Source organism: Aulostomus chinensis, chromosome 1 (assembly GCF_037954235.1).
Source record: "Aulostomus chinensis isolate RoL2024-O1b breed Wild chromosome 1, RoL_Achi_v1.0, whole genome shotgun sequence".
NCBI classification, from domain to species: domain Eukaryota; kingdom Metazoa; phylum Chordata; class Actinopteri; order Syngnathiformes; family Aulostomidae; genus Aulostomus; species Aulostomus chinensis.
In genome coordinates this window covers 10897018-10969106 of record NC_141320.1, presented here as the reverse complement: position 1 = coordinate 10969106, position 72089 = coordinate 10897018, and the positions used below count along the sequence as shown (strand labels likewise).

At 40.8% G+C, this 72089-nt stretch overlaps 1 protein-coding gene and 7 non-coding genes across 8 annotated transcripts; 1 reads left to right on the top strand and 7 right to left on the bottom strand.

The window, feature by feature from the left end:
* Positions 1-32591: 32591 nt before the first annotated feature.
* On the bottom strand, positions 32592-32755 carry LOC147270324 (U1 spliceosomal RNA). Its single transcript, XR_015116923.1, has one exon. It is a non-coding gene; the product is annotated as a U1 spliceosomal RNA (small nuclear RNA).
* A 539-nt stretch (positions 32756-33294) lies between these two features.
* On the bottom strand, positions 33295-33485 carry LOC147270323 (U2 spliceosomal RNA). The gene has a single exon (XR_015117087.1). It is a non-coding gene; the product is annotated as a U2 spliceosomal RNA (small nuclear RNA).
* Positions 33486-34071: 586 nt separating this feature from the next.
* On the bottom strand, positions 34072-34235 carry LOC147270322 (U1 spliceosomal RNA). The gene has a single exon (XR_015116920.1). It is a non-coding gene; the product is annotated as a U1 spliceosomal RNA (small nuclear RNA).
* Positions 34236-34777: 542 nt separating this feature from the next.
* LOC147270321 (U2 spliceosomal RNA) lies at positions 34778-34968 on the bottom strand. The gene has a single exon (XR_015117460.1). It is a non-coding gene; the product is annotated as a U2 spliceosomal RNA (small nuclear RNA).
* Positions 34969-35554: 586 nt separating this feature from the next.
* On the bottom strand, positions 35555-35719 carry LOC147270320 (U1 spliceosomal RNA). Its single transcript, XR_015116845.1, has one exon. It is a non-coding gene; the product is annotated as a U1 spliceosomal RNA (small nuclear RNA).
* Positions 35720-36261: 542 nt separating this feature from the next.
* LOC147270319 (U2 spliceosomal RNA) lies at positions 36262-36452 on the bottom strand. The gene has a single exon (XR_015117213.1). It is a non-coding gene; the product is annotated as a U2 spliceosomal RNA (small nuclear RNA).
* Positions 36453-37038: 586 nt separating this feature from the next.
* LOC147270318 (U1 spliceosomal RNA) lies at positions 37039-37202 on the bottom strand. Its single transcript, XR_015116874.1, has one exon. It is a non-coding gene; the product is annotated as a U1 spliceosomal RNA (small nuclear RNA).
* A 23323-nt stretch (positions 37203-60525) lies between these two features.
* Positions 60526-61930, top strand: LOC147270317 (uncharacterized). Its single transcript, XM_086205177.1, has 3 exons — positions 60526-60838; positions 61649-61825; positions 61911-61930. Exons 1-3 carry the CDS (start codon positions 60574-60576, stop codon positions 61928-61930), a joined length of 462 nt encoding a protein of 153 aa, XP_086061303.1. The 5' UTR covers positions 60526-60573.
* The last annotated feature ends 10159 nt before the right edge of the window (positions 61931-72089 follow it).

Below are 72089 nucleotides of genomic sequence, written 5' to 3'. Positions count from 1 at the left end.
ACAACCTCAAAGTGATGCTGACAGTCATTTAGTAAGAGTTGCTAATGAACTCAATTTAATGCTACAGTGATGTCGTGAGAATTGCTCAACAACTCAAAATGATGCTAACAGTAATGTAGTGATAGTTGCTAAAAAACTCAAAGTGATGCTGACAATAATGTAGTAAAAGTTGCTACGAACCTCAAAATAATGCAACAATAATGTAGTAAAAGTTGCTACGAACCTCAAAATATTGCGACAGTGATGTCGGAAGAACTGCTAATGAACTCAAAATGATGCTAACAGTAATGTAGTGATAGTTGCTAATCAACTCAGTGATGCTGACAGTAATGTAGTAAGAGTTGCTACGAACCTCAAAATAATGTGACAGTGATGTCAGAAGAATTGTTAATGATCTGAAAATGATGCGACAGTGATGTAGTAAGAATTGCTAGTGAACTCAAAATAATGCTAACAGTAATGGAGTGAAAGTTTCGAATAACCTCAAAGAGATGCTGACAGTCATGTAGTAAGAGTTGCTTCGAACCTCAAAATAATGCGACAGTAATGTAGTAAAAGTTGCTAGGAACCTCAAAATATTGCGACAGTGATGTCGGAAGAATTGCTAATGAACTCAAAATGATGCTAAAAGTAATGTAGTGATAGTTGCTAATCAAGTCAGTAATGCTTTCAGTAATGTAGTAAGTGTTTCGAAGAACCTCAAAGTGAGGCTGACAGTCATGTAGTAAGAGTTGCTAAGAACCTCAAAATATTACACGGGAATGTAGTAAAAGTTGCTACGAACCTCAAAATATTGCGACAGTGATGTCGGAAGAATTGCTAATGAACTTAAAATGATGCTAACAGTAATGTAGTGATAGTTGCTAAAAAACTCAGTGATGCTTACAGTAATGTAGTAAGTGTTTCGAATAACCTCAAAGTGATGCTGACAGTCATGTAGTAAGAGTTGCTAATGAACTTAAAATGATGCTAACAGTAATGTAGTGATAGTTGCTAATCAAGTCAGTGATGCTTACAGTAATGTAGTAAGTGTTTCGAATAACCTCAAAGTGATGCTGACAGTCATGTAGTAAGAGTTGCTAATGAACTCAATATAATGCCACAGTAATGGAGTAAAAGTTGCTACGAACCTCAAAATATTGCGACAGTGATGTCGGAAGAATTGCTAATGAACTTAAAATGATGCTAACAGTAATGTAGTGATACTTGCTCATCAACTCAGTGATGCTTACAGTAATGTAGTAAGTGTTTCGAAAAACCTCAAAGTGATGGTGACAGTCATGTAGTAAGAGTTGCTACGAACCTCAAAATAATGCGACAGTGATGTCGGAAGAATTGCTAATGATCTCAAAATGATGCGACAGTGACGTAGTAAGAAATGCTAATGAACTCAAGATGATGCTAACAGTAATGGAGTGAAACTTTCGAATAACCTCAAAGTGATGCTGACAGTCATGTAGTAAGTGTTGCTACGAACCTCAAAATAATGCGACAGTAATGTAGTAAAAGTTGCTACGAACCTCAAAATATTGCGACAGTGATGTCGGAAGAATTGCTAATGAACTCAATATAATGCCACAGTAATGGAGTAAAAGTTGCTACGAACCTCAAAATATTGCGACAGTGATGTCGGAAGAATTGCTAATGAACTTAAAATGATGCTAACAGTAATGTAGTGATAGTTGCTCATCAACTCAGTGATGCTGACAGTAATGTATTAAGTGTTTCGAACAACCTCAAAGTGATGCTGACAGTCATGTAGTAAGAGTTGCTACGAACCTCAAAATAATGTGACAGTGATGTCAGAAGAATTGTTAATGATCTGAAAATGATGCGACAGTGATGTAGTAAGAATTGCTAGTGAACTCAAAATGATGCTAACAGTAATGGAGTGAAACTTTCGAATAACCTCAAAGTGATGCTGACAGTCATGTAGTAAGTGTTGCTACGAACCTCAAAATAATGCGACAGTAATGTAGTAAAAGTTGCTACGAACCTCAAAATATTGCGACAGTGATGTCGGAAGAATTGCTAATGAACTCAAAATGATGCTAACAGTAATGTAGTGATAGTTGCTAAGAAACTCAGTGATGCTTAAAGTAATGTAGAAAGAGTTTCTAACAACCTCAAAGTGATGCTGACAGTAATTTAGTAAGAGTTGCTAATGAACTCAATTTAATGCTACAGTGATGTCGTGAGAATTGCTCAACAACTCAAAATGATGCTAACAGTAATGTAGTGATAGTTGCTAAAAAACTCAAAGTGATGCTGACAATAATGTAGTAAAAGTTGCTACGAACCTCAAAATAATGCAACAATAATGTAGTAAAAGTTGCTACGAACCTCAAAATATTGCGACAGTGATGTCGGAAGAATTGCTAATGAACTTAAAATGATGCTAAAAGTAATGTAGTGATAGTTGCTAATCAAGTCAGTGATGCTTACAGTAATGTAGTAAGTGTTTCGAAGAACCTCAAAGTGATGCTGACAGTCATGTAGTAAGAGTTGCAAAGAACCTCAAAATATTGCACGGGAATGTAGTAAAAGTTGCTACGAATCTCAAAATATTGCGACAGTGATGTCGGAAGAATTGCTAATGAACTTAAAATGATGCTAACAGTAATGTAGTGATAGTTGCTAATCAAGTCAGTGATGCTTACAGTAATGTAGTAAGTGTTTCGAATAACCTCAAAGTGATGCTGACAGTCATGTAGTAAGAGTTGCTAATGAACTTAAAATGATGCTAACAGTAATGTAGTGATAGTTGCTAATCAAGTCAGTGATGCTTACAGTAATGTAGTAAGTGTTTCGAATAACCTCAAAGTGATGCTGACAGTCATGTAGTAAGAGTTGCTAATGAACTCAATATAATGCCACAGTAATGGAGTAAAAGTTGCTACGAACCTCAAAATATTGCGACAGTGATGTCGGAAGAATTGCTAATGAACTTAAAATGATGCTAACAGTAATGTAGTGATACTTGCTCATCAACTCAGTGATGCTTACAGTAATGTAGTAAGTGTTTCGAAAAACCTCAAAGTGATGGTGACAGTCATGTAGTAAGAGTTGCTACGAACCTCAAAATAATGCGACAGTGATGTCGGAAGAATTGCTAATGATCTCAAAATGATGCGACAGTGACGTAGTAAGAAATGCTAATGAACTCAAGATGATGCTAACAGTAATGGAGTGAAACTTTCGAATAACCTCAAAGTGATGCTGACAGTCATGTAGTAAGTGTTGCTACGAACCTCAAAATAATGCGACAGTAATGTAGTAAAAGTTGCTACGAACCTCAAAATATTGCGACAGTGATGTCGGAAGAATTGCTAATGAACTCAAAATGATGCTAACAGTAATGTAGTGATAGTTGCTAAGAAACTCAGTGATGCTTAAAATAATGTAGAAAGAGTTTCTAACAACCTCAAAGTGATGCTGACAGTCATTTAGTAAGAGTTCCTAATGAACTCAATTTAATGCTACAGTGATGTCGTGAGAATTGCTCAACAACTCAAAATGATGCTAACAGTAATGGAGTGAAAGTTTCGAATAACCTCAAAGAGATGCTGACAGTCACGTAGTAAGAGTTGCTTCGAACCTAAAATAATGCGACAGTAATGTAGTAAAAGTTGCTACGAACCTCAAAATATTGCGACAGTGATGTCGGAAGAATCGCTAATGAACTCAAAATGATGCTAAAAGTAATGTTGTGATAGTTGCGAATCAAGTCAGTAATGCTTTCAGTAATGTAGTAAGTGTTTCGAAGAACCTCAAAGTGATGCTGACAGTCATGTAGTAAGAGTTGCTAAGAACCTCAAAATATTGCACGGGAATGTAGTAAAAGTTGCTACAAACCTCAAAATATTGCGACAGTGATGTCGGAAGAATTGCTAATGAACTCAAGATGATGCTAACAGTAATGGAGTGAAACTTTCGAATAACCTCAAAGTGATGCTGACAGTCATGTAGTAAGTGTTGCTACGAACCTCAAAATAATGCGACAGTAATGTAGTAAAAGTTGCTACGAACCTCAAAATATTGCGACAGTGATGTCGGAAGAATTGCTAATGAACTCAAAATGATGCTAACAGTAAAGTAGTGATAGTTGCTAAGAAACTCAGTGATGCTTAAAGTAATGTAGAAAGAGTTTCTAACAACCTCAAAGTGATGCTGACAGTCATTTAGTAAGAGTTCCTAATGAACTCAATTTAATGCTACAGTGATGTCGTGAGAATTGCTCAACAACTCAAAATGATGCTAACAGTAATGGAGTGAAAGTTTCGAATAACCTCAAAGAGATGCTGACAGTCATGTAGTAAGAGTTGCTTCGAACCTAAAATAATGCGACAGTAATGTAGTAAAAGTTGCTACGAACCTCAAAATATTGCGACAGTGATGTCGGAAGAATTGCTAATGAACTCAAAATGATGCTAAAAGTAATGTAGTGATAGTTGCGAATCAAGTCAGTAATGCTTTCAGTAATGTAGTAAGTGTTTCGAAGAACCTCAAAGTGATGCTGACAGTCATGTAGTAAGAGTTGCTAAGAACCTCAAAATATTGCACGGGAATGTAGTAAAAGTTGCTACAAACCTCAAAATATTGCGACAGTGATGTCGGAAGAATTGCTAATGAACTCAAGATGATGCTAACAGTAATGGAGTGAAACTTTCGAATAACCTCAAAGTGATGCTGACAGTCATGTAGTAAGTGTTGCTACGAACCTCAAAATAATGCGACAGTAATGTAGTAAAAGTTGCTACGAACCTCAAAATATTGCGACAGTGATGTCGGAAGAATTGCTAATGAACTCAAAATGATGCTAACAGTAAAGTAGTGATAGTTGCTAAGAAACTCAGTGATGCTTAAAGTAATGTAGAAAGAGTTTCTAACAACCTCAAAGTGATGCTGACAGTCATTTAGTAAGAGTTGATAATGAACTCAATTTAATGCTACAGTGATGTCGTGAGAATTGCTCAACAACTTAAAATGATGCTAACAGTAATGGAGTGAAAGTTTCGAATAACCTCAAAGAGATGCTGACAGTCATGTAGTAAGAGTTGCTTCGAACCTAAAATAATGCGACAGTAATGTAGTAAAAGTTGCTACGAACCTCAAAATATTGCGACAGTGATGTCGGAAGAATTGCTAATGAACTCAAAATGATGCTAAAAGTAATGTAGTGATAGTTGCGAATCAAGTCAGTAATGCTTTCAGTAATGTAGTAAGTGTTTCGAAGAACCTCAAAGTGATGCTGACAGTCATGTAGTAAGAGTTGCTAAGAACCTCAAAATATTGCACGGGAATGTAGAAAAAGTGGCTACGAACCTCAAAATATTGCGACAGTGATGTCGGAAGAATTGCTAATGAACTTAAAATGATGCTAACAGTAATGTAGTGATAGTTGCTAATCAAGTCAGTGATGCTTACAGTAATGTAGTAAGTGTTTCCAAGAACCTCAAAGTGATGCTGACAGTCATGTAGTAAGAGTTGCTAAGAACCTCAAAATATTGCACGGGAATGTAGTAAAAGTTGCTACGAACCTCAAAATATTGCGACAGTGATGTCGGAAGAATTGCTAATGAACTCAAGATGATGCTCACAGTAATGGAGTGAAACTTTCGAATAACCTCAAAGTGATGCTGACAGTCATGTAGTAAGTGTTGCTACGAACCTCAAAATAATGCGACAGTAATGTAGTAAAAGTTGCTACGAACCTCAAAATATTGCGACAGTGATGTCGGAAGAATTGCTAATGAACTCAAAATGATGCTAACAGTAATGTAGTGATAGTTGCTAAGAAACTCAGTGATGCTTGAAGTAATGTAGAAAGAGTTTCTAACAACCTCAAAGTGATGCTGACAGTAATTTAGTAAGAGTTGCTAATGAACTCAATTTAATGCTACAGTGATGTCGTGAGAATTGCTCAACAACTCAAAATGATGCTAACAGTAATGTAGTGATAGTTGCTAAAAAACTCAAAGTGATGCTGACAATAATGTAGTAAAAGTTGCTACGAACCTCAAAATAATGCAACAATAATGTAGTAAAAGTTGCTACGAACCTCAAAATATTGCGACAGTCATGTAGTAAAAGTTAATACGAACCTCAAAATATTGCGACAGTGATGTCGGAAGAACTGCTAATGAACTCAAAATGATGCGAACAGTAATGAAGTGATAGTTGCTAATCAACTCAGTGATGCTGACAGTAATGTATTAAGTGTTTCGAACAACCTCAAAGTGATGCTGACAGTCATGTAGTAAGAGTTGCTACGAACCTCAAAATAATGCGACAGTAATGTTGTAAAAGTTGCTACGAACCTCAAAATATTGCGACAGTTATGTCGGAAGAATTGCTAATGAACTCAAAATGATGCTAAAAGTAATGTAGTGATAGTTGCTAATCAAGTCAGTGATGCTTACAGTAATGTAGTAAGTGTTTCGAATAACCTCAAAGTGATGCTGACAGTCATGTAGTAAGAGTTGCTACGAACCTCAAAATAATGTGACAGTGATGTCAGAAGAATTGTTAATGATCTGAAAATGATGCGACAGTGATGTAGTAAGAATTGCTAGTGAACTCAAAATGATGCTAACAGTAATGGAGTGAAAGTTTCGAATAACCTCAAAGAGATGCTGACAGTCATGTAGTAAGAGTTGCTACAAACCTCAAAATATTGCACGGGAATGTAGTAAAAGTTGCTACGAACCTCAAAATATTGCGACAGTGATGTCGGAAGAATTGCTAATGAACTTAAAATGATGCTAACAGTAATGTAGTGATAGTTGCTAATCAAGTCAGTGATGCTTACAGTAATGTAGTAAGTGTTTCGAAGAACCTCAAAGTGATGCTGACAGTCATGTAGTAAGAGTTGCTAAGAACCTCAAAATATTGCACGGGAATGTAGTAAAAGTTTCTACGAACCTCAAAATATTGCGACAGTGATGTCGGAAGAATTGCTAATAAACTTAAAATGATGCTAACAGTAATGTAGTGATAGTTGCTAATCAAGTCAGTGATGCTTACAGTAATGTAGTAAGTGTTTCGAATAACCTCAAAGTGATGCTGACAGTCATGTAGTAAGAGTTGCTAATGAACTTAAAATGATGCTAACAGTAATGTAGTGATAGTTGCTAATCAAGTCAGTGATGCTTACAGTAATGTAGTAAGTGTTTCGAATAACCTCAAAGTGATGCTGACAGTCATGTAGTAAGAGTTGCTACGAACCTCAAAATAATGTGACAGTGATGTCAGAAGAATTGTTAATGATCTGAAAATGATGCGACAGTGACGTAGTAAGAATTGCTAGTGAACTCAAAATGATGCTAACAGTAATGGAGTGAAAGTTTCGAATAACCTCAAAGAGATGCTGACAGTCATGTAGTAAGAGTTGCTACAAACCTCAAAATATTGCACGGGAATGTAGTAAAAGTTGCTACGAACCTCAAAATATTGCGACAGTGATGTCGGAAGAATTGCTAATGAACTTAAAATGATGCTAACAGTAATGTAGTGATAGTTGCTAATCAAGTCAGTGATGCTTACAGTAATGTAGTAAGTGTTTCGAAGAACCTCAAAGTGATGCTGACAGTCATGTAGTAAGAGTTGCTAAGAACCTCAAAATATTGCACGGGAATGTAGTAAAAGTTTCTACGAACCTCAAAATATTGCGACAGTGATGTCGGAAGAATTGCTAATAAACTTAAAATGATGCTAACAGTAATGTAGTGATAGTTGCTAATCAAGTCAGTGATGCTTACAGTAATGTAGTAAGTGTTTCGAATAACCTCAAAGTGATGCTGACAGTCATGTAGTAAGAGTTGCTAATGAACTTAAAATGATGCTAACAGTAATGTAGTGATAGTTGCTAATCAAGTCAGTGATGCTTACAGTAATGTAGTAAGTGTTTCGAATAACCTCAAAGTGATGCTGACAGTCATGTAGTAAGAGTTGCTACGAACCTCAAAATAATGTGACAGTGATGTCAGAAGAATTGTTAATGATCTGAAAATGATGCGACAGTGACGTAGTAAGAATTGCTAGTGAACTCAAAATGATGCTAACAGTAATGGAGTGAAAGTTTCGAATAACCTCAAAGAGATGCTGACAGTCATGTAGTAAGAGTTGCTACGAACCTCAAAATAATGCGACAGTAATGTAGTAAAAGTTGCTACGAACCTCAAAATATTGCGACAGTGATGTCGGAAGAATTGCTAATGAACTCAAAATGATGCTAACAGTAATGTAGTGATAGTTGCATATCAACTCAGTGATGCTGACAGTAATGTAGTAAGAGTTGCTACGAACCTCAAAATAATGCGACAGTGATGTCAGAAGAAATCGTAAAGATCTAAAAATGATGCGACAGTGACGTAGTAAGAAATGCTAATGAACTCAAGATGATGCTTACAGTAATGTAGAAAGAGTTTCTAACAACCTCAAAGTGATGCTGACAGTCATTTAGTAAGAGTTGCTAATGAACTCAATTTAATGCTACAGTGATGTCGTGAGAATTGCTCAACAACTCAAAATGATGCTAACAGTAATGTAGTGATAGTTGCTAAAAAACTCAAAGTGATGCTGACAATAATGTAGTAAAAGTTGCTACGAACCTCAAAATAATGCAACAATAATGTAGTAAAAGTTGCTACGAACCTCAAAATATTGCAACAGTAATGTAGTAAAAGTTAATACGAACCTCAAAATATTGCGACAGTGATGTCGGAAGAACTGCTAATGAACTCAAAATGATGCGAACAGTAATGAAGTGATAGTTGCTAATCAACTCAGTGATGCTGACAGTAATGTAGTAAGTGTTTCGAACAACCTCAAAGTGATGCTGACAGTCATGTAGTAAGAGTTGCTACGAACCTCAAAATAATGTGACAGTGATGTCAGAAGAATTGTTAATGATCTGAAAATGATGCGACAGTGATGTAGTAAGAATTGCTAGTGAACTAAAAAATGATGCTAACAGTAATGGAGTGAAAGTTTCGAATAACCTCAAAGAGATGCTGACAGTCATGTAGTAAGAGTTGCTACGAACCTCAAAATAATGCGACAGTAATGTAGTAAAAGTTGCTAGGAACCTCAAAATATTGCGACAGTGATGTCGGAAGAATTGCTAATGAACTTAAAATGATGCTAACAGTAATGTATTGATAGTTGCTCATCAACTCAGTGATGCTTACAATAATGTAGTAAGTGTTTCGAATAACCTCAAAGTGATGGTGAATGTCATGTAGTAAGAGTTGCTACGAACCTCAAAATAATGCGACAGTGATGTCGGAAGAATTGCTAAATATCTCAAAATGATGCGACAGTGACGTAGTAAGAAATGCTAATGAACTCAAAATGATGCTAACAGTAATGGAGTGAAAGTTTCGAATAACCTCAAAGTGATGCTGACAGTCATGTAGTAAGTGTTGCTACGAACCTCAAAATATTGCGACAGTGATGTCGGAAGCATTTCGAATAAACTCAAAATGATGCTAACAGTAATGTAGTGATAGTTGCTAATAAACTCAAAGAGATGCTGACAGTCATGTAGTAAGAGTTGCTACGAACCTTAAAATAATGCAACAATAATGTAGTAAGAGTTGCTACGAACCTCAAAATATTGCGACAGTGATGTCAGAAGAATTGCTAATGAACTCAAAAGGATGCTAACAGTTATGTAGTGATAGTTGCTAATCAACTCAGTGGTGCTTACAGTAATGTAGTAAGTGTTTCGAATAACCTCAAAGTGATGCTGACAGTCATGTAGTAAGAGTTGCTACGAACCTCAATATAATGCGACAGTGATGTAGTAAGAATTGCTAATGAACTCAAAATGATGACAACAGTAATGGAGTGAAACTTTCGAATAACCTCAAAGTGATGCTGACTGCCATGTAGTAAGAGTTGCTCCGAACCTTAAAATAATGCAACAATAATGTAGTAAGAGTTGCTACGAACCTCAAAATAATGTGACAGTGATGTCAGAAGAATTGCTCAAAAACTCAAAATGATGCCAACAGTAATGTAGTGATAGTTGCTAATAAACTCAAAGTGATGCTGACAGTAATGTAGTAAGAGTTGCTACGAACCTCAAAATACTGCGACAGTGATGTCGGAAGAATTGCTAATGAACTCAAAATGATGCGAACAGTAATGTAGTGATAGTTGCTCATCAACTCAGTGATGCTTACAGTAATGTAGTAAGTGTTTCGAATAACCTCAAAGTGATGCTGACAGTCAAGTACTAAGAGTTGCTACGAACCTCAAAATAATGCGACAGTAATGTAGTAAAAGTTTCTACGAACCTCAAAATATTGCGACAGTGATGTCGGAAGAATTGCTAATGAACTAAAGATGATGCTAACAGTAATGTACCGATAGTTGCTAAGAAACTCAGTGATGTTTAAAGTAATGTAGTAAGAGTTTCGAGCAACCTCAAAGTGATGCTGAAAGTCATTTAGTAAGAGTTGCTAATGAACTCAATTCAACGCTACAGTGATGTCGTGAGAATTGCTCATTAACTCAAAATGATGCTAACAGTAATGTAGTGATAGTTGCAAATAAACTCAAAGTGATGCTGACAGTCATGTAGTAAGAGTTGCTAGGAACCTTAAAATAATGCGACAGTAATGTAGTAAAAGTTGCTACGAACTTCAACATATTGCGAAAGTGATGTCGGAAGAATTGCTAATGAACTCAAAGTGATGCTAACAGTAATGGAGTGAACGTTTCGAAGAACCTCAAAGTGATCCTGACAGTCATGTAGTAAGAGTTGCTACGAACCTTAAAATAATGCAACAATAATGTAGACAGAGTTGCTACGAACCTCAAAATATTGCGACAGTGATGTCGGAAGAATTGCTAATGAACTCAAAATGATGCTAACAGTAATGTAGTGATAGTTGCTAATCAACTCAGTGATGCTTACAGTAATGTAGTAAGTGTTTCGAATAACCTCAAAGTGATGCTGACAGTCACGTACTAAGAGTTGCTACGAACCTCAAAATAATGCGACAGTAATGTAGTAAAAGTTGCTACGAACCTCAAAATATTGCGACAGTGATGTCGGAAGAATCGCTAATGAACTCAAGATGATGCTAACAGTAATGTAGTGAAAGTTGCTAAGAAACTCAGTGATGCTGACAGTAATGTAGTAAGAGTTTCGAACAACCTCAAAGTGATGCTGAGATTCATTTAGTAAGAGTTGCTAATGAACTCAATTTAATGCTACAGTGATGTCGTGAGAATTGCTGAACAACTCAAAATGATGCTTACAGTAATGTAGTGATAGTTGCAAATAAACTCAAAGTGATGCTGACAGTAATGTAGTAAGAGTTGCTACCAACCTTAAAATAATGCAACAATAATGTAGTAAGAGTTGCTACGAACCTCAAAATATTGTGACAGTGATGTCAGAAGAATTGCTAAAGATCTCAAAATGATGCGACAGTGATGTCAGAAGAATTGCTAATGAACTCAAAATGATGCTCACAGTAATGGAGTGAACGTTTCGAATAATCTCAAAGTGATGCTGACAGTCATGTACTAAGAGTTGCGACAAACCTCAAAATAATGCGACAGTAATGTAGTAAAAGTTGCTACGAACCTAAAAATATTGCGACAGTAATGTCGGAAGAATTGCTAATGAACTTAAAATGATGCTAACAGTAATGTAGTGATAGTTGCTAATCAAGTCAGTGATGCTTGCAGTAATGTAGTAAGTGTTTCGAATAACCTCAAAGTGATGCTGACAGTCATTTAGTAAGAGTTGCGAATGAACTCAATTCAATGCTACAGTGATGTTGTGAGAATTGCTCATTAATTCAAAATGATGCAAAAAGTAATGTAGTGATAGTTGCTAATAAACTCAAAGTGATGCTGACAGTAATGTAGTAAGAGTTGCTACGGTCCTTAAAATAATGCAACAATAATGTAGTAAGAGTTGCTACGAACCTCAAAATAATGTGACAGTAATGTAGTAAAAGTTGCGACGAACCTCAAAATATTGCGACAGTGATGTCGGAAGAATTGCTAATGAACTCAAAATGATGCTAACAGTAATGGAGTGATAGTTGCTAATTAACTCAGTGATGCTTACAGTAATGTAGTAAGTGTTTCCAACAACCTAAAAGTGATGCTGTCAGTCATGTAGTAACAGTTGCTTCTAACCTCAAAATGATGCTAACAGTAATGTAGTGATAGTTGCTAATAAAGTCAGTGATGCTTACAGTAATGTAGTAAGTGTTTCAAACAACCTCAAAGTGATGCTGACAGTCATGTAGTAAGAGTTGCTACTAACCTCAATATAATGCTACAGTGATGTCTATGAATTGCTAATAAACTCAAAATGACGCTAACAGTAATGTAGTGATAGTTGCTAATAAACTCAAAATGATGCTAACAGTAATGTAGTAAGAGTTGCTTCGAACCTCAAAGTAATGCGACAGTGATGTCAAAAATATTGTTCATGATCTCAAACTGATGCGACGGTGATGTAGTAAGAATTGCTAAGGAACTCAAAATGATGCTAACTGTAATGGAGTGAAAGTTTCGAATAACCTCAAAGTGATGCTGACAGTCATGTAGTAAGTGTTGCTACGAACCTCAAAATATTGCGACAGTGATGTCGTAAGAATTGCTAATGAACACAAGATGATGCTAACAATAATGTGGTGATAGTTGCTAATGAACTCAGTGATGCTGACAGTAATGTAGTAAGAGTTGCTACGAACCTTTAAATAATGCAACAATAATGTAGTAAGAGTTGCTTCGAACCTCAAAATAATGCGACAGTGATTGGAGAAGAATTGCTAATGATCTCAAAATGATGCGACAGTGATGTAGTAAGTGTTTCGAACAACCTCAAAGTGATGATGACAGTCATGTAGTAAGAGTTGCTAATGAACTCAAAATGATAATTACAGTAATGGAGTGAAAGTTTTGAATAACCTCAAAGTAATGCTGACGGTCATGTCGTAAGAGTAGCTACGAACCTCAAAATAATGCGACAGTGATGTCGTAAAAGTTGCTACGAACCTCAAAATATTGCGACAGTGATGTCGGATGAATTTCTAATGAACTCAAAATGATGGTAACAGTAATGTAGTGATAGTTGCGAATCAACTCAGTGATGCTTACAGTATTGTAGTAAGTGTTTCGAACAACCTCAAAGTGATGCTGACAGTCATGTAGTAAGAGTTGCAACTAACCTCAAAATGATACTAACAGTAATGTAGTGATAGTTGCTTATAAAGTCAAAGTGATGCTTACAGTAATGTAGTAAGTTTTTCGAACAACCTCAAAGTGATGCTGACAGTCATGTGGTTAGAGTTGCGAGTAACCTAAAAATGATGCTGATTGTAATGTAGTAAGAGTTGCTAATAACCTCAAAATAATGATACAGTGATGTAGGAAGAATTGCAAATATTCTCAAAATGATGCGACATTGATGTCGTAAGAATTGCTATTGAACTCAAAATGATGACAACAGTATCGTAGTGATAGTTGCTCATAAACTCAGTGATGCTTACAGTAATGTAGTAAGTGTTTTGAACAACCTAAAAGTGATGCTGACAGTCATGGAGTAAGAGTTGGTACGAACCTTAAAATAATACAACAGTAATGTAGTAAGAGTTGCTATGAACCTAAAAAATAATGCGACAGTGATGTCAGAAGAACTGCTAATTATCTCAAAATGATGCGACAGTGATGTCGTAAGAAATGTAACGAACTCAATATGATGCTAACTGTAATGTAGTGAAAGTTTCGAATAACCTCAAAGCGATGCTGACAGTCATGTGGTTAGAGTTGCGAGTAACCTAAAAATGATGCTGATTGTAATGTAGTAAGAGTTGCTAATTAATGTCGTAAGAGTTGCAAAAAAATGATGCGACAGTGATGTTGGAAGAATTGCTATTGAACTCAAAATGATGCTAACAGTAACGTAGTGATAGTTGTTAATCAACTCAGTGATGCTTACAGTAATGTAGTAAGAGTTTTGAACAACCTCAAAGTAATGCTGACAGTCATGTAGTAAGAGTTGCGACGAACCTCAAAATAATGCAACAGTGATGTCAGAAGAATTGCTAATGATCTCAAAATGATGCTACAGTGATTTAGTAAGAATTGCTAATGAACTCAAAATGATGCAAAAAGTAATGTAGTGATAGTTCCCAATAAACTCAGTGATGCTTACAGTAATGTAGTAAGAGTTTCGAATAACCTCAAAGTGATGCTGACAGTCATGTAGTCAGAGTTGCTACGAACCTCCGAATAATGCGACAGTGATGTCGGAAGAACTGCTAATGATCCCAAAATGATGTGACAGTGATGTAGTAAGAATTGCTAATGAACTCAAAATGATGCTAACAGTAATGGACTGAAAGTTTCATGACCACATGACTGTCAGCATCACTTTGAGGTTGTTCAAAACACTTACTACATTACTGTAAGCATCACTGAGTTATTTTGAGGTTTGTTGCAACTCTTACTACATGACTTTCAGCATCACTTTGAGGTTTTTCGAAACACTTGCTACATTACTGTTAACATCATTTTGAGTTTATTATCAATTCTTCCTCCATCACTGTCGCATTATTTTAAGGTTCGTAGAAATTCTTACTACATGACTGTCAGCATCACTTGGAGGTAGTTTGAAACACTTACTCCATTACTGTAAGCATCACATAGTTTATTAGCAACTGTCACTACATTACTGTTAGCATCATTTTAATTTATTAGCAATTCTTATGACATCACTGTAGCATCAGTTTGAGATCATTACCAATTCTTCTGAAATCACTGTCGCATTATTTTGAGGTTTGTAGCAACTCTTACTACATGACTGTCATAATCACTTCGAGGTTATTCCAAACCTTCACTACAGTGATGTTAGCATTATTTTGAGTTCATTACCAATTCTTCTGAAATCACTGTCGCATTATTTTGAGGTTCATAGCAATTCTTAATACATTACTGTCAGCATCAATTGGAGGTAGTTCGAAATACTAACTACGTTACTGTAAGCATCACTGAGTTCATTCGCAACTGTCACTACATTACTTTTAGCATCATTTTGAGTTTATTAGCAATTCTTATGACATCACTGTAGCATCATTTTAACGTTAGTTTCAACTCTTCCTACATTACCGTCAGCATCATTTTGAGTTTTTTTAGCAATTTTTCCAACATCACTGTCGCATTATTTTTAGGTTCGTAGCAACTCTTACTACATGACTGTCAGCATCACTTTGAGGTTATTCGAAACTTTCACTACATTACTATTAGCATCATTTTGAGTACATTAGCAATTCTTACTCCATTACTGTCGCATCATTTTGAGATCATTAGCAATTCTTCCGACATCACTGTCGCATTATTTTGAGGTTCGTAGCAACTTTTACTACATCACTGTCGCATTATTTTTAGGTTCGTAGCAACTCTTACTACATGACTGTCAGCATCACTTTGAAGTTATTCAAAACTTTCACTACATTACATTTAGCATCAATTTGAGTACATTCGCACTTCTTACTCCATTACTGTTAGCATCATGTTGAGTTCATTGGCAATTCTTCCGAAATCACTGTCGCATTATTTTGAGGTTTTTCGAAACACTTACTACATTACTGTAAGCATCAATGAGTTGATTAGCAACGATCACTCCATTACTGTTACCATCATTCTGAGGTTCGAAGCAACTCTTAGTACATGACTGTCGCATTATTTTGAGGTTTTTCGAAACACTTACTACATTACTGTAAGCATCAATGAGTTGATTAGCAACTATCACTACATTACTTTTAGCATCATTTTGAGTTTGTTAGCAATTCTTACGACATCACTGTAGCATTAAATTGAGTTCATTAGCAACTCTTACTACATGACTGTCAGCATCACTTTGAAGTTGTTCGAAACACTTACTACATGACTGTCAGCATCACTTTGAGGTTGTTCGAAACTCTTACTACATTACTGTAAGCATCAATGAGTTGATTAGCAACTATCACTACATTACTTTTAGCATCATTTTAAGTTCATTAGCAATTCTTACGACATCACTGTCCCATCAGTTTGAGATCATTACCAATTCTTCTGACATCACTTTCGCATTATTTTGAGGTTCGTAGCAACTCTAACCACATGACTGTCAGCATCGCTTCGAGGTTATTCGAAACTTTCACTACATTACTATTAGCATCATTTTGAGTACATTAGCAATTCTTACTCCATTACTGTTGCATCATTTTGAGATCATTAGCAATTCTTCCGACATCACTGTCGCATTATTTTTAGGTTCGGAGCAACTCTTACTGCATTACTGTTGCATTATTTTAAGGTTCGTACCAACTCTTAGTACATGACTGTCAGCATCACTTTGAGGTTATTCGAAACTTTCACTCCATTACTGTTAGCATCATTTTGAGTTCATTAGCAATTCTTACTACATCACTGTCGCATCACTTTGAGATCATTAGCAATTCTTCCGACATCACTGTCGTATTATTTTGAGGTTCGTAGAAACTCTTACTACATGACCGTCAGCATCAGTTTGAGGTTGTTCGAAACACTTACTACATTACTGTAAGCATCACTGAGTTTATTAGCAACTATCACTACATTACTTTTAGCATCATCTTGAGTTCATAAGCTATTCTTACGACATCACTGTCCCATCAGTTTGAGATCATTACCAATTCTTCTGACATCACTGTCGCATTATTTTGAGGTTCGTAGCAACTTTAACTACATTTCTGTGGCATTATTTTGAGGTTCGTAGCAACTCTTACTACATGACTGTCAGTATCACTTTGAGGTTATTCGAAACTTTCACTCCATTACTGTTAGCATCATTTTATGTTCATTAGCAATTCTTACTACATCACTGTCGCATCATTTTGAGATCATTAGCAATACTTTCGACATCACTGTCGCATTATTTTGAGAATCTTAGCAATTCTTACTACATGACTGTTGCATTATTTAAAGGTTCGTAGCAATTCTTACTAAATTACTGTCAGCATCACTGTGAGTTTATTAGAAACTATCACTACATTACTGTTAGCATCATTTTGAGTTCATTATCAATTCTTACGACATCACTGTAGCATTATTTTGAGGTTCGTAGCAACTCTTACTACATTACTGTAAGCATCACTGAGTTTATTAGCAACTATCACTACATTACTTTTAGCATCATTTTGAGTTCATTAGCAATTCTTACGACATCACTGTAGCATTATTTTGAGGTTCGTAGCAACTCTTACTACATTACTGTAAGCATCACTGAGTTTATTAGCAACTATCACTACATTACTTTTAGCATCATTTTGAGTTCATTAGCAATTCTTACGACATCACTGTCCCATCAGTTTGAGATCATTACCAATTCTTCTGACATCACTGTCGCATTATTTTGAGGTTCGAACCAACTCTTACTACATGACTGTCAGCATCACTTTGAGGTTATTCGAAACTCTTACTACATTACTGTAAGCATCACTGAGTTAATTAGCAACTATCACTACATTACTGTTAGCATCATTTTGAGTTCATTAGCAATTCTTCTGACATCACTGTCGCAATATTTTGAGGTTCGTAGCAACACTTACTCCATCACTGTCGCATTATTTTGATATCATTTGCAACTATCACTACATTACTGTTAGCATCATTTTGAGTTGTTGAGCAATTCTCACGACATCACTGTCAGCATCATTTTTAGGTTACTCGCACCTCTAACTACATGACTGTCAGCATCACTTTGAGGTTATTCGAAACTTTCACTCCATTACTGTTAGCATTATTTTGAGTTCATTAGCAATTCTTACTCATTCACTGTCGCATCATTTTGATATCATTAGCAATTCTTACGACATCACTGTGGCATTATTTTGAGGTTATTAGCAACTCTTACTACATTACTGTCAGCATCATTTTTAGGTTACTCGCAACTCTAACCACAAGACTGTCAGCATCACTTTGAAGTTATTCGAAACTTTCACTACATTACTGTTAACATTATTTTGAGTTCATCAGCAATTCTTACTCCATAACTGTCGCATCATTTTGAGGTTCGTTGCAACTCTAACTAAATGACTGTCAGCATCACTTGTGGTTATTCGAAACTTTCACTACATTACTGTTAGAATCATTTTGAGTTCATTCGCAATTCTTACTCATTCACTGTTGCATCATTTTGAGGTTCGTTGCAAATCTTACTACATGACTGTCAGCATCACTTTGAGGTTGTTCGAAACTTTCACTACATTACTGTTAGCATCATTTTGAGTTGATTAGCAACTATCACTACATTACTGTTAGCATCATTTTGAGTTCATTAGCAATTCTTACTACATCACTGTAGCATCATTTTGAGATCATTAGCAATTCTTCCGACATCACTGTCGCAATATTTTGAGGTTCGTTGCAACTCTTACTACATTATTGTTGCATTATTTTAAGGTTCGTAGCAACTCTTTCTACATTACTGTCAGCATCACTTTGAGTTTATTAGCAACTATCACTACATTACTGTTAGCATCATTTTGAGTTGTTGAGCAATTCTCACGACATCACTGTCGCATTAAATTGAGTTCATTAGCAACTCTTCCTACATCACTGTCGCAATATTTCGAGGTTCGTAGCAACTTTAACTACATGACTGTCAGCATCACTTTTAGGTTATTCGAAACGTTCACTCCATTACTGTTAGCATCATTTTGAGTTCATTAGCAATTCTTACTAAATCACTGTCGCATCTTTTTGAGATCTTTAGCAATTCTACTGACATCACTGTCGCATTATTTTGAGGTTCGTAGCAACTCTTACTATATGACTATCAGCATCACTTTGAGGTTGTTCGAAACACTTACTACATTACTGTAAGCATCACTGAGTTTATTAACAACTATCACTACATTACTGTCAGCATCACTTTGAGTTCATTAGCAACTATCACTACATTACTTTTAGCATCATTTTGAGGTTAGAAGCAACTCTTACTACATGACTGTCAGCATCACTTTGAGGTTGTTTGAAACACTTACTACATTACTGTAAGCATCACTGAGTTTATTAGCAACTATCACTACATTACTGTTAGCGTCATTTTGAGTTTATTAGCAATTCATAGACATCACTGTAGCATTAAATTGAGGTTAGTAGCAACTCTTACTACATGACTTTCAGCATCACTTTGAGGTTGTTTGAAACACTTACTACATTACTGTAAGCATCACTGAGTTTATTAGCAACTATCACTACATTACTGTTAGCGTCATTTTGAGTTTATTAGCAATTCATAGACATCACTGTAGCATTAAATTGAGGTTAGTAGCAACTCTTACTAAATGACTGTCAGCGTCACTTTGAGGTTGTTCGAAACACTGACTACATTACTGTAAGCATCACTGAGTTGATTAGCAACTATCACTACATTACTTTTAGCATCATTTTGAGTTTATTAGCAACTATCACTACATTACTGTTAGCGTCATTTTGAGTTTATTAGCAATTCATAGACATCACTGTAGCATTAAATTGAGGTTAGTAGCAACTCTTACTACATGACTGTCAGCATCACTTTGAGGTTGTTTGAAACACTTACTACATTACTGTAAGCATCACTGAGTTTATTAGCAACTATCACTACATTACTGTTAGCGTCATTTTGAGTTTATTAGCAATTCATAGACATCACTGTAGCATTAAATTGAGGTTAGTAGCAACTCTTACGACATGACTGTCAGCATCACTTTGAGGTTGTTTGAAACACTTACTACATTACTGTCAGCATCACTTTGAGTTCATTAGCAACTATCATTACATTACTGTTAGCATCACTTTGAGGTTAGTAGCAACTCTTACTACATGACTGTCAGCATCACTTTGAGGTTGTTCGAAACACTTACTACATTACTGTAAGCATCACTGAGTTTATTTGCAACTATCACTACGATACTGTTAGCATCGTTTTGAGTTCAATAGCAATTCTTACAACATCACTTTCAGCATCATTTTTAATTTACTCGCAACTCAAACCACATGACTGTCAGCATCACTTTGAGGTTATTCGAAACTTTCACTCCATTACTGTTAGCATCATTTTGAGTTCATTAGCAATTCTTACTACATCACTGTCACATCATTTGAGATCACTAGCAATTCTTCCGACATCACTGTCGCATTATTTTGAGGTTCGAAGCAACTCTTACTACATGACTATCAGCATCACTTTGAGGTTGTTCGAAACTTTCACTCCATTACTGTTAGCATCATTTTGAGTTCATTAGCAATTCTTACTAAATCAGTGTCGCATCATTTTGAGATCTTTAGCAATTCTTCTGACATCAGTCGCATTATTTTGAGGTTCGTAGCAACTCTTACTACATGACCGTCAGCATCATTTTGAGGTTATTCGAAACTTTCACTCCATTACTGTTAGCATCATTTTGAGTTCATTAGCAATTCTTACGACATCACTGTCGCATCATTTTGAGATCATTAGCAATTCTTCCGACATCACTGTCACATTATTTTTAGCTTTGTAGCAACTCTTAGTACATGACTTTCAGCATCACTTTGAGGTTGTTCGAAATGTTCACTCCATTACTGTTAGCATCATTTTGAGTTCATTAGCAATTCTTTCTAAATCACTGTCGCATCATTTTGAGATCTTTAGCAATTCTTCTGACATCACTGTCGCATTATTTTGAGGTTCGTAGCAACTCTTACTACATGACTGTCAGCATCACTTTGAGGTTTTTCGAAACACTTACTACATTACTGTAAGCATCACTGAATTGATTAGCAACTATCACTACATTACTGTTAGCTTCATTTTGAGTTAATTAGCTATTCTTCCGATACACTGTCGCAATATTTTGAGGTTCGTAGCAACTTTTACCACATCACCGTTGTTTTATTTTGAGGTTCGAAGCAACTCTTACTACTTTACTGTTAGCATAATTTTGAGTCTATTAGCAATTCTTAAGACATCACTGTCGCATTAAATTGAGTTCATTAGCAACTCTTAATACAAGACTGTCAGCATCACTTTGAAGTTGTTGAAAACACTTACTACATGACTGTCAGCATCACTTTCAGGTTGTTGGAAACTCTTACTACATTACTGTAAGCATCACTGAGTTGATTAGCAACTATCACTACATAACTGTTAGCATCATTTTGAGTTTATTAGCAATTACTCCGACATCACTGTCGCAATATTTTGAGGTTCGTGGCAACTTTTACTACATTACTGTCACATTATTTTGAGGTTCGTAGCAACTCTTACTACATGACTGTCAGCATCACTTTGAGGTTGTTTGAAACACTTACTACATTACTGCAAGCATCACTGACTTGATTAGCAACTATCACTACATTACTGTTAGCATCATTTTAAGTTCATTTGCAATTCTTCTGACATCACAGTCGCATTATTTTGAGGTTCGTAGCAACTATCACTACATTACTGTCAGCATCATTTTGAGTTCATTAGCAATTCTTACTAAATCACTGTCGCATCATTTTGAGATCATTAGCAATTCTTCTGAAATCACTGTCGCATTACTTTGAGGTTATTAGCAACTCTTACTACATTACTGTCTGCATCATTTTTAGGTTACTTGAAACTCTAACCACATGAGTGTCAGCATCACTTAGTTTATTAGCAACTATCACTACATTACTGTTCGCATCATTTTGAGTTCATTAGCAATGTGGGGCTTTGATTGGGAATTGTAAGAAAAATCACTGAATGAACAACACAAACACAGACTGTGTCTGAAATTCCACACCTGCACCCGACTCAGAATGAAAAACCAGTGTGGACTCAATTGTATCCACTAACCATACTGATTCTGGAGAAATTTCTTTGTGTGTTTTGATGGACGCGAGCCAAGTAGAAATTTCCCACAATGCAATAGGGCGGCGTTTGGTCAGTGTTGAGCAGGCGTCAGTCTGACAATGATGTCATTTTATTGTGTCATCACCTGACCAGACCCAAAAGTAGGCTCAGGTATCAGTTTCTTCTCAATGCTAATGTCTGCTAGCTTAGTCTGCTACTTTGATGGCTCTGCCTGCTCAAAGGTCCAGACCCCTGGATGTGGTGGTTCCTACCTGAACGTAGATTCTCTCAGCTCATGTTGTTAAATCAACTCACCAGGAACACCAGTAGATTTCAATGGACTGACAATGAGTCTCATTGAATGGGTGTCTCGTCCAACGAGAAACAATCAGTCTCAGGTTGAAGCTCATCAATGAGGTCTTGTGGATCAGTGGCTTGCATGAATGAATGAGTTGGAAGACTTCTTGGAAATTAAAGAGGATTTAATACAATGAAGAAAACCCTTAAGACAGAGTGATAATTCCAGCAGAGTAATTAAGGCCCATATTGAGTAGCAGGTATGAATTAGCCTGGATTTATCTGAGCTTCAAGTAGACGGCTAAGAGGCAGGTGGAAAGGTGTGTAGGATGAACGATGGTGACCTCCAACCAAATGAAGAGGACTGAGTGGAGGCTGACCAGCTCTACGGAGTCAGGCGGAGTTTGGCAGCGACACAGGAGTCCAGGCCTGAATCGGTGAAAACCAACGTAACCGGCTTACGTTCTCAGCTGGATTCTCCCATCGATGTACGACGCCTCTCCAACGAACTGGTGGGAGGACGGCCTCCAAAGCCTCCACCTCGTCGACCGTGGCTCCCGCTGAGATTCGCTCGATGAAGAAGGGAAGCGCGTTGATGGGCTACCCTCTGGTCTCAGGCTGCTGGCTGCCTGGACTAAGCTGCTCTTCTCCAACACAAAGGTGGCTTCTCTCTCTTCAAGGCTCACAGGAGGTCAAGAGTGTAGCGACCGTGAGCCGAGATCGATGATGAATTACAAAAATAGAAAATCAAAAAATAAATTAGAGGAATAGAAAAGAAAAGGGGGAGGAGCCGGACCAGCTGCTCTAGGAGCTCACACACAAAGGGCAGAAACAAGAAGCACTGAAGAGAGCGCCAGCAGTGGATGGTGCCACCACTGTTACAGTAAACTGGTCCGCCTCAGAGCAGTGACCTTTGACCTGTGAGGGGTTGTTGGCCAATCAGCACACTTTGCTGTCTTCAGTCCTTCTCAGATATCAACAAATGAAGCTGGTTGAACAGACAGCAATCATCATCACTCAGAGACATCACCTGGAGAGGAAGACTGCTCCGAGTTCTGACAATGACAGTGAAGAGGCAAGGAGAGCTGGACAACCACAGACAGTGAAACATTCGGAACATCATGTTGATACACGCGTGTGTGTGTGTGTGTGTGTGTGTGTGTGTGTGTGTGTGTGTGTGTCAGAATCGGAATCAGAATCTTTTATTTTCGTTGTACGGGGGGGGGGGGGGTACAGTGACAATAGTTAGAGCGCTCTTCCAGAGCCACCGTGCCCCACAGAATGCAGATACAAAGAAAAGATAGAAAAGATAAAAGCAAGATAAAAGACACTGTTAGAACAGAAAGATCCATAAACCCACCAACCAGAGGTGTGTCTGGTACAGATGTGGAATTATTGGCTCACACAATGTTGAGGACACTGGAAGAAGACAAACAAAAAAGGCTGGTGTGATCCAGACCTTCATCAAAAATGGTCCTGGAGAACTGTTCAATGTGTCAGGACTTCTGTCCATTGTCTTCTGCTTATCCTGTTCAGGGTCATGGAGGGGGTGGAGCCTATCCCAGCAGCTTTTGGGCGACAGGCCGTGTTCACCCTGGACAGGTCACCAGTCCATCACAGGGCCAACACATCTACAGACAAACATTCCAAGCCAGACTCAGGAGGATCTCTCCACCCTACAGACTGTAAAGGAACCATCAAAGATGGCAGTTGGAGTTCTGTGGATCTGTGCTGGATTCCTCGTCCTCACGGACCAGAAGTCTGTCTGAAATACTGCACTGATTGATGATCTTTTCATGAATCTGGAAAAGCTTCTAAAATGAAAGGAAAACAATCCTATCTTCTTCATGTCTCAAGCCAAATCAAACCAAGAGTTCTTTTATCATATTTTTTTAACCGGACATCTGCTTTGACTGGTTGGTTGTTGAAAGAGAGCAGGACAGGACAGACAGCAGAAGACAAATATAGAGAAGGAAAGACAAAAGACAGAGAGAAAGGAGGGAGAGAATGACAAAAAGATGGGAACAAGATGAGGGTGAAAGACAAGCAGAGAGAAAGACAGAGGGACAGGGGGATGAAAGACAGACACGCAACCAACAACAGCAGCAGCAATAATAGTAAACTAGCTGCCAATGATAACGTCTCCTGGTCGCTGAAGCAATCAACTTCATAATAGGAGGATTGAAGAGCCAGGAAATAAAATATTAGCACAATACTGATGTGAATGTTCGTGCAGTACTGAGAACACTGATATGTAGACGACTAGTAGGGGCGGCACGGTGGTGCAAGAAGACAAACAAAAAAGGCTGGTGTGATCCAGACCTTCATCAAAAATGGTCCTGGAGAACTGTTCAATGTGTCAGGACTTCAGAAGCTCCAATCCTCTCTAAGGTCCAGTGAGAGTGGAAGAGATTATAAATGAGAGAAGCAGGGCCCTCACTCAGAACTGAACCAGCTCAGTTGGGAGAGCCTTAGACTGAAGATCTAAAGGTCCCTGGTCCGATCCCAGGTTTCAGCAGAGGAGCAGCATTGACTTTACTTTCCAGTGGAGGAACTGCAGACATGAAGGAAACTAACATCTTGTCCTGTGCATTCTTGTGACATTCAGGACATTTTTGGAGCCTCTTGTTGGATTTTGCCACAGAGAATCAGAGCCAATCAAAAGCATGGTGGACTTTAACATGGAGGACTGAACAAGTCAAGAAAGCATCAGTTTGACCTTCACAGGTGTTTCTGTTCCTGTCTCAATGCTGTAGAAAGAGCCTGAGGAGCTCAGACGGTAGAGCATCAGACTTTTAATCTGAGGGTCCAGGGTTCAAGTCCCTGTTCAGGTGCTGTGGAGTTTCCAGTGTTTGACAACATGGTACTGGATGAAGTTTAGTGTTGAACAAACTGTCATCATCAAAAGTAGAAGTGTTCTTGTCTTGACGCTGTGAGACTGTCGCTAGAAAACTGACCAACAGTAATAAACAATAATTTCATGTGGCATGCAATTAACAAAACACCTACACTGATGGTCGAGGGGGGGGGGTGGAGCCTATCCCAGCATCTACGGGCCAGAGGCGGGGTTCACCCTGGACAGGTCACCAGTCCATCACAGGGTCAGCACACAGAGACGAACAACCATTTATACCTACGGTCAATTTAGAGTGTCCAATCAGCCTCGTCCCCAATTACATGTCTTTGGACGGTGGGAAGGAGCCGGAGTACCAGAGAGAACCCACGCATTCATGGGGAGAACATGCAGGCTCTACACAGAAAGATTCCCCACCCGAGCCTGGACTCAAACCAGAACCTTCTTGCTGTGAGGCCACAGTGCTCACCACTGCACCATCATGCAGCCATGCTCTCTTCTACTTTCCTCAATTGTGTTTCTTTCATGTCCTCCTGAGATCAAAGACAGAATTCTAGCTACTGTCAAAGCCCTGATGACATCATCAGGAATTCTGACTTTGATCTGGAGACTCTTGCTTTAATCTGAATTTGATCTGACGAATGTTTTAGTTTAGGTTGCATGATACCGTCCACCTCATTTCTCCTGATGGACTGGTGACCTGTCCAGGGTGAACCCTGCCTCTTGAACAACGTCACCTGGGATCGCCCCCCCCCCCCCCCCGTGACCCTTAAAGGATAAGAACAGAAAGTGGATGGAGGGATGGACTCAACACTGAAATCAGCTGATCTGATCCACATTCTAATGTTTCCTGTCCCTCTTTAGGAGTCAGTGAGAATAGTAGTGTATATAATAATGTATATCCAACCTTGTAGTATCTTTCCAAAGCTTTTAGTATTTCTTCTTGTTTCTACTTGTAGTTTTAGTGTCTGGATCTTTTCTTTTGATGTCCTGCTGTCTGCTCTTTGCTTTTGGAGCTTCCTTCAACAACTACCAGGCCTCCTGGGTACTGTAGGAAACATGGTCAAGTTCTTCTGACTTCTCCAGGAACGTCCTGCTCACATTGGTCTGTCTTCATTTTGACTCCTCCCACTGCCACAATGACCAGCCTTTATACTCTTGGTGACTGGGGCCCTGGTTGCTGCAGGCCTCAACACCAGCCTGTGGTTGTGAGCAGGGCAGAACAGAACTGACAGTATCTCCCATGCAGGACCTGGGTCAGCGCCTGGTGCCAGCTGGGGCACCGCTTTAACCTGGACCCCTAGAAGATCTTCTCCAGGAACTGGCCTTTTTGGTTCCATCAAGGCCTGAGAGGATGGTGAAGAGTGATCCTCCACCAGGCAGCACAGTCAGCAACAGCCATTTTGTTCCACTAGAATCAAGTATGATAGTGACAGACTGGTGAGTACTTGCTAACTAACACTTCCTGTTTTTCCTGCTATTCTTCCATGAATGTGCTCATGTTGGCTGGTCCCCAACCACAGTTTCAAAGCCATGATGACATCTTTCATCAACAATCAGACTTATTTTTTCTCTATTAGGACAAATAAGGTTTCAACTGACATGGCTGGCCAACGTCCTGGAGTTCATTCAGCCTGGAGAACCAGGTGCTGGTTCCTTCTTTTACCAGGCAGGAACGGGCAGCAGATCCAAGATCAGTAGGTGAAGATGTCTGCTTTGACTGGTAGGAGGAAAGAGAGCAGGAGAGCTGGTCAGAGACAAAGACAGATCATGAAGAAGGAGTGCTGTATTCTGCTAGCACATGCTAGTGACAGTCAGAGATCAGGAGTCTCAGCAGGGAAAGATTCATCTCTTATTTCAGAGGACAATTGGACGTTCACTGGAAGACTGTGAATGTTTGAGGGTCAGAGGAGAAAAGAGGACAAGTGCACCTGTTGTGTGTGATGGGGCACCAGCATGGAGGAAGTTGTCAAACATTTTGAGCGAAAAAGCGTGAATCTTCAAGTAAAGAATTAAAATGATTTAGTTAACAATGAGGTCTCTGTCATAAAACAAAAGGAACAACTGACTCCCTCACCATTTCCACCCTCTTCAACAGATTCACATTTCAAAACAACCAGGTTTATTTTGTTCCCTTCTTTCAGCAGAGGATGGTTTTGATCCATCCACCTCTGGGTTCTGGGCCCAGCACGCTTCCTCTGTAAATCCATATTTTGGGTTCTGGCTTGTTCTGCTTTTCATTTTGTGTTTGTATTAAAGTTCTGTTGCTTAAAAAAAGAGTTTTTTGCCTTTTTAAAAACACACACACACACACACACACACACACACACACACACACACTACAGCCAAGCATATAGAATGATACAGTCTGAGGTGGTTTTGACTGGTCGGCACCAATGTGCACTGTTTGGCACTGAAGTCATGTGACTGAAGTCATCCAGTCATGTGACTGAAGTCATCCATTCATGTCAGTGATGTCACTCTGCAGGACTGTCATTGCCGTCTCATTCTAAAAAAGAATCCAGACTCCACCTGTGGCTCCATGATAACTGATGGACCTCTGGTTGGAGGCTGGACGATGATGTTTGGTCTGGGGGGGTTAAGATGGTGGGGCTGTTTCAGTTCTAGTGCTGAAGGCTTTCACCATGACAGTCAGACTCTCCTCTGTCCTTCATGGTCCCTCAAATGTGCAGTGTGGACCTCACACACTGAATTTAGCCTGAAAACTCTTCATGAACAGCAGGAGACTCAGAGTCTCTGTGGCGCTCGGCTGTTAACAGAGAGGCTGGTGGTTGGAGCCCCCCAGGGACCAGGACCAGGCTCTACTGGTGCTGAGGACTCAGTTGATCAGCTGCTGAGTTGCTACTTGATGTCAGCATTGGTCTGTTTCATCCTGAGTAGTTTGATCCTAGCAGAGTCGCTGCATCAATGATCTGAATGTGGACGGACAGACTGACCCTCCACAGCAGACGCCTGTCACAGATCTCTGGATGAGACACTTTGAGGTAAAGCCAGGTTCTGCCAGTCCCACTCACATGTTTCAATCACATGTTCAGAGATGGGTTTGTTGTTCCTGAATCCATTTCTTATTTTCTGATCACCTTGTGGATTGTTCATCATTCTCCTCATCACCATACTTTAGGTTGCAGTACGAACACCTGAGTTAGTCTGGGGTTGCAGGAATCATACAGCATCCAGATAATAGCAGGCTGAAACATTTATTTAAAAGAGTTTAACATGGTTACACACACACACACACACACACACACACACACACACACACACACACACACACACACACACACGTGTATCAACATGATGTTCCGAATGTTTCACTGTCTGTGGTTGTCCAGCTCTCCTTGCCTCTTCACTGTCATTGTCAGAACTCGGAGCAGTCTTCCTCTCCAGGTGATGTCTCTGAGTGATGATGATTGCTGTCTGTTCAACCAGCTTCATTTGTTGATATCTGAGAAGGACTGAAGACAGCAAAGTGTGCTGATTGGCCAACAACCCCTCACAGGTCAAAGGTCACTGCTCTGAGGCGGACCAGTTTACTGTAACAGTGGTGGCACCATCCACTGCTGGCGCTCTCTTCAGTGCTTCTTGTTTCTGCCCTTTGTGTGTGAGCTCCTAGAGCAGCTGGTCCGCCCCCCCCTTTTCTTTTCTATTCCTCTAATTTATTTTTTGATTTTCTATTTTTGTAATTCATCATCGATCTCGGCTCACGGTCGCTACACTCTTGACCTCCTGTGAGCCTTGAAGAGAGAGAAGCCACCTTTGTGTCGGAGAAGAGCAGCTTAGTCCAGGCAGCCAGCAGCCTGAGACCAGAGGGTAGCCAATCAACGCGCTTCCCTTCTTCATCGAGCAAATCTCAGCGGGAGCCACGGTCGACGAGGTGGAGGCTTTGGAGGCCGTCCTCCCACCAGTTCGTTGGAGAGGCGTCGTACATCGATGGGAGAATCCAGCTGAGAACGTAAGCCGGTTACGTTGGTTTTCACCGATTCAGGCCTGGACTCCTGTCTCGCTGCCAAACTCCGCCTGACTCCGTAGAGCTGGTCAGCCTCCACTCAGTCCTCTTCATTTGGTTGGAGGTCACCATCGTTCATCCTACACACCTTTCCACCTGCCTCTTAGCCGTCTACTTGAAGCTCAGATAAATCCAGGCTAATTCATACCTGCTACTCAATATGGGCCTTAATTACTCTGCTGGAATTATCACTCTGTCTTAAGGGTTTTCTTAATTGTATTAAATCCTCTTTAATTTCCAAGAAGTCTTCCAACTCATTCATTCATGCAAGCCACTGATCCACAAGACCTCATTGATGAGCTTCAACCTGAGACTGAGTGTTTCTCGTTGGACGAGACACCCATTCAATGAGACTCATTGTCAGTCCATTGAAATCTACTGGTGTTCCTGGTGAGTTGATTTAACAACATGAGCTGACAGAATCTACATTCAGGTAGGAACCACCACATCCAGGGGTCTGGACCTTTGAGCAGGCAGAGCCATCAAAGTAGCAGACTAAGCTAGCAGACATTAGCATTGAGAAGAAACTGATACCTGAGCCTACTTTTGGGTCTGGTCAGGTGATGACACAATAATATGACATCATTGTCAGACTGACGCCTGCTCAACACTGACCAAACGCCGCCCTATTGTATTGTGGGAAATTTCTGCTTGGCTCGCGTCCATCAAAACACACAAAGAAATTTCTCCAGAATCAGGATTGACAGTGGATACAATTGATTCCACACTGGTTTCGGGTGCAGGTGTGGAATTTCAGACACAGTCTGTGTTTGTGTTGTTCATTCAGTGATTTTTCTTACAATTCCCAATCAAAGCCCCACATTGCTAATGAACTCAAAATGATGCTAACAGTAATGTAGTGATAGTTGCTAATAAACTAAGTGATGCTGACAGTAATGTAGTAAGAGTTGCTTCGAACCTCAAAGTAATGCGACAGTGATTTCAGAAGAATTGCTAATGATCTCAAAATGATGCAACAGTGATGTCGTAAGAATTGCTAATAAACTCAAAACGATGCTAACAGTAATGTAGTGATAGTTGCTAATAAACTCAGTGATGCTTACAGTCATGTAGTAAGAGTTGCTACGAACCTCAAAATAATGCAAGAATAATGTAGTAAGAGTTGCTAAAAACCACAAAATAATGCGACTGTGATGTCGGAAGAATTGCTCATGATCTCAAAATGATGCGACGGTAATCTAGTAAGAGCTGCTAATAAATTCAAAATGATGCTAACAGTAATGTAGTGAAAGTTTCGAATAACCTCAAAGTGATGCTGACAGTCATGTGGTAAGAGTTGCTACGAACCTCAAAATAATGCAAGAATAATGTAGTAAGAGTTGCTAAAAACCACAAAATAATGCGACTGTGATGTCGGAAGAATTGCTCATGATCTCAAAATGATGCGACGGTAATCTAGTAAGAGCTGCTAATAAATTCAGAATGATGCTAACAGTAATGTAGTGAAAGTTTCGAATAACCTCAAAGTGATGCTGACAGTCATGTGGTTAGAGTTTCGAGTAACCTAAAAATGATGCGGACAGTAATGTATTAAGAGTTGCTAATAACCTCAAAATAATGCGACAGTGATTTCAGAAAAATTTCTAATGAACTCAAAATGATGCTAACAGTAACGTAGTGATAGTTGCTAATAAACTCAGTGATACTTACAATAATGTAGTAAGAGTTTCAAACTCCCTCAAAATGATGCTGACAGTCATGTAGTAAGAGTTGCTACTAAACTCAAAATAATGCGACAGTGATGTCGGAAGAGTTGCTAATGAACTCAAAATGATGCTACAGTGATGTAGTAAGAGATGCTAAAAAACTAAAAATGATGCTGACGGTAATGTAGGAAGAGTTGAAACTAACGTTAAAATTATGCTACACTGTTGTCATAAGAATTGCTAATACACTCAAAATGATGCTTACAGTAATGTAGTAAGTATTTCGAACTACCTCAAAGTGATGCTGACAGTCATGTAGTCAGAGTTGCTACGAACCTCAAAATAATGCGACAGTGATGTTGGAAGAATTGCTAATGGTCTCAAAATGATGCGACAGTGATGTAGCAAGAATTGCTAATGAACTCAAAATGATGCTAACTGTAATGGAATGAAAGTTTCGAATGGCCTCAAAGTGATGCTGACAGTCATATAGTAAGAGTTGCTACAAAACTCAAAATAATGCGACAGCGATGTCGGAAGAATTGCTAATAAACTCAAAATGATGCTGACGGAAATCTAGTAAGAGCTGCTAATGATCTCAAACTGATGCTACAGTGATGTTGTAAGAATTGCTAATGATATCAAAATGATGTGACGGTCATGTAGTAAGAATTGCTAATGAACTCAAAATAATGCCAACAGTAATGTAGCGATAGTTGCTAATAAACTCAGTGATGCTTACAGTAATGTCGTAAGTGTTTCGAACTACCTCAAAGTGATGCTGACAGTCATGTAGTAAGAGTTGCTACGAACCTCAAAATAATGCGACAGTGATGTCGGAAGAACTGCTAAGGAACTCAAAATGATGCTAACTGTAATGTCGTGAAAGTTTCGAATAACCTCAAAGTGATGCTGACAGTCATGCAGTAAGAGTTGCTACGAACCTCAAAATAATGCGACAGTGATGTCAGAAGAATTGCTAATGATCTCAAAATGATGCGACAGTGATGTAGTGAAAGTTTCGAATAACCTCAAAGTGATGCTGACAGTCACCTGGTTAGAGTTGCGAGTAACCTAAAAATGATGCTGAGAGTAATGTAGTAAGAGTTGCTAATAACCTCAAAATAATGCTACAGTGATGTCGGAAGAATTGTTAATGAACTCAAAGTGATGCTGACAGTCATGTAGTGATAGTTGCTAATAAACTCAGTTATGCTTACAGTAACGTAGTAAGTGTTTTGAACAACCTCAAAGTGAAGCTGACAGTCATGTAGTAAGAGTTGCTACTAACCTCAAAATTATACTACGGTGATGTCGTAAGAATTGCTAATGATCTCAAAATGATGCTACAGTGATGCCGGAAGAATTGCTAATGAATTCAAGAATGATGCTGACAGTAATGTAGTGATAGTTGCTAATAAACTCAAAGTGATGCTGACAGTAATTTATGAAGAGTTGCTAAAAACCTTAAAATAATGACACAGTAATGTAGTAAGAGTTGCTATGAAACTAAAAATAATGCGACAGTGATGTAAGAAGAATTGCTAATGATCTGAGATGAGAGTCAGGGTTTTCCAAGTTGATCTCCTCCCACGCATGAATTCTCTGGTATCATTCCACTTACTGCGAAGACGAGCCGTGGATGTATTGTCCTGAGCTCAGGGCTTGTCAGATACCATGACCCTCAACTAAATGTGGCAGAAACCCTGCCCTCTTCATTTAGGGCTGGAAGGTGTGAGAGATACTGGGAGCTCATCGAGGCTACGTCCTCCGCGGTCTCCTCAGGCTGGCCAGCACAAGAGGAGACCGCCAACTGGCCGGGACAGGCGGTCACCGTTGTTGTTGTTGCCGCCGTGGTCGGCCTTTCTTTCTTTCTTTCCTTTTTTCACACGATCACAGGGGAGAGCGCGGACGCAGTCCCCCACTGTCAGAAATTATGCAGTTGAGATTCCCACATTTGGGGAATTCACCAGGGTCAGCACAGCCCCAGTGCAATAGCTGAGCCTCACCCGGGGAGAACCACTTTGCTGATCATGGTATCTCCCCTGCCAGGTAAGTATGACTCGCTGAGCTTAGGAACAGACATGAGCTCCAGGGACACAGCCTTCTGACTGACAGGCAGGGAGGCCGACACAGCGCCTGATCTTTCCTACCTTGTGCCAATCTGCCGCGTGCGCAGCCCCCTTTGTTTCTCACAACGATGCCGGATGTCGGATATCCCAAGCCCGGGAAGCTCAGGCACATTGAAGGTTCAGGTCTTTCAGAGTGCATTCCAAAGCCTTTTGGGAAAGGCTCCGAGAGCAGTGCCGTCAGCGGACCTCCATCCTTATCTGGAGTGCAAACGGAGCCACAACTTGACGCCCAGCGGCAGCGCGGGCGGAAATCCAGCCCCGTGTGCAGCAGCACTCGAGAGTTGGCCTGAAGAGCACGGGATTTGCTCCTGACAAAAGGGGAGGGGCCCGCACTGTTCCTGGAAGGCCATTGCGGCCGCAGGCTGAGGAAAAGCTGCAGTGCAGGAGGAGAACCCTGGTCCGGCTTTGGGTGGAGCAGGTGAGCGAGTGCATGGCGGAGGCTTGTTTTATTTCCGACGAGAAATGCGGGGCATTGCACCACTCCTGGAAACACTGCAATACCAGGTTGATGCGTGGAAAGGACGGAGCAAGCTCCCGTTCCATCTCCCTGTTCCAAAAAGCAATTTAATATATGGTTCCCGGATAGGGAACGTACCAGATATTAAACTGATAAGAACAGATACTACACTTGATCTTAGCCAAAAGGCCGAGAAGCGATGCCTGTCAGCCACCCGACGTGAGAGCCAGCACCCCCGGTACAGCCAATCCCGGCCGCGGCTGTGGGCAGGAACTGCAACATTTTGGGTGGCGACACAAAATGCAGTGCCATAAACACTACATCTGGCACACTGGTTGTCCCCACTGCTATCCAAAGCAAAGGCAATCGGTGCCTTCACCCTGCTATGCTAGTGGGGCGACTCAAAGTAAAACAAAGCGGTGTTCAAAGCCACAAGCCAGCGACTCATCCTGGAGTCGGGGTTTTCCAAGTTGATCTCCTCCCACGCATGAATTCTCTGGTATCATTCCACTTACTGCGAAGACGAGCCGTGGATGTATTGTCCTGAGCTCAGGGCTTGTCAGATACCATGACCCTCAACTAAATGTGGCAGAAACCCTGCCCTCTTCATTTAGGGCTGGAAGGTGTGAGAGATACTGGGAGCTCATCGAGGCTACGTCCTCCGCGGTCTCCTCAGGCTGGCCAGCACAAGAGGAGACCGCCAACTGGCCGGGACAGGCGGTCACCGTTGTTGTTGTTGCCGCCGTGGTCGGCCTTTCTTTCTTTCTTTCCTTTTTTCACACGATCACAGGGGAGAGCGCGGACGCAGTCCCCCACTGTCAGAAATTATGCAGTTGAGATTCCCACATTTGGGGAATTCACCAGGGTCAGCACAGCCCCAGTGCAATAGCTGAGCCTCACCCGGGGAGAACCACTTTGCTGATCATGGTATCTCCCCTGCCAGGTAAGTATGACTCGCTGAGCTTAGGAACAGACATGAGCTCCAGGGACACAGCCTTCTGACTGACAGGCAGGGAGGCCGACACAGCGCCTGATCTTTCCTACCTTGTGCCAATCTGCCGCGTGCGCAGCCCCCTTTGTTTCTCACAACGATGCCGGATGTCGGATATCCCAAGCCCGGGAAGCTCAGGCACATTGAAGGTTCAGGTCTTTCAGAGTGCATTCCAAAGCCTTTTGGGAAAGGCTCCGAGAGCAGTGCCGTCAGCGGACCTCCATCCTTATCTGGAGTGCAAACGGAGCCACAACTTGACGCCCAGCGGCAGCGCGGGCGGAAATCCAGCCCCGGCCTCATGTGCAGCACTCGAGAGTTGGCCTGAAGAGCACGGGATTTGCTCCTGACAAAAGGGGAGGGGCCCGCACTGTTCCTGGAAGGCCATTGCGGCCGCAGGCTGAGGAAAAGCTGCAGTGCAGGAGGAGAACCCTGGTCCGGCTTTGGGTGGAGCAGGTGAGCGAGTGCCTGGCGGAGGCTTGTTTTATTTCCGACGAGAAATGCGGGGCATTGCACCACTCCTGGAAACACTGCAATACCAGGTTGATGCGTGGAAAGGACGGAGCAAGCTCCCGTTCCATCTCCCTGTTCCAAAAAGCAATTTAATATATGGTTCCCGGATAGGGAACGTACCAGACATTAAACTGACAAGAACAGATACTACACTTGATCTTAGCCAAAAGGCCGAGAAGCGATGCCTGTCAGCCACCCGACGTGAGAGCCAGCACCCCCGGTACAGCCAATCCCGGCCGCGGCTGTGGGCAGGAACTGCAACATTTTGGGTGGCGACACAAAATGCAGTGCCATAAACACTACATCTGGCACACTGGTTGTCCCCACTGCTATCCAAAGCAAAGGCAATCGGTGCCTTCACCCTGCTATGCTAGTGGGGCGACTCAAAGTAAAACAAAGCGGTGTTCAAAGCCACAAGCCAGCGACTCATCCTGGAGTCGGGGTTTTCCAAGTTGATCTCCTCCCACGCATGAATTCTCTGGTATCATTCCCCTTACTGCGAAGACGAGCCGTGGATGTATTGTCCTGAGCTCAGGGCTTGTCAGATACCATGACCCTCAACTAAATGTGGCAGAAACCCTGCCCTCTTCATTTAGGGCTGGAAGGTGTGAGAGATACTGGGAGCTCATCGAGGCTACGTCCTCCGCGGTCTCCTCAGGCTGGCCAGCACAAGAGGAGACCGCCAACTGGCCGGGACAGGCGGTCACCGTTGTTGTTGTTGCCGCCGTGGTCGGCCTTTCTTTCTTTCTTTCCTTTTTTCACACGATCACAGGGGAGAGCGCGGACGCAGTCCCCCACTGTCAGAAATTATGCAGTTGAGATTCCCACATTTGGGGAAATTCACCAGGGTCAGCACAGCCCCAGTGCAATGGCTGAGCCTCACCCGGGGAGAACCACCTTGCTGATCATGGTATCTCCCCTGCCAGGTAAGTATGACTCGCTGAGCTTAGGAACAGACATGAGCTCCAGGGACACAGCCTTCTGACTGACAGGCAGGGAGGCCGACACAGCGCCTGATCTTTCCTACCTTGTGCCAATCTGCCGCGTGCGCAGCCCCCTTTGTTTCTCACAACGATGCCGGATGTCGGATATCCCAAGCCCGGGAAGCTCAGGCACATTGAAGGTTCAGGTCTTTCAGAGTGCATTCCAAAGCCTTTTGGGAAAGGCTCCGAGAGCAGTGCCGTCAGCGGACCTCCATCCTTATCTGGAGTGCAAACGGAGCCACAACTTGACGCCCAGCGGCAGCGCGGGCGGAAATCCAGCCCCGGCCTCATGTGCAGCACTCGAGAGTTGGCCTGAAGAGCACGGGATTTGCTCCTGACAAAAGGGGAGGGGCCCGCACTGTTCCTGGAAGGCCATTGCGGCCGCAGGCTGAGGAAAAGCTGCAGTGCAGGAGGAGAACCCTGGTCCGGCTTTGGGTGGAGCAGGTGAGCGAGTGCCTGGCGGAGGCTTGTTTTATTTCCGACGAGAAATGCGGGGCATTGCACCACTCCTGGAAACACTGCAATACCAGGTTGATGCGTGGAAAGGACGGAGCAAGCTCCCGTTCCATCTCCCTGTTCCAAAAAGCAATTTAATATATGGTTCCCGGATAGGGAACGTGCCAGATATTAAACTGACAAGAACAGATACTACACTTGATCTTAGCCAAAAGGCCGAGAAGCGATGCCTGTCAGCCACCCGACGTGAGAGGCAGCACCCCCGGTACAGCCAATCCCGGCCGCGGCTGTGGGCAGGAACTGCAACATTTTGGGTGGCGACACAAAATGCAGTGCCATAAACACAACATCTGGCACACTGGTTGTCCCCACTGCTATCCAAAGCAAAGGCAATCGGTGCCTTCACCCTGCTATGCTAGTGGGGCGACTCAAAGTAAAACAAAGCGGTGTTCAAAGCCACAAGCCAGCGACTCATCCTGGAGTCGGGGTTTTCCAAGTTGATCTCCTCCCACGCATGAATTCTCTGGTATCATTCCACTTACTGCGAAGACGAGCCGTGGATGTATTGTCCTGAGCCCAGGGCTTGTCAGATACCATGACCCTCAACTAAATGTGGCAGAAACCCTGCCCTCTTCATTTAGGGCTGGAAGGTGTGAGAGATACTGGGAGCTCATCGAGGCTACGTCCTCCGCGGTCTCCTCAGGCTGGCCAGCACAAGAGGAGACCGCCAACTGGCCGGGACAGGCGGTCACCAGTGTTGTTGTTGCCGCCGTGGTCGGCCTTTCTTTCTTTCCTTCCTTTTTTCACACGATCACAGGGGAGAGCGCGGACGCAGTCCCCCACTGTCAGAAATTATGCAGTTGAGATTCCCACATTTGGGGAATTCACCAGGGTCAGCACAGCCCCAGTGCAATGGCTGAGCCTCACCCGGGGAGAACCACCTTGCTTATCATGGTATCTCCCCTGCCAGGTAAGTATGACTCGCTGAGCTTAGGAACAGACATGAGCTCCAGGGACACAGCCTTCTGACTGACAGGCAGGGAGGCCGACACAGCGCCTGATCTTTCCTACCTTGTGCCAATCTGCCGCGTGCGCAGCCCCCTTTGTTTCTCACAACGATGCCGGATGTCGGATATCCCAAGCCCGGGAAGCTCGACCGATGCCGTTTTCAAGGCTCACCTTGTCGCTCGGTGAACCAGCGTGGCCTCGAGCCGCATTAGAATTGCTAATGAACTCAAAATGATGCTAAAAGTAATGTTGTGAAAGTTTCGAATAACCTCAAAGTAATGCTGACAGTCATGTAGTAAGAGTTTCTATGAACTTCAAAATAATGCGACAATGATGTCGGAAGAATTGCTAATAATCTCAAAATAATGCGACAGTGATGTCGGAAGAAATGCTAATGAACTCAAAATGATGCTGACGGTAATTTTGGAAAAGTTGAAACTAACCTCAAATTGATAATACAGTGATGTCGTAAGAATTGCTAATAAACTCAAAATGATGCTAACAGTAATGTAGTGATAGTTGCTAATAAACTCAGTGATGCTTACAGTAATGTAGTAAGTGTTTCAAACAACCTCAAAGTGATGCTGACAGTCATGTAGTAAGAGTTGCTACTAACCTCAAAATAATGCAACAGTAATGTAGTAAGAATTGCTAATGAACTCAAAATGATGCTGACAGTAATCTAGTGAGAGCTGCTAATAACCTCAAAATGATTCTGACAGTAATGTAGTGAGAGCTGCTAATAACGTCAAAATAATGCAACAGTAAAGTAGAAAGAGTTGCTACGAACCTCAAAATAATGCGATAGTGATGTCGGAAGAATTGCTAATGATCTCAAAATGATGCGACAGTGATGTAGTAAGAATTGCTAATGAACTCAAAATGATGCTAACAGTAATGGAGTGAAAGTTTTGAATAACCTAAAAGTGATGCTGACAGTAATGTAGTAAAAGTTGCTACGAACCTCAAAATATTGCGACAGTGATGTCGGGAGAATTGCTAATGAACTCAAAATGATGTTAACAGTAATGTAGTGATAGTTGCTAATTAACTCAGTGATGCTTAAAGTAATTAGTCAGTGTTTTGAACAACCTCAAAGTGATGCTGACAGTCAGTTAGAAAGAGTTGCTTAAAATAATGCAACAGTAATGTAGTAAGAGTTGCTAACAACCTCAAAATAATGCGACAGTGATGTCAGAAGAATTGGTAATAACCTCAAAATGATGCTGAAAGTGATGTCGGAAGAATTGCTAATGAACTTAAAATGATGCTAACTGTAATGTAGTGATAGTTGCTAATCAACTCAGTGATGCTTACAGCAATGTAGTAAGTGTTTCGAATAACCTCAAAGTGATGCTGACAGTCATGTAGTAAGAGTTGCTACGAAACTCAAAATAATGCTACTGTGATGTCGTAAGAATTGCTAATAAACTCAAAATGATACTAACAGTAATGTAGTGAAAGTTTCGAATAACCTCAAAGTGATGCTGACAGTCATGTGGTTAGAGCTGCGAGTAACCTAAAAATGATGATGACAGTGATGTCGTAAGAATTGCTATTGAACTCAAAACGATGCTAACAGTCACGTGGTGATGGATGCTAATAAACTCAGTGATGCTGACAGTAATGTAGTAATAGTTGCTAATAACCTCAAAATGATGCGACAGTGATGTCGTAAGAATTGCTAATGAACTCAAAATGATGCGACAGTGATGTTGTAAGAATTGCTAATGAACTCAAAATGATGCTGACGGTAATCTAGTAAGAGTTGCTAAAAAACTCAAAATAATGCGAAAGTGATGTCGTAAGAATTGCTAATAAACTCAAAATAATACTGACATTATTGTAGTAATAGTTGCTACGAACCTCAAAATGATGCTACCGTGATGTTCTAAGGATTGCTAACAAACTGAAAGTGATGCTGACAGTAATGTAGTGAAAGTTTCGAATAACCTCAAAGTGATGCTGACAGTCTTGTAGTAATATTTGCTACGAACCTCAAAACGATGCTACAGTGATGTAATTAAAGTTACTAATGATCTCAAAATGATGCTGAGAGTGATGTCGTAAGATTTGCGAATAACCTCAAAAAATGCTACAGTGATGTAGGAAGAGTTGCTAACGACCTCAAAAACAATGCTACAGGGATGTAGGAAGAGTTGCTAATAACCTCAAAATAATGCGACAGAGATGTCGTAAGAATTGCTAATGAAATCAAAATAATGCTAACAGTAATGCAGTGAAAGATTCGAATAACCTCAATGATAATAATGAACTCAAAATGATGCTGACAGTGATGTAATGAGGGTATCTACTAATTTCAAAAAGATGCGAAAGTGATGTCATGAGAGTTGCTTCTAACCTAATAAATGATGCGAAAGTGATGTGGTGAGAGTTGCTACTATCCTCAAAATTATGCTACAGTGATGTAGTGAGAGTTTCGATGAACCTCAAAATGATGCTCCAGTGATGTACTGAGAGTTGCTTAAAATCTCAAAATAATGCGACAGTGATGTGGTGAGAGTTGCTTCTGTCACGACCCGGCTCAGAAATCGTGACATCGAAGGAGGGAGACGCAGACTAAACGTGAAACACAACTAATAATTTATTATTAGTAACGCAAAATCAACACAAGGCAAACCATAACGTACAGTGGAGTGTGGTTATCAGTAGTGTCAGTGGTGAGTGCGAGTGTGTGCATGAGTGTACAGGGGGTGTATGTGTGCGGTGTGATGGATGCAGAGAACTAAACAAGACATAACTCAAGAAACACAACCATCGCTCCGACGTGGGCCAGGAGGAGTGAGCGAGAGACAACCGGCCAGGTTGATCGCCTGCTTTATAGCTGGGAGACGCCGGGCCCAGGTGCTCCCAATTAGTCAGCAGCTCCGCCCCATGAAGCTCGAACCTGAGAAGGGAAGGAAGTCAAAAATAATGCAACGCCCCCATGCCCGTGACCATGGGGACGTGACACTACGAACCTCAATATGATGCTCCAGTAATGTAGTGAGAGTTGCTACTAATCTAAGAAATGATGCTCCAGTGATGTAAAAAGAATTGCTACAAACCTAAGAAATGATGCAACAGTGATTTAGTGAGAGTTGCTTAAAACCTCAAAATGATGCTCCAGTGATGTAGTGAGAGTTGCTACGAAGCTCAAAATGATGCTACAGTGATGTCGTAAGAGTTGCTAAAAATCTCAAAATGATTCTTCAGTGATGTGGTGAGAGTTGCTAAAAACCTCAAAATGATGCTACAGTAATGTAGTGAGAGTTGCTTAAAACCTCAAAATGATGCTGTCAGTAATGTAGTGAGAGTTGCTACGAACCTCAAAATGATGCTACAGTGATGTGGTGAGAGTTGCGAAAAACCTCAAAATGATGCTACAGTAATGTAGTGAGAGTTGCTACGAACCTCAAAATGATGCTAACAGTAATGTAGTGAGAGTTGCTACGAACCTCAAAATGATGCTACAGTGATGTGGTGAGAGTTGCGAAAAACCTCAAAATGATGCTACAGTAATGAAGTGAGAGTTGCTAAAAACCTCAAAATGATGCTACAGTGATGTAGTGAGAGTTGCTACTAACCTCAAAATGATGCTACAGTTATGTAGTGAGAGTTGCTTAAAATCTATGAATGATGCTACAGTGATGTGGTGAGAGTTGCTTGAAACCTTAAAATGATGCTGACAGTCATTTAGTGAGAGTTGCTACTATCCTCCAAATGATGCTACAGTGATGTAGTGAGAGTTGCTACTATCCTCAAAATGATGCGACAGTTATGTAGTGAGAGTTGCTAAAAATCTCAAAATGATGCTTCAGTGATGTAGTGAGAGTTGCTACTTATCTCAAAATAATGCTACAGTGATGTAGTGAGAGTTGCTAAAACCCTAAAAATGATACTGACAGTAGTGTAGTGACAGTTTCTGCTTAACTCAAAATAAAGCTACAGTAATGTAGTGAGAGTTGCTACAAACCTCAAAATGATGCCAAAGTGATGTCATGAGAGCTGCTACGAACCTCAAAATGATGCTAAAGTCATTTAGTGAGAGTTGCTAAAAACCTAAAAATGATACTGACAGTAATGTAGTGTGAGTTTCTGTTAACTCAAAATAATGCTACAGTGATGTAGTGAGAGTTGCTACCAACCTCAAAATGATGCTGATAGTGATGTAGTGAGAGTTGCTAAAAATCTCAAAATGATGCTATCAGTAATGTTGTGACAGTTGCTAAAAACCTCAAACTGATGCTACAGTGATGTAGTGAGAGTTGCTACTAATCTCAAAATGATGCTGACACTCATGAAGTGGGAGTTTCAAAAATCCTCAAAATGATGCTACAGTGATGTAGTGAGAGTTGCTACGATGCTCAAATGATGCTACAGTGATGTAATAAGAATTGCCACTAACCAAACAAATGATGCTACAGTGATGTAGTGAGAGTTGCGAAAAACCTCAAAATGATGCCACAATAATGTAGTGAGAGTTGCGACTAACCTCAAAATGATGCTGATAGTGATGTCATGAGAGTTGCTACGAACCTCAAAATGATGCTGAAGTGATGTAATGAGACTTGCTACTAACCTAAGAAAGGATGCTACAGTGATGTGGTGAGAGTTCTACGAACCTCAAAATGATGCTGACAGTAATGTAGTGAGAATTGCTACGAACCTTTAAATGATTCGACAGTGGTGTAGTAAGAGTTACTGCTATCCTCAAAATGATGCTTCAGTGATGTAGTAAGAGTTGCTACTACCCTAAGAAATGATGCTCCAGTGATGTGGTGAGAGTTGCTAAAAACCTCAAAATGATGCTGACAGTAATGTAGTGAGAGTTTCTGCTAAACTCAAAATAAGGCTACAGTGATGTAGTGAGAGTTTCAACTATTCTCAAAATGATTCTTCAGTGATGTAGTGAGAGTTGCTACTAACCTCAAAATGATGTTAAACTGATGTGGTGAGAGTTCTACGAACCTAAAAATGATGCTCAAGTGATGTAATGACAGTTGCTACTAATTTAAAAATGATGCTAAAGTGATGTCATGAGAGTTGCTACGAACCTCAAAATGATGCTGAAGTGATGTAATGAGACTTGCTACTAACCTAAGAAAGGATGCTACAGTGATGTGGTGAGAGTTCTACGAACCTCAAAATGATGCTGACAGTAATGTAGTGAGAATTGCTACGAACCTTTAAATGATTCGACAGTGGTGTAGTAAGAGTTACTACTATCCTCAAAATGATGCTTCAGTGATGTAGTAAGAGTTGCTACTACCCTAAGAAATGATGCTCCAGTGATGTGGTGAGAGTTGCTAAAAACCTCAAAATGATGCTGACAGTAATGTAGTGAGAGTTTTCTGCTAAACTCAAAATAAGGCTACAGTGATGTAGTGAGAGTTTCAACTATTCTCAAAATGATTCTTCAGTGATGTAGTGAGAGTTGCTACTAACCTCAAAATGATGTTACACTGATGTGGTGAGAGTTCTACGAACCTCAAAATGATGCTCAAGTGATGTAATGACAGTTGCTACTAATTTAAAAATGATGCTAAAGTGATGTAATGAGAGTTGCTCCGAACCTAAGAAATGATGCGACAGTGATGTAGTGAGAGTCACTAGGAAGCTCAAATTGATGCTGACAGTAATGTAGTGAGAGTTGATTAAAACCTAAAAATTGATGCTAAAGTCATGGAGTGAGAGTTGCTACGAACCTCAAAATGATGCAGTGATGAAGTAAGAGTTGACACTATCCTCAAATTGATGCTTACAGTAATGTAGTGAGAGTTTCTTCTTAACTGAAAATAAAGCTACAGTAATGTAGTGAGAGTTTCTTCTTAACTGAAAATAAAGCTACAGTGATGTAGTGAGAGTTTCTTCTTAACTGAAAATAAAGCTACAGTGATGTAGTGAGAGTTTCTTCTCACATAAGAAATGATAACCAAGTGATGTAATGAGAGATGCTACGAACCTAAGAAATGATGCTACAGTGTTGTAGTGAGAGTTGCAACTAATGTCAAAATGATGCTAAAGTGATGTAATGAGAGTTGCTAATAACCTCAAAATGATGCTACAGTGATGTAGTAAGAGTTGCTCATGACATCAAAATGATGCTACAGTGATGTGGTGAGAGTTGATAGTAATTTCAAAATCATGCCAAAGTGATGTAATGAGAGTGGCTACTTACTTAAGAAATGATGCTACAGTGATGTGGTGAGAGTTGCTACGAACCTAAAAAATGATGCTACAGTCATGTAGTGAGAGTTGCTAAAAACCTCAAAATGATGCTGACAGTGATGTAATGAGAGTTGCTACTAACCTAAGAAATGATGCCACAGTGATGGGGTGAGAGTTGCGACTAATCTCAAAATGATGCTAAAGTGATGCAGTAAGAGTTGCTTAAAACCTTAAAATGATGCTGACAGTCATGTAGTGAGAGTTGCTTAAAATCTCAAAATGATGCGACAGTGATGTGGTGAGAGTTGCTACTATCCTTCAAATGATGCTACAATGATGTAGTGAGAGTTGCTTAAAATCTCAAAATGATGTGACAGTGATGTGGTAATAGTTTCAAAAAACTCAAAATGATGCTCCAGTGATGTAGTCAGAGTTGCTACGAACCTCAAAATGATGCTGACAGTCATGAAGTGAGATTTGCTACTATCCTCAAAATGATGCTACAGTGATGTGGTGAGAATTGCTAAAAATCTCATAATGATGCGAAAGTGATGTGATGAGAGTTGCTCAAAACCTCAAATGATGCTGTCAGTAATGTAGTGAGAGTTGCTACGAACCTCAAAATGATGCTCCAGTGATGTAGTGAGAGTTGCTACGAACCTCAAAATGATGCTACAGTAATGTAGTAGGAGTTACTAAAAATCTAAAAATGATGCTGAAGTGATGGGGGGAGAGTTTCTAAAATCCTCAAAATGATGCTACAGGATGTAGTGAGAGTTGCCACGAACCTCAAAATGATGCGACAGTAATGTAGTGAGAGTTGCTACGAAGCTCAAAATGATGCAACAGTAATGTGGTGAGAGTTGCTTAAAACCTCAAAATGATGCTACAGTAATGTGGTGAGAGTTGCTTAAAACCTCAAAATGATGCTACAGTGATGTAGTGAGAGTTGCTACGGACCTGAAAATGATGCTCCAGTGATGCAGTAAGAGTTGCTTAAAACCTCAAAATGATTCTACAGTGATGTGGTGAGAGTTTCTTAAAATCTCAAAATGATGAGACAGTGATGTGGTAAGAGTTGCGAAAGACCTCAAAATGATGCTGACAGTAATGTGGTGAGAGTTGCTAAAAATCTCAAAATGATGCTAAAGTGATATAGTGAGAGTTGCTACGAACCTCAAAATGATGCTCCAGTGATGTGGTGAGAGTTGCTACTATCCTCCAAATGATGCTACAGTGATGTAGTGAGAGTTGCTTAAAACCTCAAATGATGCAACAGTGATGTAGAGAGAGTTGCTACGATCCTCAAAATGATGCTACAGTAATGTATTAGGCTGCTAAAACCTCAAAATGATGCTACAGTGATGTAGTGAGAGTTGCTACGAACGTCAAAATGATGCTCCAGTGATGTGGTAAGAGTTGCTAAAAATCTCAAAATGATGCTACAGTGATGTAGTGAGAGTTGCTAAAAATCTCAAAATGAAGCTAAAGTGATGTGGTGAGAGTTGAAAAAAAAAATCAAAATGATGCTGTCAGTAATGTAGTGAGAGTTGCTACGACCCTCAAAATGATGCTACAGTGATGTAGTGAGAGTTGCTAAAAACCTCAAAATGATGCTACAGTGATACAGTGAGAGTTGCTACTCATCGAAGAAATGATGCTAAAGTGATGTAGTGAGAGTTGCTTCAAATCTCAAAATGACGCGACAGTGATGTGGTGAGAGTTTCTTAAAATCTTAAAATGATGCGACAGTGATATGGTGAGAGTTGCTACTATCCTCCAAATGATGCTACAGTGATGTTGTGAGAGTTGCTTAAAATCTCAAAATGATGCGACAGTGATGTGGTGAGAGTTGCTACTATCCTTCAAATGATGCTACAATGATGTAGTGAGAGTTGCTTAAAATCTCAAAATGATGTGACAGTGATGTGGTAATAGTTTCAAAAAACTCAAAATGATGCTCCATTGATGTAGTCAGAGTTGCTACGAACCTCAAAATGATGCTGACAGTCATGAAGTGAGATTTGCTACTATCCTCAAAATGATGCTACAGTGATGTGGTGAGAATTGCTAAAAATCTCATAATGATGCGAAAGTGATGTGATGAGAGTTGCTCAAAACCTCAAATGATGCTGTCAGTAATGTAGTGAGAGTTGCTACGAACCTCAAAATGATGCTCCAGTGATGTAGTGAGAGTTGCTACGAACCTCAAAATGATGCTACAGTAATGTAGTAGGAGTTACAAAAAATCTAAAGATGATGCTGAAGTGATGGGGGGAGAGTTGCTAAAATCCTCAAAATGATGCTACAGGATGTAGTGAGAGTTGCTACGAAGCTCAAAATGATGCAACAGTAATGTGGTGAGAGTTTCTTAAAACCTCAAAATGATGCTACAGTAATGTGGTGAGAGTTGCTTAAAACCTCAAAATGATGCTACAGTGATGTAGTGAGAGTTGCTACGGACCTGAAAATGATGCTCCAGTGATGCAGTAAGAGTTGCTTAAAACCTCAAAATGATTCTACAGTGATGTGGTGAGAGTTTCTTAAAATCTCAAAATGATGCGACAGTGATGTGGTAAGAGTTGCGAAAACCTCAAAATGATGCTGACAGTAATGTGGTGAGAGTTGCTAAAAATCTCAAAATGATGCTAAAGTGATATAGTGAGAGTTGCTACGAACCTCAAAATGATGCTCCAGTGATGTGGTGAGAGTTGCAACTATCCTCCAAATGATGCTACAGTGATGTAGTGAGAGTTGCTTAAAATCTCAAATGATGCAACAGTGATGTAGAGAGAGTTGCTACGATCCTCAAAATGATGCTACAGTAATGTATTAGGTTGCTAAAACCTCAAAATGATGCTACAGTGATGTAGTGAGAGTTGCTACGAACGTCAAAATGATGCTCCAGTGATGTGGTAAGAGTTGCTAAAAATCTCAAAATGATGCTACAGTGATGTAGTGAGAGTTGCCACGAACCTCAAAATGATGCACCAGTAATGTAGTGAGAGTTGCTCCGAACCTAAAAATGATGCGACAGTGATGTGGTAAGAGTTGCTAAAAATCTCAAAATGAAGCTAAAGTGATGTGGCGAGAGTTGAAAAAAAAAATCAAAATGATGCTGTCAGTAATGTAGTGAGAGTTGCTACGACCCTCAAAATGATGCTACAGTGATGTAGTGAGAGTTGCTAAAAACCTCAAAATGATGCTACAGTGATGTAGTGAGAGTTGCTTCAAATCTCAAAATGATGCTACAGTGATGTGGTGAGAGTTTCTTAAAATCTTAAAATGATGCGACAGTGATATGGTGAGAGTTGCTACTATCCTCCAAATGATGCTACAGTGATGTTGTGAGAGTTGCTTAAAATCTCAAAATGATGCGACAGTGATGTGGTGAGAGTTGCTACTATCCTTCAAATGATGCTACAATGATGTAGTGAGAGTTGCTTAAAATCTCAAAATGATGTGACAGTGATGTGGTAATAGTTTCAAAAAACTCAAAATGATGCTCCAGTGATGTAGTCAGAGTTGCTACGAACCTCAAAATGATGCTGACAGTCATGAAGTGAGATTTGCTACTATCCTCAAAATGATGCTACAGTGATGTGGTGAGAATTGCTAAAAATCTCATAATGATGCGAAAGTGATGTGATGAGAGTTGCTCAAAACCTCAAATGATGCTGTCAGTAATGTAGTGAGAGTTGCTACGAACCTCAAAATGATGCTCCAGTGATGTAGTGAGAGTTGCTACGAACCTCAAAATGATGCTACAGTAATGTAGTAGGAGTTACTAAAAATCTAAAAATGATGCTGAAGTGATGGGGGGAGAGTTGCTAAAATCCTCAAAATGATGCTACAGGATGTAGTGAGAGTTGCCACGAACCTCAAAATGATGCTACAGTAATGTAGTGAGAGTTGCTACGAAGCTCAAAATGATGCAACAGTAATGTGGTGAGAGTTGCTTAAAACCTCAAAATGATGCTACAGTAATGTGGTGAGAGTTGCTTAAAACCTCAAAATGATGCTACAGTGATGTAGTGAGAGTTGCTACGGACCTGAAAATGATGCTCCAGTGATGCAGTAAGAGTTGCTTAAAACCTCAAAATGATTCTACAGTGATGTGGTGAGAGTTTCTTAAAATCTCAAAATGATGCGACAGTGATGTGGTAAGAGTTGCGAAAGACCTCAAAATGATGCTGACAGTAATGTGGTGAGAGTTGCTAAAAATCTCAAAATGATGCTAAAGTGATATAGTGAGAGTTGCTACGAACCTCAAAATGATGCTCCAGTGATGTGGTGAGAGTTGCTACTATCCTCCAAATGATGCGACAGTGATGTAGTGAGAGTTGCTTAAAATCTCAAATGATGCAACAGTGATGTAGAGACAGTTGCTACGATCCTCAAAATGATGCTACAGTAATGTATTAGGTTGCTAAAACCTCAAAATGATGCTACAGTGATGTAGTGAGAGTTGCTACGAACGTCAAAATGATGCTCTAGTGATGTGGTAAGAGTTGCTAAAAATCTCAAAATTATGCTAAAGTGATGTGGTGAGAGTTGCTAAAATCCTCAAAATGATGCTACAGTGATGTAGTGAGAGTTGCCACGAACCTCAAAATGATGCACCAGTAATGTAGTGAGAGTTGCTCCGAACCTAAAAATGATGCGACAGTAATGTGGTAAGAGTTGCTAAAAATCTCAAAATGATGCTAAAGTGATGTGGTGAGAGTTGAAAAAAAAAATCAAAATGATGCTGTCAGTAATGTAGTGAGAGTTGATACGACCCTCAAAATGATGCTACAGTGATGTAGTGAGAGTTGCTAAAAACCTCAAAATGATGCTACAGTGATACAGTGAGAGTTGCTACTCATCGAAGAAATGATGCTAAAGTGATGTAGTGAGAGTTGCTTCAAATCTCAAAATGATGCTACAGTGATGTGGTGAGAGTTTCTTAAAATCTTAAAATGATGCGACAGTGTTATGGTGAGAGTTGCTACTATCCTCCAAATGATGCTACAGTGATGTAGTGAGAGTTGCTACGAACCTCAAAATGATGCTCCAGTGATGTGGTGAGAGTTGCTTCTATCCTCCAAATGATGCTACAGTGATGTAGTGAGAGTTGCTTAAAATCTCAAATGATGCTACAGTGATGTAGTGAGAGTTGCTACGGACCTCAAAATGATGCTCCAGTGATGCAGTAAGAGTTGCTTAAAACCTCAAAATGATGCTGATAGTAATGTAGTGAGAGTTGTTAAGAACCTCAAAATGATGCTACAGTGATGTGGTGAGAGTTGCTACGAACCTCAAAATGATTCTACAGTGATGTAGAGAGAGTTGCTATGATCCTCAAAATGATGCTACATTAATGTATTAGGTTGCTAAAAACCTCAAAATGATGCTACAGTGATGTAGTGAGAGTTGCTACGATCCTCAAAATGATGCTACAGTAATGTATTCGGTTGACTAAAAACCTCAAAATGATGCTCCAGTGATGCAGTAAGAGTTGCTTAAAACCTTTAAAAATGATGCTGACAGTCATGTAGTGACAGTTGCTACTATCCTCCAAATGATGCTACAGTGATGTCGTGACAGTTGCTAAAAATCTCAAAATGATGTGACAGTGATGTGGTAATAGTTTCAAAAAACTCAAAATGATGCTCCAGTGATGTAGTAAGAGTTGCCACGAACCTCAAAATGATGCTGACAGTCATGAAGTGAGATTTGCTACTATCCTCAAAATGATGCTACAGTGATGTAGGAAGAGTTGCTAAAAACCTCAAAATGATGCTGCAGTGATGTAGTGAGAGTTGCTACTAATCTAAGAAATGATGCTAAAGTGATGTGTTGAGAGTTGCTTCAAATCTCAAAATGATCCTCCAGTGATGCAGTAAGAGTTGCTTAAAACCTTAAAATGATGCCACAGTGATGTGGTGAGAGTTGCTACTAACCTAAAAAATGATGCTACAGTCATGTAGTGAGAGTTGCTAAAAACCTCAAAATGATGCTGACAGTGATGTAATGAGAGTTGCTACTAACCTAAGAAATGATGCCACAGTGATGGGGTGAGAGTTGCTACTAATCTCAAAATGATGCTAAAGTGATGTAATGAGAGTTGCTACTAACCTAAGAAATGATGCTACAGTGATGTGGTGAGAGTTGCTACAAACCTAAGAACTGATGCCACAGTGATGTAGTGATAGTTGCTAAAAACCTAAAAATGAGGCTCCAGTAATGTGGTGAGAGTTGCTACTATCCTCAAAATGATGCTAAAGTTATATGGTGAGAGTTGCTACTAATCTCAAAATGATGCTGAAAGTGATGTCGTGAGTGTTTCTACGAACCTCAAAATGATGCTACAGTGATGTGGTGAGAGTTGCTTCAAACCTAAGAAATGATGCCACTGTGATGTAGTGATACTTGCTACTAATCTCAAAATGATGCTAAAGTGATGTTGTGAGAGTTGCTATGTACCTAAGAAATGATGCTACTGTGATGTGGTGAGAATTGTTACCGACCTCAAAATGATGCTAGAGTGATGTAGTGAGAGTTGCTACTAATCTCAAAATGATGCTAAAGTGATGTTGTGAAAGTTGCTATGTACCTAAGAAATGATGCTACAGTGATGTTGTGAAAGTTGCTATGTACCTAAGAAATGATGCTACAGAGATGTGGTGAGAGTTGTTACCGACCTCAAAATGATGCAAGAGTGATGTCGTGAGAGTTGCTCCTAACCTAAAAATGATGCTTACAGTGATGTCGTGAGAGTTGCTACTATCCTCAAAATGATGCTGAAAGTGATGAAGTGAGAGTTGCTACAAACCTCAAAATGATGGTGACAGTCATGTAGTGAGAGTTGCTAGGAACCTCAAAATGATGCTACAGTAATGTGGTGAGAGTTGCTTAAAACCTCAAAATGATGCGACAGTGATGTAGTGAGAGTTGCTACGGACCTGAAAATGATGCTCCAGTGATGCAGTAAGAGTTGCTTAAAACCTCAAAATGATGCTACAGTGATGTGGTGAGAGTTTCTTAAAATCTCAAAATGATGCGACAGTGATGTGGTAAGAGTTGCGAAAGACCTCAAAATGATGCTGACAGTAATGTGGTGAAAGTTGCTAAAAATCTCAAAATGATGCTAAAGTGATATAGTGAGAGTTGCTACGAACCTCAAAATGATGCTCCAGTGATGTGGTGAGAGTTGCTACTATCCTCCAAATGATGCTACAGTGATGTAGTGAGAGTTGCTTAAAATCTCAAATGATGCAACAGTGATGTAGTGAGAGTTGCTACGATCCTCAAAATGATGCTACAGTAATGTATTAGGTTGCTAAAACCTCAAAATGATGCTACAGTGATGTAGTGAGAGTTGCTACGAACGTCAAAATGATGCTCCAGTGATGTAGTAAGAGTTGCTTAAAACCTTAAAATGATGCTGACAGTCATGTAGTGAGAGTTGCTACTATCCTCAAAATGATGCTAAAGTGATGTGATGAGAGTTGCTAAAAATCTCAAAATGATGCTGTAAGTAATGAAGTGAGACTTGCTACGAACCTCAATAATGCTACAGTAATGTTGTAAGTGTTGCTAAAAATCTCAAAATGATGCTAAAGTGATGTGGTGAGAGTTGCTAAAATCCTCAAAATGATGCTACAGTGATGTAGTGAGAGTTGCCACGAACCTCAAAATGATGCACCAGTAATGTAGTGAGAGTTGCTCCGAACCTAAAAATTATGCGACAGTGATGTGGTAAGAGTTGCTAAAAATCTCAAAATGAAGCTAAAGTGATGTGGTGAGAGTTGAAAAAAAAAATCAAAATGATGCTGTCAGTAATGTAGTGAGAGTTGCTACGACCCTCAAAATGATGCTACAGTGATGTAGTGAGAGTTGCTAAAAACCTCAAAATGATGCTACAGTGATCCAGTGAGAGTTGCTACTCATCGAAGAAATGATGCTAAAGTGATCCAGTGAGAGTTGCTTCATATCTCAAAATGATGCTACAGTGATGTGGTGAGAGTTTCTTAAAATCTTAAAATGATGCGACACTGATATGGTGAGAGTTTCTACTATCCTCCAAATGATGCTACAGTGATGTAGTGAGAGTTGCTTAAAATCTCAAATGATGCTACAGTGATGTAGTGAGAGTTGCTACGGACCTCAAAATGATGCTCCAGTGATGCAGTAAGAGTTGCTTAAAACCTCAAAATGATGCTGACAGTCATGTAGTGAGAGTTGTTAAGAACCTCAAAATGATGCTACAGTGATGTGGTGAGAGTTGATAGTAATTTCAAAATCATGCCAAAGTGATGTAATGAGAGTTGCTACTTACTTAAGAAATGATGCTACAGTGATGTGGTGAGAGTTGCTACGAACCTCAAAATGATGCTAAAGTAATGTGGTGAGAGTTGCTACGAACCTCAAAATGATTCTACAGTGATGTAGTGAGAGTTGCTACGATCCTCAAAATGATGCTACAGTAATGTATTAGGTTGCTAAAAACCTCAAAATGATGCCACAGTGATGTGGTGAGAGTTGCTACGAACCTCAAAATGATTCTACAGTGATGTAGTGAGAGTTGCTACGATCCTCAAAATGATGCTACAGTAATGTATTAGGTTGCTAAAAACCTCAAAATGATGCTACAGTGATGTAGTGAGAGTTGCTACGATCCTCAAAATGATGCTACAGTAATGTATTCGGTTTTCTAAAAACCTCAAAATGATGCTCCAGTGATGCAGTAAGAGTTGCTTAAAACCTTTAAAAATGATGCTGACAGTCATGTAGTGAGAGTTGCTAAAAATCTCAAAATGATGCTGCAGTGATGTCGTGAGAGTTGCTACTAATCTAAGAAATGATGCTACAGTGATGTGGTGAGAGTTGCTACTCACCTTAAAATGATGCTGACAGTGATGTCGTGAGAGTTGCTAAAAACCTCAAAATGATGCTACAGTGATGTAATGAGAGTTGCTAAAAACCTAAGAAATGATGCCACAGTGATGGGGTGAGAGTTGCTACTAATCTCAAAATGATGCTAAAGTGATGTAATGAGAGTTGCTACTAACCTAAGAAATGATTCTACAGTGATGTGGTGAGAGTTGCTACTAACCTCAAAATGATGGTGACAGTCATGTAGTGAGACTTGCTGCTAACCTTAAAATGATGCTGACAGTGATGTCGTGAGAGTTTCTTTGAACCTCAAAATGATGCTACAGTGATGTAATGAGAGTTGCGACAAACCTAAGAAATGATGCCACAGTGATGTAGTGATAGTTGCTAAAAACCTCAAAATGAGGCTCCAGTAATGTCGTGAGAGTTGCTACTATCCTCAAAATGATGCTAAAGTTATATGGTGAGAGTTGCTACTAATCTCAAAATGATGCTGAAAGTGATGTCGTGAGAGTTTCTACGAACCTCAAAATGATGCTACAGTGATGTAATGAGAGTTGCTACAAACCTAAGAAATGATGATACAGTGATGTGGTGAGAGTTGCTACTAATCTCAAAATGATGCTAAAGTGATGTTGTGAAAGTCGCTATGTACCTAAGAAATGATGCTCCAGTGATGTGGTGAGAGTTTTTACCGACCTCAAAATGATGCTAGAGTGATGTCGTGAGAGTTGCTACTAACCTAAAAATGATGCTTACAGTGATGTCGTTAGAGTTGCTACTATCCTCCAAAATGATGCTTCAGTAATGTAGTGAGAGTTGCTACTATCCTCAAAATGATGCTGAAAGTGATGAAGTGAGAGTTGCTACAAACCTCAAAAGGATGCTGACAGTGATGTAGTGAGAGTTGCTAAAAACCTGAAAATGATGCTACAGTGATGTGGTGCAAATTGCTACTAATCTCAAAATGACGCGAAAGTAATGTAATGAGAGTTGCTACTTATTTCAAAATGAGGCTCCACTAATGTAATGAGAGTTGCTACTAACCTAAGAAATGATGCTACAGTAATGTAGTGAGAGTTACTACTAAATTAAAAATGATGGTGACAGTCATGTAGTGAGACTTGCTACTAACCTTAAAATGATGCTGACAGTGATGTCGTGAGAGTTTCTACGAACCTCAAAATGATGCTACAGTGATGTAATGAGAGTTGCTACTAACCTAAAAATGAGGCTCCAGTGATGTCGTGAGAGTTGCTACTATCCTCAAAATGATGCTAAAGTAATATAGTGAGAGTTGCTACAAACCTAAAAATGATGCTACAGTGATGTAATGAGAGTTGCTACTAACCTAAGAAATGATGCTACAGTGATGTCGTGAGAGTTGCTACTAACCTTAAAATGATGCTGACAGTGATGTCGTGAGAGTTTCTTCGAACCTCAAAATGATGCTACAGTGATGTAATGAGAGTTGCTAAAAACCTAAGAAATGATGCCACTGTGATGTAGTGATAGTTGCTACTAATCTCAAAATGATGCTAAAGTGATGTTGTGACAGTTGCTATGTACCTAAGAAATGATGCTACAGTGATGTGGTGAGAGTTGTTACCGACCTCAAAATGATGCTAGAGTGATGTGGTGAGAGTTGCTACGAATCTCAAAATTATGCTAAAGTGATGTTGTGAAAGTTGCTATGTACCTAAGAAATGATGCTACAGTGATGTGGTGAGAGTTGTTACCGACCTCAAAATGATGCTAGAGTGATGTCGTGAGAGTTGCTACTAACCTAAAAATGATGCTTACAGTGATGTCGTGAGAGTTGCTACTATCCTCAAAATGATGCTGAAAGTGATGAAGTGAGAGTTGCTCCAAACCTCAAAATGATGGTGACAGTCATGTAGTGAGAGTTGCTACGAACCTCAAAATGATGCTACAGTAATGTGGTGAGAGTTGCTTAAAACCTCAAAATGATGCTCCAGTGATGCAGTAAGAGTTGCTTAAAACCTCAAAATGATGCTACAGTGATGTGGTGAGAGTTTCTTAAAATCTCAAAATGATGCGACAGTGATGTGGTGAGAGTTGCTAAAAATCTCAAAATGATGCTAAAGTGATATAGTGAGAGTTGCTACTAACCTAAGAAATGATGCTACAGTGATGTGGTGAGAGTTGCTACGAACCTCAAAATGATGCTACAGTAATGTGGTGAGAGTTGCTACGAACCTCAAAATGATGCTCCAGTGATGTAGTAAGAGTTGCTACGAACCTCAAAATGATGCTGACAGTCATGAAGTGAGATTTGCTACTATCCTCAAAATGATGCTACAGTGATGTAGGAAGAGTTGCTAAAAACCTCAAAATGATGCTGCAGTGATGTAGTGAGAGTTGCTACTAATCTAAGAAATGATGGTAAAGTGATGTGGTGAGAGTTGCTTCAAATCTCAAAATGATGCTCCAGTGATGCAGTAAGAGTTGCTTAAAACCTTAATATGATGCCACAGTGATGTGGTGAGAGTTGCTATTAACCTAAAAATGATGCTGACAGTGATGTAATGAGAGTTGCTACTAACCTAAGAAATGATGCCACAGTGATGGGGTGAGAGTTTCTTCTAATCTCAAAATGATGCTAAAGTGATGTAATGAGAGTTGCAACTAACCTAAGAAATGATGCTACAGTGATGTGGTGAGAGTTGCTACTAACCTCAAAATGATGGTGACAGTCATGTAGTGAGACTTGCTGCTAACCTTAAAATGATGCTGACAGTGATGTCGTGAGAGTTTCTTTGAACCTCAAAATGATGCTACAGTGATGTAATGAGAGTTGCGACAAACCTAAGAAATGATGCCACAGTGATGTAGTGATAGTTGCTAAAAACCTCAAAATGAGGCTCCAGTAATGTCGTGAGAGTTGCTACTATCCTCAAAATGATGCTAAAGTTATATGGTGAGAGTTGCTACTAATCTCAAAATGATGCTGAAAGTGATGTCGTGAGAGTTTCTACGAACCTCAAAATGATGCTACAGTGATGTAATGAGAGTTGCTACAAACCTAAGAAATGATGCTACAGTAATGTGGTGAGAGTTGCTACTAATCTCAAAATGATGCAAAAGTGATGTTGTGAAAGTCGCTATGTACCTAAGAAATGATGCTCCAGTGATGTGGTGAGAGTTGTTACCGACCTCAAAATGATGCTAGAGTGATGTCGTGAGAGTTGCTACTATCCTCCAAATGATGCGACAGTAATGTGGTAAGAGTTGCTAAAAAACTCAAAATGATGCTAAAGTGATGTGGTGAGAGTTGAAAAAAAAAATCAAAATGATGCTGTCAGTAATGTAGTGAGAGTTGCTACGACCCTCAAAATGATGCTACAGTGATGTAGTGAGAGTTGCTAAAAACCTCAAAATGATGCTACAGTGATACAGTGAGAGTTGCTACTCATCTAAGAAATGATGCTAAAGTGATGTAGTGACAGTTGCTTCAAATCTCAAAATGATGCTACAGTGATGTAGTGAGAGTTGCTTAAAATCTCAAATGATGCTACAGTGATGTAGTGAGAGTTGCTACGGACCTCAAAATGATGCTCCAGTGATGCAGTAAGAGTTGCTTAAAACCTCAAAATGATGCTGACAGTAATGTAGTGAGAGTTGTTAAGAACCTCAAAATGATGCTACAGTGATGTGGTGAGAGTTGATAGTAATTTCAAAATCATGCCAAAGTGATGTAATGAGAGTTGCTACTTACTTAAGAAATGATGCTACAGTGATGTGGTGAGAGTTGCTACGAACCTCAAAATGATGCTAAAGTAATGTGGTGAGAGTTGCTACGAACCTCAAAATGATTCTACAGTGAGGTTGTGAGAGTTGCTACGAACCTCAAAATGATGCTGACAGTCATGTCGTGAGAGTTGCTACTATCCTCCAAATGATGCTACAGTGATGTCGTGAGAGTTGCTAAAAATCTCAAAATGATGTGACAGTGATGTAGGAAGAGTTGCTAAAAACCTCAAAATGATGCTGCAGTGATGTAGTGACAGTTGCTACTAATCTCAAAATGATGCTGCAGTGATGTAGTGACAGTTGCTTCTAATCTCAGAAATGATGCTAAAGTGATGTGGTGAGAGTTGCTAAAAATCTCAAAATGATGCTCCAGTGATGCAGTGAGAGTTGCTTAAAACCTTAAAATGATGCCACAGTGATGTGGTGAGAGTTGCTAAAAACCTCAAAATGATGCTGACAGTGATGTAATGAGAGTTGCTACTAACCTAAGAAATGATGCCACAGTGATGGGGTGAGAGTTGCTACTAATCTCAAAATGATGCTAAAGTGATGTAATGAGAGTTGCTACTAACCTAAGAAATGATGCTACAGTGATGTGGTGAGAGTTGCTACTAACCTCAAAATGATGGTGACAGTCATGTAGTGAGACTTGCTGCTAACCTTAAAATGATGCTGACAGTGATGTCGTGAGAGTTTCTTTGAACCTCAAAATGATGCGACAGTGATGTAATGAGAGTTGCGACAAACCTAAGAAATGATGCCACAGTGATGTAGTGATAGTTGCTAAAAACCTCAAAATGAGGCTCCAGTAATGTCGTGAGAGTTGCTACTATCCTCAAAATGATGCTAAAGTTATATGGTGAGAGTTGCTACTAATCTCAAAATGATGCTGAAAGTGATGTCGTGAGAGTTTCTACGAACCTCAAAATGATGCTACAGTGATGTCGTGAGAGTTGCTCCTAACCTAAAAATGATGCTTACAGTGATGTCGTTAGAGTTGCTACTATCCTCCAAAATGATGCTTCAGTAATGTAGTGAGAGTTGCTACTATCCTCAAAATGATGCTGAAAGTGATGAAGTGAGAGTTGCTACAAACCTCAAAAGGATGCTGACAGTGATATAGTGAGAGTTGCTAAAAACCTGACAATGATGCTACAGTGATGTGGTGCAAGTTGCTACTAATCTCAAAATGATGCTACAGTAATGTAATGAGAGTTGCTACTTATTTCAAAATGAGGCTCCACTGATGTAATGAGAGTTGCTACTAACCTAAGAAATGATGCTACAGTAATGTAGTGAGAGTTACTACTAAATTAAAAATAATGGTGACAGTCATGTAGTGAGACTTGCTCCTAACCTTAAAATGATGCTGACAGTGATGTCGTGAGAGTTTCTACGAACCTCAAAATGATGCTACAGTGATGTAATGAGAGTTGCTAGTAACCTAAAAATGAGGCTCCAGTGATGTCGTGAGAGTTGCTACTATCCTCAAAATGATGCTAAAGTAATATAGTGAGAGTTGCTACGAACCTAAAAATGATGCTACAGTGATGTAATGAGAGTTGCTACTAACCTAAGAAATGATGCTACAGTGATGTCGTGAGAGTTGCTACTAACCTGAAAATGATGGTGACCGTCATGTGGTGAGAGTTGCTAAAAACCTCAAAAGGATACTGACAGTAATGTAGTATCCTTGCTAAAAACCTGAAAATGATGCTGACAGTGATGTAATGAGAGTTGCTATGAACCTAAGAAATGATGCTACAGTGATGTGGTGAGAGTTGCTACTATCCTCCAAATGATGCTAACAGTCATGTGAGCTTCATCAAGACCCAGGCCTCTATTTGTGGTCATGCATCATTGTTGCTGACCAATGGTCCAACTTCATCAGTCAGTCAGTCAGAGACATTAGCATTTGTCGGCCTGGCCTGCTGCCAAAGACTAACACTGCTTTAGTTGATTTACCTGTGCAGCCATGTCACACTCCTCTCGGCCACCTCCAAGGTCAGACGTCAGGTTAAACCAGCCAATGGCGGAAGAATCACTCTCAGAATCTGAAGCGCTCGTAGCTGCAGGGTTTTTCCACACAGCTTCTGTTGAGAGACAAAGTCCATCACTTGATTAACTCTCACCAACAGAAATGTGCAGTTTTCCACTCAGGACAGCTGCTGCATGCTGCTGTTTGTAAAAAGAAGGTCCAGTGGATCCATTCAGTTCTACATGATTCAGCAGAGAGATGTCACCATTGAATAATGACCATATTTCCTAAAATTATAGCTCAACCACAGAGGGACCAGGCTACTAGAATGACCTCTGTTTACTAGAAGTGCTTCTCCTACGGTGGTGAACTCCTCAGCTGTCAGTGGAGTCAAATCTGTCTTCGAGAGGCCAGAGGTTCCCACACTGGTTCCCTCTCATCATGCAGCCCTGACAGCTGTGTGTGCTGTTCCAGCGTGTTGGCACCTCACTGATGAGTTTCAGGGTTGGCCCTCCCATCTGTTGCTGCACCTGAGCCAGCTTCTCCTTGGCTGTAGTGCTGATCTGAAGGATGTGACAGTGTTCCTGGCTTTGTGTCTGATGATGGAAGTGGGGATCTGATCACAGGATTTTCTGACTCCTAGATTCAGACGATGTGCAGTGCAGACTGAGTGGTGAATTTGGAGCTGTCTAGTGGATGCTGTCATGTTTGGTGCTGCGTCGCTCACAAGACACTTGACTTTGTTGGTGATGGCCCAGTCCTCCATCAGGCCTCTTTGGACTGGGGCCAAACTGTCAGCAGGGTGACTTTGTGGAAAGTCTTGCACTCCCAACACATTCATTCTCACTAATGCAGTGACAGGTCAGAGCCAAGGGAGCCTCCATGTCCACAGATGTCCACATGGCAGCTGGACTTCCTTTTTCACTCCTTCCCGTTCCTCCTGGTACTTTTTGGCCACCGTTTGTTTGATGGTCTGAAAATGACACCCAGAGTAAATCAATACATTGAAATTAGAGATGAAATAAACTGGAGATATCAACGACTGCTTTAGATCATTTCCACACAAACCTTTCTGGTTGGCAAACATATGAGGCTCAAGGACCTGAACCAGTTCCCTGAACCCTTCCCTCTCAACAGTGCTGAGGGGCTGGCAGTCCTTCAGGATGAAATTCAGCAGAGCCTCATCCAGCATCTGCTTCCTGGAAGCTGGATGGTTAAAGATGAAGGAGAGAAGAAATGAAGAGGAATTAATGATCAATGAAGCAACTGTGAGTCAGTTGGACAGTGTCTGTATACCTGAGTTCATCCTGGTGGATCTGGGACTTCATTCTCATGCCTGGCCCCATCATGCCTCAGCACTGAAGAGGTGCTTTTGTTGAGATGAGACGCTTCTGTCCAACAAATGCCACATTCAACCTGCAGAAAAGAACATGAGTACTCAGCTAAAAGTTCCTTTCTTCATGGTGACTGGTGTTTCTTAGTCTTAGACCACCAGGTTTCCAATGAGGTGTATCGGATACGTTGTTGTGTGCCGCTGAAATCCGTCCAATTCCGGCGTTGTTTCCTCATGAAATATGTTTGCCTTAAAGCTCATTAAAGTGTTGAACCACAATATCGTTCACCATAACTTAGTCAACTTCAAGATAACCTACTTCTACATTCCAGTCCCGGCTGCTCCTGTTCTGCTGCAGTCCAGAAAACAACAACCCGATACAATTGGCGCTCCTTCCCACAGCTCCGGCCCGGATCCGCATGGTTCCGCTGACTGACTGTGAGACGCGCTCCCTCCAGAGTGGCACAGCCCGATGGGGGTCCTTATCTGGCACGGGGGCGTAAAACAGGTGCGACTGGAAAGCCTGGTTTATTCTGCGTCGAGGGAACGCGTTGCTCTGCAATTCACCGCCAAGCCGCTAGGGGGTGTGGCTTTGTCTTTGTATTGTTTACGGGGCTCTTGTCGGATTCCTTGGTTTTCTTCCGGTCACAGACAACAATTGTTGGCCATTTGTCAGTCTTTGTAGTGCCGCCAATAATCCTTTCTTCGGCTTGGTCCATTTTTTCTTGACGCTTTCACCACAGAAACTTTGAAAATGGCGGTGTTGTTGTGCTGCGACTGAACCGGAAATGACGTTCTGAGCGGACCAATTACAGTCCTCGACGTTGACGTCACCACGCGTTTACGCGACACGGAGGCAGGATTTTGTTGGGGTTTGCGTCGACGCGACGCAGAAGCATAAATCAGGCTTTCGTGGTTTAGAATCTCACGCCAAGCCGGAGAACCAGGTCTTGAATCAGTCACGTGGTCACTGCCGGTCGGCGAGGCTTTGGACGTCACTAAATACGTCATCGATAACCGTTTTTCAAAACGAAATCCTGGATCACTCCACTCATCACTACCGCTGCTACCAGGTTAGCGAGTCTGGAGTGGCACAGAGAACAGAGCTTGGACTCTGCTCGTTTTGAAGAAGAAGAAGAAGAAAAGAAGCGGAAGGCCTCGGTCTTTGTCTCCTGAAGGCTGAGTGGCGCCGGTAGAACCTCAACATGTGCGCCACGCAGCTGCTGCGGGTGTCGGTCCAGGAGCGGATCCTCGCCGCCGCTGAAGACTTCCTGCTGCAGCTGGGAGAAGGAGACTCAGCGGCTGGAGTCCCGGTGCTGAGAGCGCTGCTCACCGAGCGGCTGGCGGCGGCCGCGGAGCAGATCGTGGCTCTGCTGGAGGAAACCGTGGCGGAGTACGAGCGGGAGAACCACCGGCAGAGGTTGCTGCTCGATGCCGTGCTGAAGCCCCGAGTCAGGCTGGACAGAGCAGGTGAGTCCCCCCACACTGACCAGGAGAACCGAGAGACCGCAGTCCTGCCAGCAAGTGTCTCCGGTCTGGTTGTGTCCGTAATCCGGGTCATTGTGCTCAGACCGTCTGAGCAGGAGTGGAACAACGTAGAAGTGTTTCGTAGTTGACGGCTATTCGGTGTTGGTGGAGCCTTAAAACCTCACCTGGCTCGGGACACGCTGGGCGCCATCTTGGCTGCTTCCTGACCAACAAGTAGATGGCGCTGTTTGGTTTCCAGGCTGCGTCCTTCCCGCCGTAGTTCTACTGCTTTTTGTATTTGTTTGGAAGAAAAAAACAAAACTAAGAAACACGGAGAAACATCTCATAGGTTACACGTTACAAATTTTGTCCCAGCCAGAGTTTTCCTCAATTACTGGAAAGGAAAGGGACATTTCCTGATTATTTTTAATAAACTAATCTTCGACCTTGGCTGACTGCATGTTGCTGTGTTTGGGTGGACTGACATGTTTAGCATCAGTACAGGTTCCCTCTGGTTCTAGGGACTGAACTCTCATTCTCCTACAGGGTCTCATTCTAGAAATGAACATTCTGACTAGCAGATGTGATCATGAATGGACAAAACCATTCAGCAGAGGGGACCTATGACCTTTGACCTGGGTGACACAACGTTGATCCAAGCATCTGAAGCCAGCGTTTCTGCTCCCAGTTTGCTGACTGGTCCTCAGTAGCAGGACGTCTCTTTTCATTGAGTTGATTTCTGTTTCTGTCTGTTGCTCCGCTGTTTCAGAGTCAAATGAAGAGATTTCTGATGTTGCTGTTTGTGTCCTGCAGATGTGGAGCAGCTGCTGGTGATTAAAGAAGAGGTTCCCCCTGAGCTGCAGGACCCAGAGCCCCCCCACATTAAAGAGGAGTGGGAGGAGCTCTGGACCAGTGAGGAGGGAGGGCAGCTTCAAGGGCAGGAGGAGGCTGATATCACCACGTTCCCCTTCACTCTGGTTCCTGTGAAGAGTGAAGGGGACGAAGAGAAACCTCAGTTCCCACAGCTTCATCAGAGTCTAACTGAGGAGAACTTGAAAGAAGAGTCTCTGAGCAGCAGCCCAGTTCATCCTCTGAAATGATGCAGTTAGAGTTGCTTAAAACGTTAAAATGATGCCACAGTGATGTGGTGAGAGTTGCTACTAACCTAAAAAATGATGCTACAGTCATGTAGTGAGAGTTGCTAAAAACCTCAAAATGATGCTGACAGTGATGTAATGAGAGTTGCTACTAACCTAAGAAATGATGCTACAGTGATGTGGTGAGAGTTGCTACAAACCTAAGAAATGATGCCACAGTGATGTAGTGATAGTTGCTAAAAACCTAAAAATGAGGCTCCAGTAATGTGGTGAGAGTTGCTACTATCCTCAAAATGATGCTAAAGTTATATGGTGAGAGTTGCTACTAATCTCAAAATGATGCTGAAAGTGATGTCGTGAGAGTTTCTACGAACCTCAAAATGATGCTACAGTGATGTGGTGAGAGTTGCTACAAACCTAAGAAATGATGCCACTGTGATGTAGTGATAGTTGCTACTAATCTCAAAATGATGCTAAAGTGATGTTGTGAGAGTTGCTATGTACCTAAGAAATGATGCTACTGTGATGTGGTGAGAATTGTTACCGACCTCAAAATGATGCTAGAGTGATGTTGTGAAAGTTGCTATGTACCTAAGAAATGATGCTACAGTGATGTGGTGAGAGTTGTTACCGACCTCAAAATGATGCAAGAGTGATGTCGTGAGAGTTGCTCCTAACCTAAAAATGATGCTTACAGTGATGTCGTGAGAGTTGCTACTATCCTCAAAATGATGCTGAAAGTGATGAAGTGAGAGTTGCTACAAACCTCAAAATGATGGTGACAGTCATGTAGTGAGAGTTGCTAGGAACCTCAAAATGATGCTACAGTAATGTGGTGAGAGTTGCTTAAAACCTCAAAATGATGCGACAGTGATGTATTGAGAGTTGCTACGGACCTGAAAATGATGCTCCAGTGATGCAGTAAGAGTTGCTTAAAACCTCAAAATGATGCTACAGTGATGTGGTGAGAGTTTCTTAAAACCTCAAAATGATGCTACAGTGATGTAGTGAGAGTTGCTACGAACGTCAAAATGATGCTCCAGTGATGTAGTAAGAGTTGCTTAAAACCTTAAAATGATGCTGACAGTCATGTAGTGAGAGTTGCTACTATCCTCAAAATGATGCTAAAGTGATGTGATGAGAGTTGCTAAAAATCTCAAAATGATGCTGTAAGTAATGAAGTGAGACTTGCTACGAACCTCAATAATGCTAGAGTAATGTTGTAAGTGTTGCTAAAAATCTCAAAATGATGCTAAAGTGATGTGGTGAGAGTTGCTAAAATCCTCAAAATGATGCTACAGTGATGTAGTGAGAGTTGCCACGAACCTCAAAATGATGCACCAGTAATGTAGTGAGAGTTGCTCCAAACCTCAAAATGATGCGACAGTCATGTGGAAAGAGTTGCTAAAAATCTCAAAATGATGCTAAAGTGATGTGGTGAGAGTTGAAAAAAAAAATCAAAATGATGCTGTCAGTAATGTAGTGAGAGTTGCTACGACCCTCAAAATGATGCTACAGTGATGTAGTGAGAGTTGCTAAAAACCTCAAAATGATGCTACAGTGATCCAGTGAGAGTTGCTACTCATCGAAGAAATGATGCTAAAGTGATCCAGTGAGAGTTGCTTCATATCTCAAAATGATGCTACAGTGATGTGGTGAGAGTTTCTTAAAATCTTAAAATGATGCGACACTGATATGGTGAGAGTTTCTACTATCCTCCAAATGATGCTACAGTGATGTAGTGAGAGTTGCTTAAAATCTCAAATGATGCTACAGTGATGTAGTGAGAGTTGCTACGGACCTCAAAATGATGCTCCAGTGATGCAGTAAGAGTTGCTTAAAACCTCAAAATGATGCTGACAGTCATGTAGTGAGAGTTGTTAAGAACCTCAAAATGATGCTACAGTGATGTGGTGAGAGTTGATAGTAATTTCAAAATCATGCCAAAGTGATGTAATGAGAGTTGCTACTTACTTAAGAAATGATGCTACAGTGATGTGGTGAGAGTTGCTACGAACCTCAAAATGATGCTAAAGTAATGTGGTGAGAGTTGCTACGAACCTCAAAATGATTCTACAGTGATGTAGTGAGAGTTGCTACGATCCTCAAAATGATGCTAAAGTAATGTATTAGGTTGCTAAAAACCTCAAAATGATGCTACAGTGATGTAGTGAGAGTTGCTACGATCCTCAAAATGATGCTACAGTAATGTATTCGGTTGACTAAAAACCTCAAAATGATGCTCCAGTGATGCAGTAAGAGTTGCTTAAAACCTTTAAAAATGATGCTGACAGTCATGTAGTGAGAGTTGCTACTATCCTCCAAATGATGCTACAGTGATGTCGTGAGAGTTGCTAAAAATCTCAAAATGATGCTGCAGTGATGTCGTGAGAGTTGCTACTAATCTAAGAAATGATGCTACAGTGATGTGGTGAGAGTTGCTACTCACCTTAAAATGATGCTGACAGTGATGTCGTGAGAGTTGCTAAAAACCTAAGAAATGATGCCACAGTGATGGGGTGAGAGTTGCTACTAATCTCAAAATGATGCTAAAGTGATGTAATGAGAGTTGCTACTAACCTAAGAAATGATGCTCCAGTGATGTGGTGAGAGTTTCTTTGAACTTCAAAATGATGCTACAGTGATGTAATGAGAGTTGCGACAAACCTAAGAAATGATGCCACAGTGATGTCGTGAGAGTTGCTACTAACCTAAAAATGATGCTTACAGTGATGTCGTTAGAGTTGCTACTATCCTCCAAAATGATGCTTCAGTAATGTAGTGAGAGTTGCTACTATCCTCAAAATGATGCTGAAAGTGATGAAGTGAGAGTTGCTACAAACCTCAAAAGGATGCTGACAGTAATGTAGTGAGAGTTGCTAAAAACCTGAAAATGATGCTACAGTGATGTGGTGAAAGTTGCTACTAATCTCAAAATGATGCGAAAGTAATGTAATGAGAGTTGCTACTTATTTCAAAATGAGGCTCCACTGATGTAATGAGAGTTGCTACTAACCTAAGAAATGATGCTACAGTAATGTAGTGAGAGTTACTACTAAATTAAAAATGATGGTGACAGTCATGTAGTGAGACTTGCTCCTAACCTTAAAATGATGCTGACAGTGATGTCGTGAGAGTTTCTACGAACCTCAAAATGATGCTACAATGATGTAATGAGAGTTGCTACTAACCTAAAAATGAGGCTCCAGTGATGTCGTGAGAGTTGCTACTATCCTCAAAATGATGCTAAAGTAATATAGTGAGAGTTGCTACGAACCTAAAAATGAGGCTCCAGTGATGTAATGAGAGTTGCTACTAACCTAAGAAATGATGCTACAGTGATGTCGTGAGAGTTGCTACTAACCTTAAAATGATGCTGACAGTGATGTCGTGAGAGTTTCTTCGAACCTCAAAATGATGCTACAGTGATGTAATGAGAGTTGCTAAAAACCTAAAAAATGATGCCACTGTGATGTAGTGATAGTTGCTACTAATCTCAAAATGATGCTAAAGTGATGTTGTGACAGTTGCTATGTACCTAAGAAATGATGCTACAGTGATGTGGTGAGAGTTGTTACCGACCTCAAAATGATGCAAGAGTGATGTGGTGAGAGTTGCTACTAACCTAAAAATGATGCTGACAGTGATGTCGTGAGAGTTGCTACTATCCTCAAAATGATGCTGAAAGTGATGAAGTGAGAGTTGCTACAAACCTCAAAATGATGGTGACAGTCATGTAGTGAGAGTTGCTACGAACCTCAAAATGATGCTACAGTAATGTGGTGAGAGTTGCTTAAAACCTCAAAATGATGCGACAGTGATGTAGTGAGAGTTGCTACGAACCTCAAAATGATGCTACAGTAATGTGGTGAGAGTTGCTTAAAACCTCAAAATGATGCTCCAGTGATGCAGTAAGAGTTGCTTAAAACCTCAAAATGATGCTACAGTGATGTGGTGAGAGTTTCTTAAAATCTCAAAATGATGCGACAGTGATGTGGTGAGAGTTGCTAAAAATCTCAAAATGATGCTAAAGTGATATAGTGAGAGTTGCTACTAACCTAAGAAATGATGCTACAGTGATGTGGTGAGAGTTGCTACGAACCTCAAAATGATGCTACAGTAATGTGGTGAGAGTTGCTACGAACCTCAAAATGATGCTCCAGTGATGTAGTAAGAGTTGCTACGAACCTCAAAATGATGCTGACAGTCATGAAGTGAGATTTGCTACTATCCTCAAAATGATGCTACAGTGATGTAGGAAGAGTTGCTAAAAACCTCAAAATGATGCTGCAGTGATGTAGTGAGAGTTGCTACTAATCTAAGAAATGATGGTAAAGTGATGTGGTGAGAGTTGCTTCAAATCTCAAAATGATGCTCCAGTGATGCAGTAAGAGTTGCTTAAAACCTTAAAATGATGCCACAGTGATGTGGTGAGAGTTGCTATTAACCTAAAAAATGATGCTACAGTCATGTAGTGAGAGTTGCTAAAAACCTCAAAATGATGCTGACAGTGACGTAATGAGAGTTGCTACTAACCTAAGAAATGATGCCACAGTGATGGGGTGAGAGTTGCTACTAATCTCAAAATGATGCTAAAGTGATGTAATGAGAGTTGCTACTAACCTAAGAAATGATGCTACAGTGATGTGGTGAGAGTTGCTACTATCCTCAAAATGATGGTGACAGTCATGTAGTGAGACTTGCTGCTAACCTTAAAATGATGCTGACAGTGATGTCGTGAGAGTTTCTTTGAACCTCAAAATGATGCTACAGTGATGTAATGAGAGTTGCGACAAACCTAAGAAATGATGCCACAGTGATGTAGTGATAGTTGCTAAAAACCTCAAAATGAGGCTCCAGTAATGGAATGAGAGTTGCTACTAATCTCAAAATGATGCTGAAAGTGATGTCGTGAGAGTTTCTACGAACCTCAAAATGATGCTACAGTGATGTAATGAGAGTTGCTACAAACCTAAGAAATGATGCTCCAGTGATGTGGTGAGAGTTGTTACCGACCTCAAAATGATGCTAGAGTGATGTCGTGAGAGTTGCTACTATCCTCCAAATGATGTGACAGTAATGTGGTAAGAGTTGCTAAAAATCTCAAAATGATGCTAAAGTGATGTGGTGAGAGTTGAAAAAAAAAATCAAAATGATGCTGTCAGTAATGTAGTGAGAGTTGCTACGACCCTCAAAATGATGCTACAGTGATGTAGTGAGAGTTGCTAAAAACCTCAAAATGATGCTACAGTGATACAGTGAGAGTTGCTACTCATCTAAGAAATGATGCTAAAGTGATGTAGTGACAGTTGCTTCAAATCTCAAAATGATGCTACAGTGATGTAGTGAGAGTTGCTTAAAATCTCAAATGATGCTACAGTGATGTAGTGAGAGTTGCTACGGACCTCAAAATGATGCTCCAGTGATGCAGTAAGAGTTGCTTAAAACCTCAAAATGATGCTGACAGTAATGTAGTGAGAGTTGATAGTAATTTCAAAATCATGCCAAAGTGATGTAATGAGAGTTGCTACTTACTTAAGAAATGATGCTACAGTGATGTGGTGAGAGTTGCTACGAACCTCAAACTGATGCTAAAGTAATGTGGTGAGAGTTGCTACGAACCTCAAAATGATTCTACAGTGATGTTGTGAGAGTTGCTACGATCCTCAAAATGATGCTACAGTCATGTATTAGGTTGCTAAAAACCTCAAAATGATGCTCCAGTGATGCAGTAAGAGTTGCTAAAAACCTTTAAAAATGATGCTGACAGTCATGTCGTGAGAGTTGCTACTATCGTCCAAATGATGCTACAGTGATGTCGTGAGAGTTGCTAAAAATCTCAAAATGATGTGACAGTGATGTAGGAAGAGTTGCTAAAAACCTCAAAATGATGCTGCAGTGATGTAGTGACAGTTGCTTCTAATCTCAGAAATGATGCTAAAGTGATGTGGTGAGAGTTGCTTCAAATCTCAAAATGATGCTCCAGTGATGCAGTAAGAGTTGCTTAAAACCTTAAAATGATGCCACAGTGATGTGGTGAGAGTTGCTAAAAACCTCAAAATGATGCTGACAGTGATGTAATGAGAGTTGCTACTAACCTAAGAAATGATGCCACAGTGATGGGGTGAGAGTTGCTACTAATCTCAAAATGATGCTAAAGTGATGTAATGAGAGTTGCTACTAACCTAAGAAATGATTCTACAGTGATGTGGTGAGAGTTGCTGCTAACCTTAAAATGATGCTGACAGTGATGTCGTGAGAGTTTCTTTGAACCTCAAAATGATGCTACAGTAATGTATTAAGTTGCTAAAAAGGGTTAGGGTTAGGGTTAGGGTTAGGGTTACAGGGTTACAGGGTTACAGTGATGTAGTGATAGTTGCTAAAAACCTCAAAATGAGGCTCCAGTAATGTCGTGAGAGTTGCTACTATCCTCAAAATGATGCTAAAGTTATATGGTGAGAGTTGCTACTAATCTCAAAATGATGCTGAAAGTGATGTCGTGAGAGTTTCTACGAACCTCAAAATGATGCTACAGTGATATAATGAGAGTTGCTACAAACCTAAGAAATGATGCTACAGTGATGTGGTGAGAGTTGCTACTAATCTCAAAATGATGCTAAAGTGATGTTGTGAAAGTCGCTATGTACCTAAGAAATGATGCTCCAGTGATGTGGTGAGAGTTGTTACCGACCTCAAAATGATGCTAGAGTGATGTCGTGAGAGTTGCTACTAACCTAAAAATGATGCTTACAGTGATGTCGTTAGAGTTGCTACTATCCTCCAAAATGATGCTTCAGTAATGTAGTGAGAGTTGCTACTATCCTCAAAATGATGCTGAAAGTGATGAAGTGAGAGTTGCTACAAACCTCAAAAGGATGCTGACAGTGATGTAGTGAGAGTTGCTAAAAACCTGAAAATGATGCTACAGTGATGTGGTGCAAGTTGCTACTAATCTCAAAATGACGCGAAAGTAATGTAATGAGAGTTGCTACTTATTTCAAAATGAGGCTCCACTGATGTAATGAGAGTTGCTACTAACCTAAGAAATGATGCTACAGTAATGTAGTGAGAGTTACTACTAAATTAAAAATGATGGTGACAGTCATGGAGTGAGACTTGCTACTAACCTTAAAATGATGCTGACAGTGATGTCGTGAGAGTTGCTACGAACCTAAAAATGATGCTACAGTGATGTAATGAGAGTTGCTACTAACCTAAGAAATGATGCTACAGTGATGTCGTGAGAGTTGCTACTAACCTGAAAATGATGCTACAGTGATGTCGTGAGAGTTGCTCCAAACCTAAAAAATGATGGTGACCGTCATGTAGTATCCTTGCTAAAAACCTGAAAATGATGCTGACAGTGATGTAATGAGAGTTGCTATGAACCTAAGAAATGATGCTACAGTGATGTGGTGAGAGTTGCTACTATCCTCCAAATGATGCTGACAGTCATGTGAGCTTCATCAAGACCCAGGCCTCTATTTGTGGTCATGCATCATTGTGGCTGACCAATGGTCCAACTTCATCAGTCAGTCAGTCAGAGACATTAGCATTTGTCGGCCTGGCCTGCTGCCAAAGACTAACACTGCTTTAGTTGATTTACCTGTGCAGCCATGTCACACTCCTCTCGGCCACCTCCAAGGTCAGACGTCAGGTTAAACCAGCCAATGGCGGAAGAATCACTCTCAGAATCTGAAGCGCTCAGAGCTGCAGGGTTTTTCCACACAGCTTCTGTTGAGAGACAAAGTCCATCACTTGATTAACTCTCACCAACAGAAATGTGCAGTTTTCCACTCAGGACAGCTGCTGCATGCTGCTGTTTGTAAAAAGAAGGTCCAGTGGATCCGTTCAGTTCTACATTATTCAGCAGAGAGATGTCACCATTGAATAATGACCATATTTCCTAAAATTATAGCTCAACCACAGAGGGACCAGGCTACTAGAATGACCTCTGTTTACTAGAAGTGCTTCTCCTATGGTGGTGAACTCCTCAGCTGTCAGTGGAGTCAAATCTGTCTTAGAGAGGCCAGAGGTTCCCACACTGGTTCCCTCTCATCATGCAGCCCTGACAGCTGTGTGTGCTGTTCCAGCGTGTTGGCACCTCACTGATGAGTTTCAGGGTTGGCCCTCCCATCTGTTGCTGCACCTGAGCCAGCTTCTCCTTGGCTGTAGTGCTGATCTGAAGGATGTGACAGTGTTCCTGGCTTTGTGTCTGATGATGGAAGTGGGGATCTGATCACAGGATTTTCTGACTCCTAGATTCAGACGATGTGCAGTGCAGACTGAGTGGTGAATTTGGAGCTGTCTAGTGGATGCTGTCATGTTTGGTGCTGCGTCGCTCACAAGACACTTGACTTTGTTGGTGATGGCCCAGTCCTCCATCAGGCCTCTTTGGACTGGGGCCAAACTGTCAGCAGGGTGACTTTGTGGAAAGTCTTGCACTCCCAACACATTCATTCTCACTAATGCAGTGACAGGTCAGAGCCAAGGGAGCCTCCATGTCCACAGATGTCCACATGGCAGCTGGACTTCCTTTTTCACTCCTTCCCGTTCCTCCTGGTACTTTTTGGCCACCGTTTGTTTGATGGTCTGAAAATGACACCCAGAGTAAATCAATACATTGAAATTAGAGATGAAATAAACTGGAGATATCAACGACTGCTTTAGATCATTTCCACACAAACCTTTCTGGTTGGCAAACATATGAGGCTCAAGGACCTGAACCAGTTCCCTGAACCCTTCCCTCTCAACAGTGCTGAGGGGCTGGCAGTCCTTCAGGATGAAATTCAGCAGAGCCTCATCCAGCATCTGCTTCCTGGAAGCTGGATGGTTAAAGATGAAGGAGAGAAGAAATGAAGAGGAATTAATGATCAATGAAGCAACTGTGAGTCAGTTGGACAGTGTCTGTATACCTGAGTTCATCCTGGTGGATCTGGGACTTCATTCTCATGCCTGGCCCCATCATGCCTCAGCACTGAAGAGGTGCTTTTGTTGAGATGAGACGCTTCTGTCCAACAAATGCCACATTCAACCTGCAGAAAAGAACATGAGTACTCAGCTAAAAGTTCCTTTCTTCATGGTGACTGGTGTTTCTTAGTCTTAGACCACCAGGTTTCCAATGAGGTGTATCGGATACGTTGTTGTGTGCCGCTGAAATCCGTCCAATTCCGGCGTTGTTTCCTCATGAAATATGTTTGCCTTAAAGCTCATTAAAGTGTTGAACCACAATATCGTTCACCATAACTTAGTCAACTTCAAGATAACCTACTTCTACATTCCAGTCCCGGCTGCTCCTGTTCTGCTGCAGTCCAGAAAACAACAACCCGATACAATTGGCGCTCCTTCCCACAGCTCCGGCCCGGATCCGCATGGTTCCGCTGACTGACTGTGAGACGCGCTCCCTCCAGAGTGGCACAGCCCGATGGGGGTCCTTATCTGGCACGGGGGCGTAAAACAGGTGCGACTGGAAAGCCTGGTTTATTCTGCGTCGAGGGAACGCGTTGCTCTGCAATTCACCGCCAAGCCGCTACGGGGTGTGGCTTTGTCTTTGTATTGTTTACGGGGCTCTTGTCGGATTCCTTGGTTTTCTTCCGGTCACAGACAACAATTGTTGGCCATTTGTCAGTCTTTGTAGTGCCGCCAATAATCCTTTCTTCGGCGTGGTCCATTTTTTCTTGACGCTTTCACCACAGAAACTTTGAAAATGGCGGTGTTGTTGTGCTGCGACTGAACCGGAAATGACGTTCTGAGCGGACCAATTACAGTCCTCGACGTTGACGTCACCACGCGTTTATGCGACACGGAGGCAGGATTTTGTTGGGGTTTGCGTCGACGCGACGCAGAAGCATAAATCAGGCTTTCGTGGTTTAGAATCTCACGCCAAGCCGGAGAACCAGGTCTTGAATCAGTCACGTGGTCACTGCCGGTCGGCGAGGCTTTGGACGTCACTAAATACGTCATCGATAACCGTTTTTCAAAACGAAATCCTGGATCACTCCACTCATCACTACCGCTGCTACCAGGTTAGCGAGTCTGGAGTGGCACAGAGAACAGAGCTTGGACTCTGCTCGTTTTGAAGAAGAAGAAGAAGAAAAGAAGCGGAAGGCCTCGGTCTTTGTCTCCTGAAGGCTGAGTGGCGCCGGTAGAACCTCAAC

Bases quoted from the DNA above. Each gene is read 5' to 3' on its own strand.
- LOC147270317 (XM_086205177.1), top strand. From the start codon at position 60,574: ATGTGCGCCACGCAGCTGCTGCGGGTGTCGGTCCAGGAGCGGATCCTC. The intron at 60,839-61,648 runs GTGAGTCCCCCC...TGTGTCCTGCAG, and splicing joins AGTCAGGCTGGACAGAGCAG to ATGTGGAGCAGCTGCTGGTG. The intron at 61,826-61,910 runs GTGAAGGGGACG...GTCTCTGAGCAG, and splicing joins CACTCTGGTTCCTGTGAAGA to CAGCCCAGTTCATCCTCTGA.